A 58,723-nucleotide genomic window follows, 5' to 3' on the forward strand; every position below is an offset into this window, starting at 1 on the left:
AGTCACAGACTTTTCAAACCAGTTCGCATTGGGAAAGATGAAAGAGAAAAGATCTTTTCTCAAACTCTCCTTTGCCAACAAAGGTCTCGATGGCGTTAACTTAGGCAATATCTTCTTATTTTAAAGATCAGTCTGTACCATCATTTCTTCTACCTATACCAAACCAAATGCAACTAAAAATTTTAATTACAAACACGTTTTGCAGGATCTAAATATTGAAGACTTCTACATGTAGTTCCCAATTGACATATAATCAGGCACGCCACGTTATTACCGGTGACCTCAAAAATGTCAATAACTCTCCCTGCGAAATGTGTTATCCAAAGGTCCGAAATATCGTGAGCCTAAATCCATCAATTGGAAATACAACTTCAAAATACTGATGGATTCAGTCGAGGATTATGCCAGGCTATGGGCTAAACGTGAGACAATGTTGATTGCATCTATCCCATCGAACTAGAGATAGAGGACACAACAGATATTTAAGTCGGCCTCATATCTTGACTTACATCTAGAAATTGACGAGGGTCGGTTGAAAACAAAACTTTACGTCAAACAAGATGATTTCAACTTCCCAATCGTGAACTTTCCATTTCTATGTAGCAACATTCCAGCAGCGCCTGCATACAGAGTATAAATCTCCCAATTGATACGATATTCCCGTGCTTGTGTTTCCTATCATGATTTCCTTGATAAAGGGTTGCTGCTCACAAGTTGTCTATTAAAACAAGAGTTCCAAATGGTAAAGTTGAAATCATTACTTCGTTAATTTTATGGACACCATCACGAGTTGGCTGACCGTTATGGAATAACCGTTTGACAGATGATATCAGATGTTTCTTACATCGCAACTACAATCCCCTTCCCTTTTCATGAATGTGACCTACCGAATTATGACTATTTACTGGATGCGTATAAGCAACACGACAGGTGCCACATGAAGAGCAGGATCTACTTACCCTTCAGGAGCACCTGAGATCCCCCCCCCAGTTTTTGGTGGGGTTCCTGTTCCTCAGTCTTTAGTTTTCTATGTTGTTTCTTGTGTACTATTATTTGCCTGCTAGTCTTTTTCATTTTTAGCCATGGCGTTGTCAGTTGATTTCGATTAACGAATTTGACTGTTCCCCTGGTATCTTTTGCCCCTCCTTTAGAATTGGTTAAATGATTTGATTTTGTACAATACACTATGCTGTTGCAAATTGCCACCCCCCCCCCCCCAAAAAAAAAAGAAGAATTTCTTTTTAATTACTAAAATCTAGAGGAGAAAAATTGTCCCCAAAACATGAATTAAACTCAATCCCAATCTTCCTTTTGTGATATGGTGTGGTACAATGTCACGAGAGATCCATACACTAACACACAAGAAATGCTGGTTTTTTGCACAAAATTTCTTAACTGTTGGCACCTTAACTCCAACAATGTCACCAAACCTTCTACTTGTGGTATTAAACATTTCAGAGCAATTGAAATACTTATACACAAGTTATTATCCTGAAAATAGAAAAATGCCAATTTTTGGCCCCTAATTCCAAAATGGTTGGGACCATCAACCCCAAAATAGTGGTATTGAACCTTCTGGTAAAAATCTAAAGAGATCCATTGACTTAAACTTAAGTTATTGTCTGGAAACAAAATGTGACTTCTGATGACACCATGATAGCATTATACGACACAATAAATCAAAGCGCGAAAGCGCTGTAAAGGCAGTTAATTACAGGTTGTGTGTATTTCTAGTCCAGTTATATCATTATCTTCCATAGAACAGAGGTGGTTTGTAGTATTTAAGATTTAGAGTTCTCTTGTACCTAGTTCACCTATATCTATAGTCTACTGTTTACAGTATATTTTCTGTACCTCGCCATGAAATGCATTTTTAAGACATAAGAACTTTTCCTTTTTAATATAAATAAAACTATTTTTAATTATTGATTATATACACATATTCAATTACTCCTATCCTATGAAAAATAATTCACAAAGATTGACTAGTCTCCGTTCTGTGTGTATTGCTAGAACATCAAGTAACAATGGTTAATGTACATAGTAACATGTCAACTCTTTTGAAGACAGAACTTTTTTAAAATTCTCCCTCCAAGCAAAATTATTTTTCAGTATAAACATGATAAAGTTATCTACCTGTATTAATGACCTAGAGACTCTCAAGAGCCTGTGTCGCTCACCTTGGACGGTCTATGTGCATATTAAACAACGGACACATATAAAATGACAAAATTGTGTTTTTGATGATGGGGATGTGTTTGTAGATCTTTCTTTACTGAACATTCTTGGTGCTACAATTATCTCTATCTATAATAAACATGGCCCAGTATTTACAGTTGAAAATATTTTTTAAAAATTAACAAAAAATACAAAAATTTATGAAAATTGTTAAAAATTGACTATAAAGGGCAATAACTCTTTAAGGGGTCAACTTAAAATTTTGGTCATATTGACTTATTTGTAGATCTTACTTTGCAGAACATTATTGCTGTTACAGTTTATCTCTATCTATAATAATATTTAAGATAATAACCAAACTCTGCAAAATTTCCTTCAAATTACTAATTTGGGGGCAGCAATCCATCAACGGGTTGTCAGATTTGTCTGAAAATTCCTGGGCAGATAGATCTTCACTGAAGAGACAATTTCACCCAGTCAGATTTGCTCTAAATGCTTTGGTTTCAGAGTTATAAGCCAAAATCTACATTTTACCTGTATGTTTTATTTTTGGCCATAGTGGCCATCTCGGTTGGTTGACCGGGTCTAACCACACATTTTTAAATTAGATACCGCAATGATGATTTTGGCTAAGTTTGGTTAAATTTGGCACAGTAGTTTCAGAGAAGATTTTTTGTAAAAGTTTATGGACGACGAAACCAAGTGATGAGTCAGGTCAGGTGAGCTAAAAAGGAGTTTTTAATCAAGGTAACAATGACATCTGGTGGCCATAAAAGCTGTCTCACTAGCATTTTAACCACTTCCCATATTTGCTTTTAAGACAATAGAAGAAAATTATTCAATGCAAAAACAAAACTTACTTGTAAATATGAAATTCTCTTTACAGTATGAGTTTTTCTCATTGTTGGAGATTGTACAGTAGTACAGTCCTGTAACTGCTTATACCCATTTCTTATCCCCTTTAGTTTGATAAACTCACAGAATATCATATATTTACATTGTGCCACATCTCCTTATTTTTATATGCATTACAATAACATGAACAATTGTAATTCAAATCTATATATCAAAGCAAAATGAATTTCACTACTTTCATTCATGCATCCTTTGGAAAAATATAAGTTCTAAAATGACACAATATATGTTTATTTATATAAAAATAATATTTAGTTTTCGACTCTTAACAGGTATAAACAAGAATGTGTCCCTAGTACACGAATGCCCCACTCGCACTATCATTTTCCATGTTCAGTGGACCGTGACATTGGGGTAAAAACTCTAATTTGGCATTAAAATTAAAAAGATCATATCATAGGGAACATGTGTACCAAGTTTGAAGTCGATTGGACTACAACTTCATCAAAAACTACCTTGACCAAAAACTTTAACCTGAACAGGGACAGACGGACGGACGAACGGACGAACGGACGAACAGACGCACAGACCAGAAAACATAATGCCCCCCTACTATCGTAGGTGGGGCATAAAAATGCACAGCTGTGTCATGATTTGTGAAATCTGTGCTGAAAACATAGGCATTTATGGTGTTTGAGTAATTCCATCTGTGAAGCTCAACATTAGCTCGTCAGTTGGTGGTGGACAGTTATAAATCTTTCCTGCAGGATGAATGTACATCTGTTCAGGAAAACCAATTTCACAAATCAAAACTTTCCTCTAGATTTCTCCTACAATATTCATCCAGTTTAGTTCTTTTGGTTTAACGGGACACCGTCCTGATTTTTAATTTTGTAAACCATTCAGTCTCTTGCTTACAAATGGTGCATGAAAATAGGATGGGAATGCATGGCAGTAGACAAGTCTCTATAAAGTGGGTATGTGCCCTGAAAAAAGTTTTATAACATTAGCTTTTTTGGAACTTGTGATAGACTTGTGCAACACACATACCTAAATAACTATAACATAGGTGGAGAGCATCATTCATGTCAATGTTTTGTTCCTGTTTACATTGTCATTGATATTTTTCAAGAAAGCCCGAGGCATAGCTCATGAATTCTTGTCATTACAACCGAAATTGACATAATTACTGCTAAAATAATTATCAGTATAATATATCTCTTGTAGAAAAACCATACAATTGTAGTATTAACCAAAAAATGTCAAACAGATGATATTGAATCGTAATCCCAAATGTTATGACGTCTTGAATTCACCCCCCTTTTTATTCTAAAACGATAATTGCGGTTGCAAACAGACTTTGGTTTACTTGCATGGCGATTATATAAATAACAGTATATATTTCTTAAAGAAAATAAAGTTTTACCATGAATAGTTTCCTGAACGTAGTCGTTTTCAGTAAAATGTGCCTTGCAAACAACAGCTGATTGATATGGGTTCTACGATTGCATCGCACATGACAATCTACGTTTGAGCCATGGCGTTGATCCAACTTTTCCTTCTTATTAAGTCATTTAGAAATGCAAGTCCTCCTCTTAAATGACACTCAGGTACACACTAATCATAATAATAATTAAAAACCAATTGTTCAGAGAACAATTGAAAGTCTTTCCACAACAAAGAAATTTGGATAAGAAGATAGTTTCTTCATACTGATGCGATTAATAATGGTTTAATTATATTTTTGAGTGATATAAGGGAGATAATATGCTACTTCCGGTGAAATGAATATCATTTCCGGTCTCATATGAGATCTTTTTTCACACTGATTCCAAAAATATATAGTTTCTATATACTTTTGTATGTAGAATGGGAGATAATTGGCCACTTCCGGTTTGTTGGAAGTGATTTTTAGTCGTCAGTTATCAGTTTATGTATCTATATGACGAAATATATGGATTCTGAGTACTTTTATATGAAAAAAATTGCAAAAAAGGTTACTTCCGGTTTTTTCAAGGTCACTTCCGGTAGTCATTTTTCAAGGTCATTTGTCACGTAACCTTTTGTATAAGGTCAAATGCCTTGATAATGAACTTAGTTAAAGTTATAATCAAATAACCTCATATCAAGACATTTCAGGGGCACCAACTCCTATAAGAAGCCATTAAATTGTATAATACTAAATGTAGCATATCTTCATTACAATAAAGCAGACATTTTGCACTTGTTCTTTTATATGTATCTTTCAAAGTGTCGGAGAAAATGCAAAAACAAGCAAACGTCACAATTGAGAACTTGACCTTGACCTTTGACCTTGACCTCTTTTTCTAAGTTAGGACCTAGGGGCCACAAATAAAAACATTCCAGGGTTATACGGTTAATTGTTTATGAGTTAAAAAAACATACCGACAAATTTATTTTGTAAAGGTAGATAACTCCTATAAAATGTCATCGAATCGCTTCGATCCAAATTAGCCAAAAATTCTTGAGGATGTAACGAACATTTTGTAAAAGGAATTTTGTCGCTATCTTTTTTTGTTACGAAGGAGATGCACACAGATGAAAAACAGTGAATAGGGAGATAACTCTTACAAAGAAAATGGTTTGCCTTAGCAGGGTGAAATTTAAAAGCGCATAAACTATACGATACCATATGAGAAATATCTAAGCGACATATTGCGAAACAAACATTTATCGCAAGAACAAAATTTGGCGGAAAAAAAAAAAAAATAATAATAATTAAAAACCAATTGTTCAGAGAACAATTGAAAGTCTTTCCACACCAAAGAAATTTTGATAAGAAGATAGTTTCTTCATACTGATGAGATAAATGATGGTTTAATTATATTTTTGAGTGATAAAAGGGAGATAATATGCTACTTCCGGTGAAATGAATGTCACTTCAGGTCTCATATGATAGCTTATTTCACACTGATTCCAAAAATATATAGTTTCTATATACTATTGTATGTAGAAGGGGAAATAATTGGCCACTTCCGGTTTGTTGGAAGTCATGTTTCGTCTCCAGTAATCAGTGTTTGTATCTATATGACAAAATATATTGATTCTGGGTACTTTGAGATGAAAAAAATTGCAAAAAAAGCAACTTCCGGTTTTCTCAAGGTCACTTCCGGTAGTCATTTTTCAAGGTCATTTGTCACCTAATCTTTTGTACGAGGTCAAATGCCTTTATAATGAACTTAGTTGAAGTCATAATCAAATAACCTCATATCAAGACATTTGAGGGGCAACAACTCCTATAAGATGCCATTAAATTGTATAAGACTAAATGTAGCATATCTTCATTACAATAAAGCTGACATTTTGCACTTGTTCTTTAGTATGTATCTTTCAAAGTGTCGGAGAAAATGCAAAAACAAGCAAAAGTCACAATTAAGAACTTGACCTTGACCTTTGACCTTGACCTCATTTTCTAAGTTAGGACCCAGGGGACTCAAATAAAAACATTCCAGGGTTATACGGTTAACTGTTTATGAGGTAAATGAACATACCGACAAATTTATTTTGTAAAGGTAGATAACTCCTATAAAATTTCATCGAATCACTTCGATCCAAATTAGCCAAAAATTCCTGAGGATGTAACGAACAATTTGTAAAAAGAATTTTGTCGCTATCTTTTTTTGTTACGAAGGAGATGCACACAGATGATAAACAGTGAATAGGGAGATAACTCTTACAAAGAAAATTGTTCGTCTTAGCAGGGTGAGATTTAAAACCGTATAAACTATACGATACAATATACAAAATATCTAAGCGACATATTGCGAAACAAAAATTTCAGAATGTGGCGGAAAAAAAAAAATAATAATAATCAGAAGAAAAACAATAAGTCTTTTCACAAAAAAGTGAAAAGACTTAATAATTAAAAACCAATTGTTCAGAGAACAATTGAAAGTCTTTCCACACCAAAGAAATTATGATAAGAAGATAGTTTCTTCATACTGATGCGATTAATAATCGTTTAATTATATTTTTGAGTTAAATAAGGGAAATAATATGCTACTTCCGGTGAAGATAATGTCACTTCTGGTCTCATATGATAGCTTTTTTGACACTGATTCCAAAAATATATAGTTTCTATATACTTTTGTATGTAGAATGGGAGATAATTGGTCACTTCCGGTTTGTTGGAAGTCGTTTTTAGTCGTCAGTAATCAGTTTATGTATCTATATGACAAAATATATGGATTCTGAGTACTTTTAAATGTAAAAATTGCAAAAAAGGCCACTTCCGGTAGTCATTTTTCAAGGTCATTTGTCACCTAACCTTTTGTAAAAGGTCAAATGCCTTTATAATGAACTTAGTTGAAGTAATAATCAAATAACCTCATATCATGACATTTCAGGGGCACCAACTCCTATAAGATACCATTAAATTGTATAAGACTAAATGTAGCATATCTTCATTACAATAAAGCAGACATTTTGCACTTGTTCTTTTATATGTATCTTTCAAAGTGTCGGAGAAAATGCAAAAACAAGCAAAAGTCACAATTGAGAACTTGACCTTGACCTTTGACCTTGACCTCATTTTATAAGTAAGGACCTAGGGGCCCCAAATAAAAACATTCCAGGGTTATACTGTTAACTGTTTATGAGTTAAAAAAACATACCGACAAATTTATTTTGTAAAGGTAGATAACTCCTATAAAATGTCATCGAATCGCTTCGATCCAAATTAGCCAAAAATTCCTGAGGATGTAACGAACAATTTGTAAAAGGAATTTTGTCGCTATCTTTTTCTGTTACAAAGGAGATGCACACAGATGATAAACAGTGAATAGGGAGATAACTCTTACAAAGAAAATTGTTCGTCTTAGCAGGGTGAGATTTAAAACCGTATAAACTATACGATACAATATACAAAATATCTAAGCGACATATTGTGAAACAAAAATATCAGAATGTGGCGGAAAAAAAAAAATAATAATAATCAGAAGAAAAACAATAAGTCTTTCCACAGAAAAGTGGAAAGACTTAATAATCAGAAGAAAAACAATAAGTCTTTCCACAGAAAAGTGGAAAGACTTAATAATCAGAACAAAAACAATAAGTCTTTCCACAGAAAAGTGGAAAGACTTAATAATCAGAAGAAAAACAATAAGTCTTTCCACAGAAAAGTGGAAAGACTTAATAATCAGAAGAAATACAATAAGTCTTTTCATAAAAAAGTGAAAAGACTTAATAATTCAACAATCCAATGTTTCACGCAACAAGGACTAGGCATCGTTAATTGTGTGATTGTTTTGAAGTGCAAAAACGGAAGTTAAGGACGGAACTGACTGGTCTCACTAATAAGAGACAAGAAGAATTTTAGAGACAAACAGCGACAAGAAGTTTAATTTAGTGACGAAGCGACAATAACTAACAAGGGACAAGCGAATCGTAATTCTCTCACGATGCTATTCTCATTTGATGTGATAGGGTGAAGCTACACCTATCAAATATGTCCCTATGAAAAAGAAGAATTTCACTGTTAGAAAGGAAATGATATTGCATGGTTTTGATTCAATAAATTCTTTAAAAGGAAATTGAAATTTTTTTGTTTTGATGGCCAATTTTTAGCGTGTGTATAAAATATATTTTTTTTTTATATCTAATAAAAACTAATCCCTTTCTTCTTAATAAAAACATATTTTTATCTATCAATGTACAGTAATATAAAAAATGTTTTATAACCGCCCCTATAATAAAAAATAATGCATGTTTTTTTTAATATCTATGGGGAATAAGTTGTTGCAATGACATTTTTTTTATTTATGTATAGTCGCTATATAGTCTTCTTGACGCTTTCTTCTCGCTAAATTAATTATATTGTCGCTTCTTATCGCTATTTTAATTTTATTGTCGCTTCTTATCACTTTTTGACGCTTCTTGTCTTTAATTAGTGGTACCCTATTCAGGAACGATAATTTCATATTTTACATAACTGAGACCGAAATAACTATAAGGGAATGGTCATTATTTATCAGCTGAGGGGGTCGGTTCAAATTTTTGATATAAAATTTTATGTTGGGAACCCCCCCATTATTTTATAAAACCACATAATGACCCCCCCTAAGAACATAATTTCAAACGTTTGACCCCCCCCCCCCCCAAAAAAAAAAAAAAGAATTCCCAGTTGTGTTGAGATGATGACCAGCTACATAGTAACCGGCTTTGAGAAGCTCTGAGTATAACAAACAGCTTTTCTTCTTGTTTTTTTTTCAAAAAGGAATATCTGACACGTACATGTAAAAATAGAAAAAAATATACAGAAAATTGTATGTTCCAATTTATTAATTTATTTTACTGCAACCTATAATTCTACAAATTTTATCAGTATACTGGTAGATAAACTTTCAATACTGACTGTTATTTCAATCCCAATCACAGGCCCTTGTATTTTTTTTTTTAACCTTTGAACTTTAAAATATCTAGTTATGAATGGGGAGGAGGGGGAGTCCAGGATTCAAATGTACAAATGATTTAGGAAGTGCAAATAAAATAACACCGATTAAATGGTTCTTGTCCTTTCTTGATTAAATATGTAAATGATTTATTTGAGGTAAAGAAATATACAACCAAGCCAGGAACCTCTGACCTTTCTTTGTTTTGTACAGATGTATGTTTTAAGAGTTTACTGTGTTATCAATTTTCTCTGAACAAGTACACATTTTGTTTATATAGGGCCCCAGCTGAATATATTTGTTCTTTTTCTAAATCATATAGTGTATTGTTTAGTGTGTGTGAATACCATGGTGCCCATCAAGTATTTTTTTTTATTAAGGTCTGAAATCTGGATAGGAAAGAATATCGGAGAACGGATAAAATTTACAGAAAAATGGACCAAAAAAAAAAATAAAAAAAAAAGAACAGAGAACACTGGTGTTCAAATATGAATAAAAGGAGAAAAGGGCAAAAAAATACTAATGAATAGAAAAGTATTACCTTAAAATTTAAAGAATACAGAAGAGATATACCTATAATATCGAGATCATCTTTTATTCTTAATCGATATCTTTGTAATAATTTCATAAAATAAGTATACCTATTACCACGTGACGGACATATAACTAACATGCATCCTTGCTTTCATCAAAATAATTATATATACACACCCATTTCATCTCAAGAATCACATCAAAATGATTTAAACACTATCATGACTATAGAAAGTTAATTATGCATGTCCAGAAACCTTTCCAACTCACTGTTTCCTTTGGTCAAAACTAGGGAGAAACGTTTTATAGAGTTGTTAATCTATTGATTGTAAATTTACACAACTGTTATAAGGAGTGATCAGATTCACTGCCCTTGAGAAATTAGGCATATCCTGCTGCATGGTGCTTTACAGTTTACACTATCAAAGATTTAATAAACAGACATTATTTCACAGATAGCACACTTTCTTCAATTTTGTAAACAATTTATATACAAGTCAGACATAAAAACCTTTATTGTGTGACCCCCCCTAATTAAAATATTTTTTGATGGTAACCCCCCCCAGTGGTATGATATTTTTGGCAATGACCCCCCCTAAAATGCACCGACCCCCTCAGCTGATAAATAATGACTGTTCCCTAACGTCATACGGCTTCACGTACAGAAATACTTTAAATTGTATATTATGCAATATAATTCACGGTCAGTCGACTTTTAATTATAATATCATGTTATATCAACGAGTGAAATGATTTTAAAATATCTTTAGATCGCAAATAGTACTCGAAATTGAACGGACCTCTTTCCACACGGAATTCGAATAATGATAGTTTGTAATCAGATTGACTGCTTATAATGCAAAAGACACATTAATAAACAGATTTTTAAAACGAACAATACACACTGATCGTTTCTTTATTTCCCAATGTAAATGAAAGGAACAAAAACCAATACATACCACAAAAAGTAGAGGAGAAATTTAAACATTTCCGGATCTATTTCTTGCAAAATGACCCCCAGCAAAGATTTGCGTAAGGAAAGATGAACCTCATGACTTGAAAGTCAGGCCTTAAAGCACTGCCTTTAAAAATTGCTGTGTAGCAATATTGGACACATTTCTATTTTTAACAAGTGACTTAACTCTTTGTGTTGATTTGGAGAGTAGAGGAACATAAAATGTGTAATAAATTGCTTTGCCAAGGGCAGCTGAATACAACCACAGAGGGCCAACCCTGAACACAATATTCGCACTTGAAACAGGTACGAATTTGGGGTCATATAACAAGAGGCTCTCAAGAGCCTGAATCGCTCACCTTAATTCTTTTGGTTAAATCTCTCATCAATGATTATTTTGGCTTTTCAATTTATTAAAATGTTTTTTGGATCGTCATATTTTCTTCAAAAGCCAAAAAAAATAATCATTTTCTCCTATGTTCTATTTTAGCCATAGGAGCTATGTTTCTTGACATACAAGGAAATAAAATATAAAATTTATACTAGATACTCTGAAACTCATTTAGCCTAAGTTTGGCTGAAATTGATACAGCAGTTTCAAAGGAGAAGATTTTTAAAAGTAAGTCAACATGATGAACAAATTGTGAAAAAAGTCTTTAAAGGGCAATAACTCCTTAAGTGGTCAATTGACAATTTTGGTCAATTTGACTTAATTGAAGATCTTACTTTGCTGAACATTATTGCTGTTTACAGTTTATTTCTATCTATAATTATATTCAAGATAATAAACAAAAACAGCAAAATTTCCTTAAAATTATCAATTCAGGGGCAGCAACCCAACAACAGGTTGTCTGATTCATCTGAAAATTTCAGGGCAGATAGATCTTGACCTGATAAACAATATTACCCAACGTCAGATTTGCTCTAAATGCTTTGGTTTTTGAGTTATAAGCCAAAAACTGCATTTGACCCCTATGTTCTATTTTTAGCAATGGCGACCATGTTTGTTGATAGATCATAACTTCGGATACAATTTACAAACTAGATACCCTAAGGAACATTCAGTTAAAGCTTGGAAGTATTTGGCCCAGTAGTTTCAGAGGAGAAGATTTTTGTAAAAGATTACTAAGATGTACGAAAAATGTTTAAAAATTGACTATAAAGGGCAATAACTCCTAAAAGGGTCAACTGACCATTTCCGTCATGTTGACTTATTTGTAAATCTTACTTTGCTGAACATTATTGCTGTTTACAGTTTATCTCTATCTATAATAATATTCAAGATAATAAACAAAAACAGCAAAATTTCCTTAAAATTATCAATTCAGGGGCAGCAACCCAACAACAGGTTGTCTGATTCATCTGAAAATTTCAGGGCAGATAGATCTTGACCTGATAAACAATAGTATCCCATGTCAGATTTGCTCTAAATGCTTTGGTTTTTGAGTTATAAGCCAAAAACTGCATTTGACCCCTATGTTCTATTTTTAGCAATGGCGACCATGTTTGTTGATAGATCACAACTTCGGATACAATTTACAAACTAGATACCCTAAGGAACATTCAGTTAAAGTTTGGAAGTATTTGGCCCAGTAGTTTCAGAGGAGAAGATTTTTGTAAAAGATTACTAAGATTTACGAAAAATGGTTAAAAATTGACTATAAAGGGCAATAACTCCTAAAGGGGTCAACTGACCATTTCCGTCATGTTGACTTATTTGTAAATCTTACTTTGCTGAACATTATTGCTGTTTACAGTTTATCTCTATCTATAATAATATTCAAGATAATAACCAAAAACAGCAAAATTTCCTTAAAATTACCAATTCAGGGGCAGCAACCCAACAACAGGTTGTCTGATTCATCTGAAAATTTCAGGGCAGATAGATCTTGACCTGATAAACAATATTACCCCACGTCAGATTTGCTCTAAATGCTTTGGTTTTTGAGTTATAAGCCAAAAACTGCATTTGACCCCTATGTTCTATTTTTAGCAATGGCGACCATGTTTGTTGATAGATCATAACTTCGGATACAATTTACAAACTAGATACCCTAAGGAACATTCAGTTAAAGTTTGGAAGTATTTGGCCCAGTAGTTTCAGAGGAGAAGATTTTTGTAAAAGATTACTAAGATTTACGAAAAATGGTTAAAAATTGACTATAAAGGGCAATAACTCCTAAAGGGGTCAACTGACCATTTCCGTCATGTTGACTTATTTGTAAATCTTACTTTGCTGAAAATTTTTGCTGTTTACAGTTTATCTCTATCTATAATAATATTCAAGATAATAACCAAAAACAGCAAAATTTCTTTAAAATTACCAATTCAGGGGCAGTAACCCAACAACAGGTTGTCTGATTCATCTGAAAATTTCAGGGCAGAGAGATCTTGACCTGATAAACAATAGTATCCCATGTCAGATTTGCTCTAAATGCTTTGGTTTTTGAGTTATAAGCCAAAAACTGCATTTGACCCCTATGTTCTATTTTTAGCAATGGCGACCATGTTTGTTGATAGATCACAACTTCGGATACAATTTACAAACTAGATACCCTAAGGAACATTCAGTTAAAGTTTGGAAGTATTTGGCCCTGTAGTTTCAGAGGAGAAGATTTTTGTAAAAGATTACTAAGATTTACGAAAAATGGTTAAAAATTGACTATAAAGGGCAATAACTCCTAAAGGGGTCAACTGACCATTTCCGTCATGTTGATTTATTTGTAAATCTTACTTTGCTGAACATTAGTGCTGTTTACAGTTTATCTCTATCTATAATAACATTCAAGATAATAACCAAAAACAGCAAAATTTCCTTAAAATTACCAATTCAGGGGCAGCAACCCAACAACAGGTTGTCTGATTCATCTGAAAATTTCAGGGCAGATAGATCTTGACCTGATAAACAATATTACCCCATGTCAGATTTGCTCTAAATGCTTTGGTTTTTGAGTTATAAGCCAAAAGCTGCATTTGACCTCTATGTTCTATTTTTAGCAATGGCGACCATGTTTGTTGATAGATCATAACTTCGGATACAATTTACAAACTAGATACCCTAAGGAACATTCAATTAAAGTTTGGAAGTATTTGGCCCAGTAGTTTCAGAGGAGAAGATTTTTGTAAAAGATTAGTAAGATTTACGAAAAATGGTTAAAAATTGACTATAAAGGGCAATAACTCCTAAAGGGGTCAACTGACCATTTCCGTCATGTTGACTTATTTGTAAATCTTACTTTGCTGAACATTATTCCTGTTTACAGTTTATCTCTATCTATAATAATATTCAAGATAACCAAAAACAGCAAAATTTCCTTAAAATTACCAATTCAGGGGCAGCAACCCAACAACAGGTTGTCCGATTCATCTGAAAATTTCAGGGCAGATAGATCTTGACCTGATAAACAATATTACCCCATGTCAGATTTGCTCTAAATGCTTTGGTTTTTGAGTTATAAGCCAAAAACTGCATTTGACCCCTATGTTCTATTTTTAGCAATGGCGACCATGTTTGTTGATAGATCAAAACTTCGGATACAATTTATAAATTAGATACCCTAAGGAACATTCAGTTAAAGTTTGAAAGTATTTGGCCCAGTAGTTTCAGAGGAGAAGATTCTTGAAATAGTCTACGACGACAGACGACGGACGACAAACGACGACGGACGCCAAGTGATGGCATAAGCTCACTTGTCCCTTCGGGACAGGTGAGCTAAAAACTAGGGAGCTATTAAATGTGTTCAAAGAACTTATTGCGTTCAAAAAAAGGATTTTTTTTACCACGAGAAACAAGCCATTATAAATATCCAAGTTTATAATATGGACAGAGCTACAGGAGAAAACTTTACCATTACTGCCTATGGGAAATCAATTAAGGATATTGACCCATTACACAGATGGTAACTACATAAGCTATCTGCTAACAAGGTATGAAGCATCTAAATCTTTTATCTTTTGAAATATAAAACTAAATATAATAATTAAACTGCCACTGCCAGATAGTAATCCCCAAGACAAAAATTAGTAAAAATCTGCATAAAAGAGAAATTACTATGGACTGAAATATTCAGGAATGAACTGATTTGTATATCTGGTCTTGCTGATGGAGAAATTGTCATTAAAACTCAATAACTTAAATAATGAACAGTCTAATGATTTCAGCCATGCTGACTATTTTTCTCCCTCTTTTATATTTTTAAGATATTAACAGGCATGAATTACAAACCAATGTTGTTTAAACTCTTATTTACATAGTATTATAAAGATTTCATTGTTTAGAACCCCCCTCCAACAAAATCCTTTTTTGTTGGGGATGGAGGGTAATAGCTTAGACTTCTTTTGACCAATCACATCCAAGACTACATGATTACCATGCAATACTATTACTGTATTAAAAGACTTGATATTTAGGCAAATCATAAGCTGAAGATCAAGACTGCATAAACTTCAATTACAATGAAGACACCCTGCACCAAAATGTAGAAGCCAAAACTTTATATATCATTAGGAAGAATGTTTACCGTAACATATATAAAGTAAACAAAAAACAATGAAAATTCCACATGATTTTTGGCTGAAAGATCTGCCTGAAACCAGATAACTATTGTTCCCCAGATACCAGATCAAAATCAAAGAAGACATTTATAAATTAATTTGAAAGCAGGAGGTATTAACAATAACAAGTCAAATAACTGGGCCAAAACAAATTTATTCTGGAGGAGACAGTACTGAGATTCTGACAATCACATAAACAGTACAAATTATAAATGCTTTCAATTCTATTTCTGATTTAAGGATTCTTTAGCTTTCTTTTATTTCTCACTCTCTCAATAATATTGTGTTTCATAAGAGCATTATATTGAAGGGTTGAGAATTGTTCAAAATAAAATACAATTCCAATTTTGCTTTAAAAGTAAACCAAATTGTTTCCTAAATTTGTAAAACTTCTAGTTCAGTTATACAATGTTATTTGTTTCTCCTACAAATGTATATAAGTATAAATACTTATTTCTAATATGTATAACAAATTTAATAAATATATAAAATAAATAGCTCCTTTCTTTGTTTATCATGATGACAGCTGTAACTATTTAAATGCTACCTTTAATCAACAGTAAAAATGATTTCATTATTTAATATTGTCACTTGCATTCCAGAATTTTTCATAATCAATTTACACGGATCCCAGTCTACGACTAGTAGCACTTTTAAAGTAGGTCACTATGACCTTAAATAACATTTTCAATCCTCATTGGCTTCTCCCCCAATTTCAGCATCAACAGATTTTCCTGCCTTCTTCTTCTTCTTTTTGGCAGCTTTTCGTGAAGCGGAAACGGCCAGTATTGCCTGAAATTGTATGAAAATTCAAATTAACTCTTACTATAGAAAAATAGCTGAAAAATTGAAGGGGCAATAAAGCCTTTTAAAATTACCATACTGGGTCTTAAATTTGCTCTAATAGGACTTAACGTATTGAGGTTCATGGAATAAATATAAAGGAGTAGGATCAGTAAGACCCCTTTTTGGCCCCAAAATAAAGCAGTTTTACAAAATTGTTAAAATGTATACTTTTAGTTATTTATTGGACAGTAGAATGTTTCTTCTAAATAAATATGGGCTGTGTTTGACAATACAATTCACATATATCGGGTACTAGCATCATTAAGTCATGATAAATTACTGAAATCTTCTTAATTTTGGCATTCTAGTTATATTTTAGATGGTTTCCGTCTTAAATGAAAGTGGCCGCATTCGTGTTCATTCGTAATATTGAAATGTAAGTTGTATTTGATGATTATACATAATGATATAATAATATACGGATGCGGCCACTTTCATTTTTGACAAAATCATCTGAAAAGTGACAATTGTTGGCATATTTGATAGATTTTTCATATTTAAGCTAGAATCGGGGCGTTTTTAATGAGTAAATCAGTTACAATCTTTTCCATATACTTATTGAGTCAACTAAAATAGACACTTAAGTGTTTAAAAGTGTCTACAATCTTTCGTCAGATGAACTTGAAATTTGAGGCCAAAATCAGTTCTTACCGACCTACTCCTTTCACATTTGATGAGTTACCATAACATGAACCATGACAAAATTTGTTTGTTTTGTGCAAGTTCTCTTTTTTTCCCAATGTATGGGTCACATTTTGGATTGAAAAAGTATCGGTGCAAAAACTATATACATGCACTTGGTGGAATTATAGAAAAGAAAGCTTCTCTTAAAAGGATTTGTTGTTATTTTGCTTCTACACCTTCTAGAAATGGTTAAAAAAAATATATATCATAAAATGAGCATTTTTATTCTCTGGATTATTTACATCAGATAAGTTTTCATCAAGTATTTTCGGTTATGAAATTGAATAGAGCACAATAAATATGAAAAGATTACAATGTAATCTGCAATGCACTGATGTCACAATAAAATGAAAACACTGCTAGCTAAGAACCATTTATCTTGTAACTTAATACTCACTTTTAATTCTGGATCCTCTACAGATTTTTCTGATTCGTATAATTCTGCTTCAAATGGCAGTCCTGTGATCTTCAGTGGACCATTGGGCATCAGCAGTACTGTGAATTTAAATTGAGCTACGAACTCACCTGAAAGAAAAAATTTATTTTGAGACAAAACATACATCAATAATTTTTCTCTTTTATATTACAGTATAACTTTAAAAGAGAAATGACAAATGAAAAATGCAGCAATAGCATATGTCAGTTCATGTGACAGTGTCATACATGTAAAAATAACACCTTTTGTACCAAATAAACGATCAATTCCTGATTTTTTTTTATAACAAAATTCTTATGTGAAATACAATACTTTAATTGCATTTCATAAATAAATGAAGGCAAGCTTTCAAGATAATTTTGGAATAATAATGCCATAATATCTTATCTTAATAAATTTCTGTTATGTATGGCATATATTAAAATGCAAATGAAGAATATTCTCTTTATAAATATATAAATTTATATGTTAATCTGAGGCACAACAGTTCAAAATTCAAACAGATACTTCTGAAGTCATTATTTCTTTAATTAAAATCACTTACTCTCTTTTTCATAAAGGACAGAGAAAGGTACCATTAAGTCATGCTTGACACATTCAACTACACCCATTTTTGCTTTCTTTTCATCCTCGCATAATCTAGAAAAAAATAATGTACTTGTTTAACTTATATAAAATTATTGAACAAATTATTAACAGACATGTAAACACATGTACTTATTTTCAGCTGTGCTAAATGTGAACTAGAGGCCCTAAGGAGCATGTGTTGATCACCTAGGTATATGTACATATTCAACAAAATACACTTTCTAACATCTTATACAAGCATTTAATTCATAACAAAAATCTTTATTTTGTTGATCTTGTCTTGCTGATCGTTTTGTCTGCTAACTTTCTCTCTATCATCTTTAGTTTTTGCTCTAAACACAAAGAGGGTAAACAAATCCTCATTTATCGGCAATCACTCCTACAGAGTAAGTCATCTAACTATATCTTCAAAATATGACTAGTTTGCATATCTTGCCTTACTGACCATTTTTATAATTAATTTATGTATGAACCTACTCAATATGGCTGTCATTGTGTGCAGAGTTCAAATTTGGATCAAAATCTTAAAGTTGCCAATATACATCTTTTCAGGAAAATTCATATCAACAACAAAACTGTTTTACTTGTTTATATCTTTTTAACAACCAAAAATGAAATGTATAAGTCTTACCTTAAAGAAAAGGGCAATAATCCAAATCTTTTTTCTACATCACTTAAAAATTCTGAAAAAAAATCATTAGAAATATGTCATTTACTGTTCTATATCACCACACTATATAATATGCAGAAAATATGCATACTGCACAGTAATAGAAATAGTGACAATCATCACCCATAATTTTAATTTTCATTTGCAATAGAATTGTATTGGCTACCATTGACTTTTTTGACAGAAAAAAATATAATGAAGTGCCGAACCTCTCATTTTTTTGAGTTTTGTAAGTCATGAACTAAAGATTATTTTAATGTTGTGAACATAGAGGAGGGATCTGAAGTATGTAGAACTTCAGCACCGAAGACAGTCCACATTTTATATACCACCATCACATACATGGTAAGTTACCAGTCAAACTTAACATGCCAAGAATAGGTGGTTAGTTTTACCATTGAACATAAATCAATTATTTTAAAATTCTTGAAATAAAAGTTAAATATGATAGCGGTAAATATTTGTTCAATACAATGTAATACTATATCTTGGCCAATAGTTGTATTTCCCACTTACGCCTGGAAGCTTTCATTTTGAGTTGATAGACAATATCCTTTTTCTTATACACTGTAGTTCTAGTTTCGAGTTCTCTTCCCTGAAACACATAACAAAGATTTTTTTCCCTGTATGTTTAACAAAATTACAGTAGAAAATATACATCGTAAAAACCATACATTTGTGCAAAATACAACAAGTTTAAATTGGTTCTTTGTAAAATAAATGGTTCACACATGTAAACATTACTTTCAAAACAAGCTAAAATAATAATAATAAAAAACTAGAGGCTCTCAAGAGCCTGTATCGCTCACCTGATTCTACTTGGGTTTTGGAAATCGTATAAAACAAGAGGCTGTCACAACGACAGCAAACCGGATTTATTAACATTTATTTGTGTCCTGGCAATATCACAAGAACCATTACTGATGAATGGTGAAAGTGAAAATCATCAATATCAAATTTGACCTCCATTTTGTCATCAGTATCAACATATTAAAATTTGAAAAGCTTAGATTGAATGGTTCATGAGTAAATACAACAACCTGAATGGAAACGCCATTTTACGATCTTTCAAGAACCATAACTCCTGAACAGTAAAAGTCAAAATCGTCATTATTGAACTTGACCTCTATTTTGTCATCAGTAACAACATATTAAAATTTCAAAAGCTTTGGTTGAATGGTTCATGAGAAAATGCACGGACACGACGGGAAAAACCATTTTTCAATCTTTCAAGAACCATAACTCCTGAACGGTAAAAGTCAAAATAGTCATTATTGAACTTGACCTCCATTTTGTCAACAGTAACAGCATATTAAAATTTCGGAAGCTTTGGTAGAACAGTTCATGCATAAATGCACGGACACGACTGGAAACTCCATTTTTCAATCTTTCAAGAACTATAACTCCTGAACGGTAAAAGTCAAATTCGTCATTATTGAAGTTGACCTCCATTCTTTCATTAGTAACAACATATTAAAATTTGGGAAGCTTTGGTAGAACAGTTCATGCGTAAATGCACGGACAACTCCATTTTTCAATCTTTCAAGAACCATAACTCCTGAACGGTAAAAGTCAAAATCGCCATTATTGAACTTGACCTTCGTATAGTTGTCAGGAATAACATATTAAAATTTTAAAAGCTTTGGTTGAATGGTTCATGAGTTAATGCACGGACAACATTTGATTGCCGCCCGCCCGCCCGGCCGGCCGCCCGCCGTACATCCCCAAATCAATAACCGACAATTTTGTCACAAAAATCCGGTTAAAAATTAAACCAGGTGCTCCGCAGGGCGCAGCTTTATACGACCGCAGAGGTCGAACCCTGAACAGTTGGGGCAAGTATGGACAAAACATTCTAGCGTGATACAGCTCTGAATTTGGATTGTGATCAAATTTTTGACATTACATGGTTTTTTTTTACACAAAACAAATGTCAAGATTTTACAAATTTTACAATTAAAGATTTCTTCTTCATACTTTTTAAATCTAAAATTAAATAGTTGACACAGCATAGGTTTCTGACACAGAATGAATGTGGTCTAATGAACTTAAAAGTTTGTTTTTGCCTTTTAGCAATTCACTATGCTGTTTAATATTAATCCTCTCAAAAAAATGTTTGAAGAAATTTTCTTTTTATTTATGAAATCTGAAATGAGAAAAATTTAACCCCCCCCCCCCTTTTTTCACATCCCTGTTTCCTTTTTTCCAAAACTGATATCAATTCAAATTTCTAATGGAGTTTGCAACAATAACTACTCTTTTAAATACATCATAAAATATTAAAATGTAAAATAAAGTGCTTGTTATCACTGAATGGTAAAGATTGGTTGGTAGTAAAAGTGAATATACATTGTTTATTGTATAAAACAATAAAAAAAACTTTATCAGCAACATTTTATATTGGCAAATTTCCAATGAAGTTATTTACATAAAGTAATGGGCAAATAAAAATAGAAAATGACATCATAGTCATGTCTGGCAAATGTCCAACATACATTATCTAAAAACATTTTTAGATAAGATAAGGAAATAAGATGTAAAAAAACTGCTTGTTATCACTGAATGGTAAAGATTATTTTAATTTATCAGTTGGTAGTAAAAAGTGAATATACATTGTATATTGTATATAACAAAGATTTAAGTTGATTCTGGACAAAGAAAGATAACTCCAATTAAAAAAAAATCTTGCTATTGCACAATATTTTGCAATTAGATATTTCTTGCTTACTATTCTGGACAAAGAAAGATAACTCTAATTAAAAAAAAATTTGCTATTTCACAATATTGTGCAATTAGATATTTCTTGCCATTGCGCAATACTGTGCAATTGAAAAGACTTGCTATTGCACAATACTTAATATAATAATTTTAGATCCTGATTTGGACCAACTTGAAAACTGGGCCCATAATAAAAAATCTAAGTACATTTTTGGATTCAGCATATCAAAGAACCCCAAGATTTCAATTTTTGTTAAAATCAGACTAAGTTTAATTTTGGACCCTTTGGACTTTAGTGTAGACCAATTTGAAAACAGGACCAAAAATGAAGAATCTACATACACAGTTAGATTTGGTATATCAAAGAACCCCATTTCTTCAATTTTTGATGAAATCAAACAAAGTTTAATTTTGGACCCCGATTTGGACCAACTTGAAAACTGGGCCAATAATCAAGAATCTAAGTACATTTTTAGATTCAGCATATCAAAGAACCTAACTGATTGATTTTTTGTCAAAATCAAACTAAGTTTAATTTTGGACCCTTTGGACCTTAATGTAGACCAATTTGAAAACAGACCAAAAGTTAAGAATCTACATACACAGTCATGACAGTTAGATTCGGCATATCAAAGAACCCCAATTATTCAATTTTGATGAAATCAAACAAAGTTTAATTTTGGACCCTTTGGGCCCCTTATTCTGTTGGGACCAAAACTCCCAAAATCAATACCAACCTTCCTTTTATGGTCATAAACCTTGTGTTTAAATTTCATAGATTTCTATTTACTTATACTAACGTTATGGTGCGAAAACCAAGAAAAATGCTTATTTGGGTCCCTTTTTGGCCCCTAATTCCTAAACTGTTGGGACCTAAACTCCCAAAATCAATACCAACCTTCCTTTTGTAGTCATTAACATTGTGTTTAAATTTCATTGATTTCTATTTACTTAAACTAAAGTTATTGTGCGAAAACCAAGAATAATGCTTATTTGGGCACTTTTTTGGCCCCTAATTCCTAAACTGTTGAAACCAAAACTCCCAAAATCAATCCCAACCGTTCTTTTGTGGTCATAAACCTTGTGTCAAAATTTCATAGATTTCTATTAACTTAAACTAAAGTTATAGTGCGAAAACCAAGAAAATGCTTATTTGGGCCCTTTTTGGCCCCTAATTCCTAAAATGTTAGAACCAAAACTCCCAAAATCAATACCAACCTTCCTTTTGTGGTCATAAACCTTGTGTTAAAATTTCATAGATTTCCATTCACTTTTACTAAAGTTAGAGTGCGAAAACTAAAAGTATTCGGACGACGACGACGACGCCAACGTGATAGCAATATACGACGAAAAATTTTTCAAATTTTGCGGTCGTATAAAAATTGGCTAAAAGTAACAACACTTGGCCAGCACCTCATAAGGAAAGGAACATTCATGCTATGTTTGGTTTCATTTCATTCAGTGTTTCTCTTAAAGAAGTCATTTGTATGCATTTCCCATAGGGTCCTATGTTAAACTTAGTCCCCTGCTGGCGGCCATCTTGGATAATGGATCAGCTACAAAGTAACAACACTTGGTCAGCACCTCATAAGGAACATTTATGCCATGTTTGGTTTCATTCCATTCAGTGGTTCTCTAAAAAAAGTCATTTGTATGCATTTGCCATAGGGTCCTATGCTAAACTAAGTCCCCCGCTGGTGGCCATCTTGGATGATGGATAGGATACAAAGTAACAACACTTGGTCAGCACCTCATAAGGAACATTCATGCCGTGTTTGGTTGTAAAAAGTTAACGACAACAACGACGCCAGAAGCCAAGTGATGAGAAAAGCTCACTTGGCCCTTCTGGCCAGGTGAGCTAAGAAAAAGGCTTAAACCATTATAAAATGGTTGTTTCCAAAATCATAATGAAATGTACATGCTAATATATTAATAAAATAAGAGAATATGGCTAATAAAACATTACTTAAAGATAACAAACTACTTTCCTACACCATAAAACAGTCTGGAAAGATAAAACAAAGTCAAACCTCCTAAAGTAATGTAAAACTATATCTTTTAGAGAAGGCCAGACATCATTTGAACCTTAACATATATAGATTACCATATATACTGTGCATACCAATGTGATTTATGTTTGTCAGTGTTTTCCAACAAAAGTGATTATCAAAGGACAATTCCACACATCTTCTTTAGTAGATAGAAAATATTCAAAGCTTGTGTTCAGTGTTATATCTCTGCATTTAATTGATATGTAAACTGGATTATATTTCCATACGGGTAGTACCAGTGATATTTGAGTATGTCAGAAGGTACAAATAACAACTTATATTTCATACAAGTATGTACATCAGTTTTCCTCCAATTGGTCGAGCCATTCGTGATATTTTCACTTTTTTTAAAGACATAACAGATGATGAATGTCAAGTCATGGAAATATCTCACAATGACCTTTCACTGACCTTGCCTTCTCCTGAACTGACCAGTACATCTACAGCATAAACTTCATGTACATCAAATTCACATTTATCATGTTCTTTTCTGAAAAAAAATATATTCAGCACATTAAAAATTGAATATACTAAGTCAAAGTCAGAATTGATAAAATGATATAATGCATTGTTTAAGGGTAGAAAACTTATTCTCCATCAAATTCAATGACTGATTCATAAGCCATAGTAATATTGACAGATAAACAGCAATACTTGATGAACTACAGATTTTTTGACTGTTGTGAACATAGAGGAAGGATCTGAAGTATGTAGAACTTCAGCACCGAAGACAGTCCACATTTTATATATCACCATCACATACATGGTAAGTTACCATTCAAACTTAACATGCCAAGAATAGGTGGTTTAATGTTCTTTTTTTTGTCATAAACAAGTTAATTTCATAAGCAGTTTTCAATACTTCAGCAGCACAAACATAATTCTATAAAATCTGAATGCATTATATTAATATTTAGATTTAATGGTGAAAAAAGTGTGCATAGATTTTATGTTGTACATGTGGATTTAAAACCAATCTGCCCACCAATACATGTACCAATTCTTATTCCACATTTTCACATTACATGTTTATTTTTATCTGCACAGCTTGTTTGATACTTCAATAATTTCATAGACACAGGTCAATTGTAATATGATTTTGTTTCACAGTGCTCAGCTGTTCAAAACAAAAGATTAAATCCTGACCCTCACCATTATTCTCTGGGAGTCCAGTATTTAACCTATATTGTTTAAATCAAGTAAAGTAAAACTGTTTAGTTCAAGTTGTTGTCCTTTTAATGCTGGACTAAAGATTGGTGGCATGTTGTGAACATAGAGGAGGGATCTGAAGTATGTAGAACTTCAGCACCGAAGACAGTCCACATTTTATATACCACCATCACATACATGGTAAGTTACCATTAAAACTTAACATGCCAAGAATAGGTGGACAATACTAAACGTATACAATAAAATCCTTCTCTGAGCGCAGCCTCATAGTCATAGAAACGCAGAGGTCGAACTCTGAATAGTTAGTGCAAGTTAGGACACAATATTCAAGCTTGATATTGTCTGCACACAATGTATTGAAGTTTGCTTTAAATTAGGTTGAGGAAACTATTTTGTGCAAATAGTTGTTCTGTATGAAAATGATGAAGGAAAGATTTATTCTGTACAAAAATGGTGCAGGAAAGATTTGTTCTGTATAAAAATGATGAAGGAAAAATTTGTTCTGTATAAAAATGATGCAGGAAAGATTTGTTTTTTGAAGATTTTTTGACTGTTGTGAACATAGAGGAGGGATCTGAAGTATGTAGAACTTCAGCACCGAAGACAGTCCACATTTTATATACCACCATCACATACATGGTAAGTTACCAATTAATACTTAACATGCCAAAAATAGGTGGTTTAGTCCCTTTTCCCCTAATTACATTCTAAGGCATCTTTTAACAAGAATACAACAGTTTTTGTGGTAAGTATACACCACCTTCTATTTTAAGTACCAGAAAATAAGAGTAGTTGTTTCATCGACCCAATAAGACCTAACACATTACAACACATCCCTTCCAAGCAGCTGACTAAATGACATTCTGTGCAGGAGTATCTAAGAAAAGTGTGACAAATAATTATTATTTGTTAAGAGAACCTATGAACAGACATACGGACAAAGTGAATACAACATAGCCCTCAATTCTGGAGTTGAGTTACAAAAAGAGGTCTAAAAAAGTTATATCTACAGTGTTAACTTTAAAAACAATCTAACTACCACAACAAATTCAGAAGCCACATTTTGACATTCATTTTTTCTTTGTTTTTTCTCTTTAACTTGATTTATTACATTATTCCATAGACTTCTTTGACACAGGCCAATTGCAATTTGTTTTCCTTTCATGCATAAACAAACCCTGTGAACTAAAGTATCAAATACTTGATTCATACAGAAACTGTCCAAAACATATGAACTTTCTCTAACCTCCTTTGATAAAAAAACTTGCCCATCAATCATTTTTTCCCCAACATACAGTATTAAAAAAAATTTATTCTACAGCAAGTACAGGCATATGATCATATCTTGCAAGCAGTTGTTCCTTTAATGATAAATCAAAGATCTAGAGACTGTTGTGAACATAGAGGAGGGATCTGAAGTATGTACAACTTCAGCACCGAAGACAGTCCACATTTTATATACCACCATCACATACATGGTAAGTTACCATTCAAACTTAACATGCCAAGAATAGGTGGACAATACTAAACGTATTCAATAAAATGCTTCACTAAGCACATCCTGATAGGACCGGAGAGATTGAACCCTGACAATTAGGGCAAGTTTGGACACAATATTTAAGATTGATATTGTCTGCACACAATGTATTGAAGTTTACTCTAAATTGTGTCTAGGGAGCTATTTTGTGTAAGTAGTTGTTGTGTAAAATGATGAACAAAAGATTTGTTTTCTTAAGATTTTTTGACTGTTGTGAACATAGAGGAGGGATCTGAAGTATATAGAACTTCAGCACCGAAGACAGTCCACATTTTATATACCACCATCACATACATGGTAAGTTACCAATCAATACTTAACATGCCAAGAATAGGTGATATGACATAGGACAGAGGCTACAAACATTAAAGCATTTTTGGGGGTAAATCAAAGGAATCTTTTTCTCAACATCTAGTAAAATTTTCTTCTGAAAACATAATACATAACAATCTGAATCTAACTTTTTCTTCTGATATTCTATTTATTCAGGATTGTTCTAAAGCATTTTAAAACTAAGAATCATGCATTACTGAGTTTTTGTGATGTATTCAATTACCTGTCAGAAAATCAGATCTAATATTTTATATAATAAATGGTCAAAAACAGAAGCACACTTAATGCTACCATTCATATAACGCTTATGATAAAATAAATTTTAATGAGATTCAAATTTGGAGGCAATTTTGAAAAAGATCACTTTTAAATTCTGTGAAAAAGAAGTTGTCTTAGATGATAGTAGGGGTTTGTTTTAGCTCAGGTAGTTATAAAGCATACCATTCAGAATTCAAAGTACAATCAGTTATCAGAATTACGTCCCTTGAATACAATCATCATCAAGTATGCCTACATTTATATTGCTTTCAATTTAACAGCAAGTTCTAGTGTTGTAAGAAAGTTTGTTAACCATACTAAAATATTTTTAGAAAACTCTCAAATTGAGCCAGATTTGCACAATTTTCCTCCTTATTTTTTTTTATATAAATGAAAGAAATTTGAAGGGACTAAAACATACACACAAGGGTTTGAATTGTTAGAACTATGAATTTTGTTACAATTATTTAAACATATAAATTTTGGACAGTTTTTACTTTATTTACAATAGCAAACCATTCATATTTCAAGTTACATACCATTGAAATTTAACATGTCAAGAATAGGTGGGTATCTGATAGGGCAATAGCTTCATCATTTTTTCCCCTGGCAAATTAAATCATTTCTCGTGTCTATTATCTTAAATGCATTATGTAAATTTTATGGTAATGAAGACGTTTAATGATTTTATATTCTAAATTGTGGACTTATAAACAATCTGACAACCATTAATCAGCAACATTTTCACAGTACATGTTGGTTTTTTAAATCCATTTCTCGATTAATATTACATATTACATCATATGATTTCTTCAGACATTGCAGTTTTTGTTCACATGTTAACAACAAGTCTGAACCAATGTATCATATGGTTAGGTCATACAGACATTACTCAGCTTATCAGAAAAAAAACTTACCCTTACCAATTATTCTCTGACAGTACATTATTTAATCAATATTGTTTAAAGCAAGTAAAGTAAAACTAGTTAGAGCATGCAGCTGTTCTGTAAATCATGATCTAAAGATTAAAACAAGAGTGCACACGCTGAAATGTCTCGCCTTCTATACTAATCATTGATATTATGTTGATAGTCCTAAGTAAAAAGCTAAGCTTTATAACAACTGTACCATAAACTTAACATTAACCAAGATAACTAAACAAAGACCAATGAACCTTGAAAATGAGGTCAAGGTCAGATGAACCATGCCAGGCAGACATGTACAGCTAACAATGCTTCTATACAACATATATAGTTCACCTATTACTTATAGTTTAAGAAAAATAGACCAAAACACAAAAACTTAACACTGTGCAATGAACCGTGAAAATGAGGTCACGGTCAAATAAAACCTGCGCGACTGACATAAAGATCATAAAATATTTCCATACACCAAATATAGTTGACCTATGGCATATAGTATTAGATAAAAAGACCAAAACTCAAAAACTTAACTTTGACCACTGAACCATGAAAATGAGGTCAAGGTCACATGACATCTGCCCGCTAGACATGTACACCTTACAATCATTCCATACAACAAATATAGTAGACCTATTGCATATAGTATGAGAACAACAGACCAAAACACAAAAATTTAACTATAACCACTGAACCATGAAAATGAGGTCAAGGTCAGATGACACCTGCCAGTTGGACATGTACACCTTACAGTCCTTCCATACACCGAATATACTAGCCCTATTGCTTATAGTATCTGAGATATGGACTTGACCACCAAAACTTAACCTTGTTCACTGATCCATGAAATGAGGTCGAGGTCAAGTGAAAACTGTCTGACAGACATGAGGACCTTGCAAGGTACGCACATATCAAATATAGTTATCCTATTACTTATAATAAGAGAGAATTCAACATTACAAAAAATTTGAACTTTTTTTTCAAGTGGTCACTGAACCATGAAAATGAGGTCAAGGACATTGGACATGTGACTGACGGAAACTTTGTAACATGAGGCATCTATATACAAAGTATGAAGCATCCAGGTCTTCCACCTTCTAAAATATAAAGCTTTTAAGAAGTTAGCTAACGCCGCCGCCGTAGCCGCCGCCGGATCACTATCCCTATGTCGAGCTTTCTGCAACAAAAGTTGCAGGCTCGACAAAAAACCAACTAATTCTCTATTAAATTCAATGACAGACTCGTGAGTCATAGAAATAGACAGTTAAACAGCACTACTTGATAAACTAAATATTTTTTGACTGTTGTGAACATAGAGGAGGGATCTGAAGTATGTAGAACTTCAGCACCGAAGACAGTCAACATTTTATATACCACCATCACATAAAACAGAGGAAAGACATATTTTTCCTTTTTTCTGACATATTTAAGGATTTTTTTCTAAAAGATTCAGTGGTAAACTTTCATTTGAAGAATACACATGTCAACACAGTACAAATGCATAAATAAAAGACAACTGTGGGCAGAGTATTGTGCTACAAGACATACATTAAACACAAGAGAGGCAATTTTTAAAAGACTCTGACTACCCATATATTAATTTGTTTGGGCTACTTTTCCTTCAAAATTGTGTGCTTTCCTTTACCAACCAGGAAATATGACAGTTGTTATTCATTTGTTTGAGCTTTTGATTTTGCCATTTGCTTAGGAACTTTCTGTTTAGAGTTTTCCTTGGAGCATTGACTATTGGCTGTGAACATTATATCTAAATATAACTAACTTTTGTGCCTCTGTAGGGTTCTGTATTACTGCCTTCTCACCATCTATCACATTTCTTTTTAATTGGTGGGATAACATGCCTGGAAAAAAATGCATACTAAATCATATTGTTTTTTTATAAATACTAAGAATTTTCTACCCGAAGAAAAGCTGTATTTGTAAATCCTTAATTATTCAAGCATCACTGATGAGTCTTTTGTAGATGAAACACAGTGTCCAGTCTTGCATGTAAATTTTTTATCCTTTCTATCTACACAATTATGTTGTAATCAATCTGCAGTTTCAGATTTTTTTTAACCGTATTTGCTTTATTTCAAATACACAAGTATACTATTCAGATTTCAAATTACAATCAGGTATCAGAATTACGTCCCTTGAAATTAAATCATCATCAGCATACCTGGTATTTGTTTTTGGGGTTTTACTGTAAACAATTTCTTAGCAGTTTTAAAACCATTAATATTTTTTTTTAATTTATTGTCAGGACTATAATTTTTGTGAATTTGATATTTCTTCCAGTACAATGTTTTTGGATAAGACAATGTTTATCCTGTTAACACAATATAGACATCTCTGATCACAATATCACTTTTGTGCTATATGTTTAACATTAAGAACATAACTAAGTGCGAGCGTATGACATTTGCATCGATTTTAAAAAGTTTCATTCTTTCATTTGCGCCAATTTTATATTTGCTCCTAAATAGATTTACAGGTAAGTTAATACTTGCATGTACTATATCATTGGTAAAATCTGGTTATAAATTTTGTTCATTTAGGTTTAATAAATAAGTTCATTTCTATTGCAAACTAAAAAGTGGTGAGCAGGGGACAACAGTTATATACATGTTATGATTGAAAATTCATAACATTTGTACAACTGGCTATTGGAAGAGGTCTATAATGATAAATGAACTAGAGGCTCTAAAGAGCCTGTGTCGCTCACCTTGCTCTATGTGACTATTAAATAGCATATTAATCTATTGCAATAAAAAATCATAATATGTAATAAAATTTGTAGATTTAGCTAACAAAGTCCTTATATATGTATAAAGTAACATTCGTTTATAGTGGAAAATTGTTTTAACGTTGAATAAGCTACAATTAAAAATTGCTTGCTGGTCCCTCTCTGTAATTACCATTATATTACGCTGGTTCATTTCCCAATCAATCTGTCACCAAGGGAAGATAAATAAATCAATTTTCGTTCATAGTCTTTTTCAAAAATGATGAACGGTTCTTTATATTGGTATGTAATCATTTTAAACGTTTCAAATTTATGAAATTATATTCGTACATCAATGTTTTTGATACACCAATAACACAAACTGAAATATATTGAATTGATACATTTTGTAATTATTCAAAATTATATCAGAAACCTAAACTTAATTATAAAATAATGAACCTGTTAAGGGGAGAGAATACTCGCATAACTTTTTCGAATTGGCACATAATACAACGAAATGTCACTCTTGCATACAAATGGCACATCAATATAATTAATTATCTGCGAAATCGTCCCCCACCTTCAATGATGATTCTAAATTATAAATATAACCAAAAGTTGTTAATCTATAGATAGTTAAGACTAATGAAAGCTAACCCAATGTAAAAATATTTCTTTGCAATTTTTTAAAACTTTCTCAGAAAAATACTCGAGCCACTTGACTTTCATAGCTCAAAATTAACGTTTTTACACAATATTTGAATAAAGAAGTTGAAGATTATTCGCTTCTCAACGTGTAAGACGCAATAAAAATCGTATGCTTGCACCATCCTACCGAAATACGGATTTAATTAAGTCCTGAACATTTCGACATTTCTTCGTATATTTTGAACAAAACCGGTTTTAACCAAATCACAAGTACGTGTTAAGATCCGACTAAATACCTATTTTCCTATATGGTCAGGTAAAGTTGCTATATTAAACAAAGGAAGCAGATGGATTCATGACAAAATTGTATTTTGGTGATGGTGATGTGTTTGTTCATCTTACTTTACTGAACATCCTTGCTGTTTACAATGATCTCTATCTATAATGAACTTGGCCCAGTAGTTTCAGTGGAAAATGTTAGTAAAAATTTACAAATTTTATAAAAATTGTTGAAAATTGACTATAAAGGACAATAACTCCTTATGGGGTCAATTGACCATTTCTGTCATGTTGACTTATTTGTAAATCTTACTTTGCTGAACATTATTGCTGTTTACAGTATATCTCTATCTATAATAATATTCAAGATAATAACCAAAATCTGCAAAATTTCCTTAAAATTACTAATTTGGGGGCAGCAACCCAACAACAGGTTGTCTGATTTGTCTGAAAATTTCAGGGCAGATAGATCTTGACCTGATAAACACTTTTACCGCATGTCAGATTTGCACTAAATGCTATGGTTTTTGAGTTATAAGCCAAAAACTGCATTTTACCCCTATGTTCTATTTTTAGCCATGGCGGCCATCTTGGTTGGTTGGCCAGGTCACGCCACACATTTTTTAAACTAGATATCCCAAAGATGATTGTGGCCAAGTTTGGATTAATTTGGCCTAGTAGTTTCAGAGGAGAAGATTTTTGCAAAAGATTACTAAGATTTACGAAAAAATGGTTAAAAAATAACTATAAAGGTCAATAACTCCTAAAGGGGTCAACTGACCATTTTGGTCATGTTGACTTATTTGTAAATCTTACTTTGCTGAACATTATTGCTGTTTACAGTTTATCTCTATCTATAATAATATTCAAGATAATAGCCAAAAACAGCAAAAATTCCCTAAAATTACAAGTTCAGGGGCAGCAACCCAATAACGGGTTGTCGGATTCATCTGAAAATTTGAGGGCAGATAGATCTTGACCTGATAAACAATTTTACCCCATGTCAGATTTGCTCTAAATGCTTTGGTTTTTGAGTTACAAGCCAAAAACTGCATTTTACCCCTATGTTCTATTTTTAGCCATGGCGGCCATCTTGGTTGGTTGGGCGGGTCACCGGACACAATTTTTAAACTAGATACCCTAATAATGATTATGGCAATGTTTGGTTAAATTTGGCCCAGCAGTTTCAGAGGAGAAGATTTTTGTAAAAGTTAACGACGCCGGACGCCAAGTGATGGGAAAAGCTCACTTGGCCCTTCGGGCCAGGTGAGCTAAAAATAACATGACTTGGATAGTGAGTTGTCTCATTAGCACTCATACCACATCTTCTTATATCTATTCACTTATAAATAACCTGTAAAAATATTGGCGCAAATGCAAAACGCCGCTAAGTGCATGTGACAAGTGTTAATATACATTTCAATTAAAATAAACTTATCACTGGATATTGCAAAATAAATATTATTAATAATACCAACTAGATATCATTGAGATGGGAGCCATCTCTGTGGGCCCCGCTGTGAATAATGTGCATTAAAAAATTGTATCTTTACCATAGGACATGGGTTTGTCAACTGAAACCAAAGTTTTTGACCTTGACCTTTGACCTAGGAAGTTGTACATAAATTATGACACACCCTTTGGTGTTGGTTTATAAACATGTCAAGTATAAACTTTGAAATGATAACGGTTCTCAAGATATAGAGCGGACACAATCTTTACCATAGGACATGGGGTTGTCAACTGAAACCAAAGTTTTTGACCTTGACCTTTGACCTAGGAAGTTGTACATAAATTATATACAGGTCAAGTATAAACTTTGAAATGATAACGGTTCTCAAGATATAGAGCGGACACGATCTTTACCATAGGACATGGGGTTGTCAACTGAAACCAAAGTTTTTGACCTTGACCTTTGACCTAGGAAGTTGTACATAAATTATGACATACCCTCTGATATTGGTTTATATACATTTCAGGTATAAAGTTTAAAATGATAACGGTTCTCAAGATATAGAGCGGACACAATCTTTACCATAGGACATGGGGTTGTCAACTGAAACCAAAGTTTTTGACCTTGAACTTTGCCCTAGGAAGTCGTTCATAAATTATGACACACCCTCTGGTGTTGGTTCATATACATGTCAAGTATAAACTTTGAAATCATAATGGTTCTCAAGATATAGAGCGGACACGATCTTCACCACGGGACACAGGGTTGTCAACTGAAACCAAAGTTTTTTTTTACCTTGACCTTTGACCTAGGAAGTTGTACATACATCATGACACACCCTCTGGTGGTGGTTAATAAACAAGTAAAGTATAAAGTATGAAATCATAATGGTTCTCTAGATATGGAGCGGACACAAAGTTAAAGTGTTACGGACGGACGGATGGATGGACGGACGGACAGACTGATCACTATAGGGCTACCCGCCTAAAGGCGGGGCCCTAATTATTCCAACAATATTCATATAAAGCTTATGATAAAAAAATTATTTTTGAACGAAATTGGGGAATGATTTTGAAAATGATCCTTTTTAAATTCCATTATAAGAAATTGTCTTTATAGATGATAGTTGGGGATTATTTCACCTCAGGTGATAAAACAGTATACCATTCAGAATTCAAAGTACAATCAGTAATCAGAATTACGTCCCTTGAATACAATCATCATAAGTATGGCAACACTCTCTATTGGTTTCTTCTAAATAGCAATGTTAACTGCATGTTATTTAGGAGATAACTGTATTGTATTTTAAGCTCCGACGGCATCAATTGGGGATTTGATGGTCGCAAATTAAGTTTACTGGCGACGCGTTAGCGGAGACAGTAAACGGGTATTTGCGACCATCAAATCCCCAATTGATGCCGTCGGAGCTTAAAATACAATATTGTTATCTCCATTCTAATGAAACTGACAGAAAACAACGTTAATACATGTATTAAATATCTGTCACATGCCGTCTGCGCTTGCGCGTAAGTCCCATAGCATCAATTGTCAATTGATGCCATGTAAATAAGTGACGTTATCCAATCAAAATGAACGTTACAAACGTTGTTGCATTAGAATTTTCAATGTCTATATTTGCAATAAATCAAATCCAATAGTGAACATATTGATTTTGATATAAACCTTGTTTAAATTCCAAGATAAATACTTGTGTTAAAAGATGGTTTGGGAATGCTTTTATTTAGGCAGTGATAGAGCATACCAATCAGATTTCAAAGTACAATCAGTTTTCAGAATTACGTCCCTTGAATACAATCATCACAAGTATGCAGACATTTTTATTGCTTATATTTTAACTGGGAGTTTCAGGTCAAAAAAATTTGTTTCTCATATCAAAACATTAATGGAAAATCTCTTTTTTTTTTTTATAACATTGTATGTTAACTGTTTTTTTTTATCAAGCTTGTTTAACACAGCTACAATTTCATCAACACCAGTCAATTAAAACATGTTTTTGTTTCATAGCAATCATCTGTTCAAAACAAATGATCAAATCCTAACCCTTGCCATTATTATATGACAAAATTTTATACAATGTTGTTTAAAGCAAGTAATGTTTAACTAATTTGAGCAACAAGTTGATCTTTTCATGATGAACCAGATTGGTGGCATGTTGTGAACATAGAGGAGGGATCTGAAGTATACAGAACTTCAGCACCGAAGACAGTCCACATTTTATATACCACCATCACATACATGGTAAGTTACTATTCAAACTTAACATGCCAAGAATAGGTGGGTATGATATTGGGAAGAGGCAAGAAATATTAATACTTTTCTGGCAATTTTAACCATTTTCTTTAATACATCAATCATCATAAGTATGCAGACTCTCCTTATTGGTTTCTTCTAAATAGCTATGTTTACTGAATGTTTTTTATTTAAATGTCTGTACTTGTGCATTTAAAATCAAAAATTTAGAAAAAGTAAGACTATCAATTTTGTTACAATATATCTCAAGTAACATTTTAGACAATTTGTTACTTCCTTTCAAATACAATAAGCATACCATTCAGATTTCAAATTACAATCAGGAATCAGAATTACGTCCCTTGAAATAAAATCATCATCAGTATACCTGGTGTTACTTTCATTATTCCATAATTTCATTCATGTTAACCATTTATTGCAGATAAATCATTATCATTATGAACTGAATCAACAAGAACAAAGGACAATATGCTCCTCTTAGAACATTTTTAAATGTAATTTAAAACCTTTCCTTTATGTTAAGGAGGTACTTTTTTTAGTTTTCTATTTTGATTAAAAATACCATTAAGAACTTATATACTATAAATTGTCTAAAAATAAATCACACAACCTATTATTGCCATTTATATAAATCTTATTCTGAAATAAGTCTGATGAGAAGTTAGGAATCAAAATAGCAATGTTAACTGTAGGGGATATGTATGGATTTACAGTATATCAAATCCAATTGTACAATTATTGATTTTGAAATAGATTTTACCGTATTTCAATTCCAAGATAAATACTTATTTTAGAAGACAAGTTCATGGTATTTTATTAATATAAGACAATGGTTGAGCATAACATTCAGAATTCAAAGTACAATCAGTAATCAGAATTACGTCCCTTGAATACAATCATCACAAGTATGCCGACTTTTTTGTTGCTTAAATTTAAACTGCCAGTTTCAGCAGAGATGCAAACAGTTTTTTTTTCCTGTCAGACATTGGGGCCTACAGGGTACCAAGTATTGCCAGACCCATCACATTTCTGCCAGACCTATATTTTCACTCACAAAAATCTATTTTCGTAATATTATGAAAAAAAAGCCCCCCCCCCCCCCCTATATAGAGTATAAAAAGTATATATCAGTTTTGCCTCAAGAAATTTTCAATTTATCATGAATAAATGTTAGCAGTTAATAAAAATAAAAAATTCTTACTGTTTATTAATAACAATGAAATATTACTGTTTCCTGTTAAGGGGTTTTTCAATTTATCATGAATAAATGTTAGCAGTAAATAAAAATAAAAAATTCTTACTGTTTATTAATAACAATGAAATATTACTGTTTCCTGTTAAGGGGTTTTCCAAATTTTCACGCCAAAAAGCACATGGCCTTTAACAATTGTAAACAAAGCATTCAATTTGTGATCATGGATAACAGCTTTAATTAATTGGATATAGATATTCAACTTAGGTACAGTCAGGCAATTGATATAAATATTTCAATGAATTAACGATGTCAAACATACGATTTCAAAACTGATAATTTATACTGCAAAAGGTTTACTTTTTATTTTTAAGGAAGGAGAAAGTTATGTCAGGCTATAATATTTATCATTAAAACAGTTTGAACTCCCGATTTCTATTATGTAATCGAAGCCTTGAATGTTGTTCTATCTAATCATGCAACGTGGTTGTAAAATCACAATTTTAAAAACAAAATACTCTGCTGGGACTGACAGAGAATTAAGTTTTGGCTGACCCAAACAGACTAAAATATTGCCGGCCATCAGGTCCTGCACAGCAACGAGTTTTGCCGGACCTGCATCTCTGTTTCAGGTCAAAGAAAGTTTGTTTCTCTGACGTATCAAAACATTAATGGAAAGATCCTTATTTCATTTTACATTACATGTTTATTGTTTTTTCTCGATCTTGTTTAATACAGCAATGATTTCATCAACACAAGTCAATTGTAACATATTTTTTTTTCCAGTGTAATCCTCTGTTCAAAACAATTGATCAAATCCTTACCCTTGCCATTATCATGATAATAGTTTCTACAATGTTGATAAAAGCATGTAATAATTAACTAATTTGAGCAAAAAATTGGTCTTTTAATGACGAACCAGATTGGTGGCATGTTGTGAACATAGAGGAGGGATCTGAAGTATGTAGAACTTCAGCACCGAAGACAGTCCACATTTTATATACCACCATCACATACATGGTAAGTTACCAATCAATACTTAACATGCCAAGAATAGGTGGACAATACTCAACATATACAATAAGATGCTTCGCTGAACACAGCCTGATAGGACCACATAGGTCTGACCCTGACAGTTAGAGCAAGTTTGGACACAATATTCAAGCTTGATATTGTCTGCACACAATGTATTGAAGTTTACTCTAAATTATGTTTAGGAAACAATTTTGTGTAAGTAGTTGTTGTGTAAAATGATGAACGAAAGATTTGTTTTCTGAAGATTTTATGACTGTTGTGAACATAGAGGAGGGATCTGAAGTATGTAGAACTTCAGCACCGAAGACAGTCCACATTTTATATACCACCATCACATACATGGTAAGTTACCATTCAAACTCAACATGCCAAGAATAGGTGGGTATGACATAGGAAAGGCAACAATTATTTTTTTGGCAATTTTAACCATTTTCTTTTAATTCATCAATCATCATAAGTATGCAGACTCTCTTTATTGGTTTCTTCTAAATATCAATGTTTACTGATTTTTTTTTAAATATCTGTACTTGTGTCTTTAAAATAAAAAATTTAGAAAAATTGGAAGACTTAAATAATTTTGTTACAATAAATTGCAACGTAGATTTTAGAAAATTTGTTACTTCCTTTCAAATTCAATTAGCGTACTAGTACCATTCAGATTTCAAAGTACAATCAGGAATCAGAATTACGTCCCTTGAAATAAAATCATCATCAGTATACCTTGTATTGGTGTTTTTTTTTTTTAAATAATTTCATTCATGTTGACCATTTATTGCAGATTAATAATCATCGTTATGAACTGTATCAACAAGAACAAAGGACAATATGCTCCTCAAAGAACATTTTTAAATGTGATTTAATACCTTTCCTTTATGTTCAAGTTCAGGAGGTACTGCTATTTTTAGTTTTACTACTTCGATTGAAAACACTCAAAATAAGAACTTATATGCTATAAATTGTAAGAAAATGGAACACAAAATATATTATTGCCATTTAACTAAACCTTATACATGTTATACTGAATTAAGTTTGAGCAGAAGTTAGGAATCACAATAGCAATGTTATCCATATGATTTATGTATGGATTTACAGTATGCACATATATTGATTTTGAAACAGATCTTATAATAAATTCCAAGATAAAAATTTGTTTTTAAAGATTGAGTTTAGGGGTGTTTTACCTTACATACAATAATAGATGAGCATACCATTCAAAATTCAAAGTACAATCAGTTATCAGAATTACGTCCCTTGAATACAATCATCATAAGTATGCCTTCATTTTTATTTGTTTTCAATTCAACTGTTAGTTTTTGAGTTCTTAGAAAGGCCATATCAAACTTGTTCCAAAAATTTAAATGAAAAGTGTTTAATAGAGTAAGAATTGTCATTTTCCACCCTCTATTTTTGCATGAATGGCAAGAAATGTGAAGGTCTAATACATCAATTCCCATGGGTTCAAATTTGTATCATAAAATGTACTTTTATCGGACAGAATAACTCATGGAATTTCGTATATGCTGTGATCTTCATTTTTAAAGGACATTGTCATATAAGTATCGAAATGTGGAAAAGTATTCTGGAAACCAATTATGTTAAACAAAAGAAATTCTGTTTCAGAGTAAAATAATGTATCTTTTTTCAGAATGTTACTTCATTGATTAGAGAAGCTATGATATGGCCATTTTCATACCCTTAAATAAAATTATTTTTGTTTACGTATTATCACTATGTTAGAAAGAATCTGAATGTAGTTTTTGAACTCATTTGCTTCATTTCAGGTACAATAGCATACTATTCAGATTTCAAAGTACAATCAGGAATCAGAATTACGTCCCTTGAATACAATCATCATCAGTATACCTGATATTGCCCTAACTATTCAGTTTTAAAACCGTTTATTTCAGAAAGATATAGTCATATATATATATATTGTCCTTTTGTGATTTTAAAAGTCACATATCACTATTATTTTATTTTGGAAAAATACATTTGCTTGGTTAATTCCAAGTACATAGTACATATCTTAAGATAGGGTATCAAGTAAAATTATTGGTATCAATTTGCCTGCAATATGTTGAATATAAAAAAAAATACAAGTTGAAGAAAGGAAACCAAATTTAGGATGCACAGACTGACAAGACGTGGAAACAGACAAGGGTAAAACTTAATGTCCCCTCAGCCACGACTGGGGCATAAAAATCATAGCAATAACTTCTAAATATACAATATATATTAAATCAAAACTGTAATTAGTATAATTTCTTAAAATGTAGTTTACATATTTCATTTATTACTTTTGTTTCAGTTGGTGAGTTTGGGAGTATTTTCCTTTATGCAGGGATACAGCATACCATTCAGAATTCAAAGTAAAATCAGTATTCAGAATTACGTCCCTTGAATACAATCATCATACGTATGCCTACATTTGCTTTCAATCAATATGTGGGTTTCTGTGTTTTATAGTTATATTCTTTTAAAGAACAACACTTTTGTTTGTTGCTGTGTTACATATTTGTTTTTTCAATAATTTTTTTGTACATAGATCAGGCCATTAGTTTTCTGGTTTTAACTATTTTACATTGGGTCATTCATAGCTGAAAATGCAGTATGTGCTTTGCACATTGTTGAAGGCAGTACAGTGACCTGTAGGTTAATTTCTGTCAGTTGGTCTCTTGTAAATAGTTGTCTCAATAGCAATCACACCACAACTTCTTTTTTATATTAACACTTTCAAATGTATCATTTCCGGTTGTTTTTATTCAAGAATTTATGCACACATTATTATTACTCTTTTTAGCCTCTCAAAACACATATCAAATAACAATTATTAATTGAATTATTTTTTTTAGGCAATTATAAATATAAGCATTAAGGAATTCAACTGTAATAGCTTTTACAGCATCTTACCCTCTACTGGTTTACAATCGAATGCCTCTGCTACTTTCTGTATACTTTCTGTCACAAGATAATTCTGCAAACATTAAAATAAATATCACTGTAAAGAGAACAGTTTTTCTTCAATTGTAAAGAATTTAACTTCACAGTAACTTGTTGTTGGAAATATACAGAATGCACAGGTCCTAATTTTCTACACAAAAACAATGACACATACCCATAGAAGGCACAGATCTTTTTTCCCATATAAACAAGAATGAGTTCATAGGATATTTGTCAACTAACTTTCAAGTCTATAGACCACATCTTTCTGGAAACCCCCAAAAAAACCATCATTTCCATACATTTTTTAAAAATTTCTCAGCACTAGAAATGTGTTTTTTTTTTAACTTTAAAGTTGATCTGACAGCATCTTCAAAGTAAACTATCTGATTCCAAAACGTTTCCTTGATATGGGTCAGACAAATGCAGAACTAACTAATGGACGGATACAAAGACAGGAAAAACATAATGCCTCTTAAAAATCATAGGAAGGACATGAATAAACATAAAGCAGAAACAGTATCTTAAAACTTTACAGCTAAAAAAATATTCAAAACATTAATAAGTAGGAATGTCCTATAACCAGCATTTATTATTTGTTTCCTTAATATCTTAGAAAAGAAACCAGCAAGAAATCAGTCATTAACATACTTAAAGAAGAGACAAACCACAAATTGATGTCCTAGTTCAAATATCATTTTGAGAGGGAACAGTGTAAAGACAGTGAATAAAGTACTCTATTTCATATATTTGCAGTAATATCTTGATCTACAAAACCAGTACCCATAAAAAATCTACTGTTACATTATTTCAAAATTTCCTTCTTATGAAGCTTACCTCATTACCAGGTTTTACTAGTCGGAGTGCTACCTCTGAAGCGAAATGTGCTGCTAATATTGCATCAGCCTTTTTACCCGTCACTTTTTTATCCTAAAAATACAAATCGACTTTGGTATATATATATTTTGTTACAGCCTAATGAACATGCCTACCAATTTGTTACTCACCTTAATCTTTTACTGCAGAGAAAATGGTCAACATTCTACAGATGTAATATGCGTTTCATACATGTACAGTATTGATTTTACATTTAATAATAGTGAAAAGGTGTTATTTAGACCATTGTTACTGCATAAATGAACTGTGTCTGTAAGTTCTCGCTGATAAAGCAGTGTTCTAATTTTTTCCTTAAACAATGATTGCTCTTGTTTTCCTCAGGCTCTACACAATCTGACACTAAATAAATACTTTCTAAAGAGTCTCCAAAAACAACTGCACTCTTTCAATACCTACTGTTGAAGCTCCAACAACAACTGTATGAGCGGCTACAGCAATAAATCCATCTATCTGTGCACCTAAATCCCTGAAATAAAATAACATAAATTCATACTTCTTCACAAGTGATGTTGTCAAGAAGATCATACAATGATAAAAACAAAACTTGCAATTTCAAAATTCTGAAATTATAATAATGGTAAAATTTAGCCATAAATTGTACTGGCTGGGAGTTGCTATATGTATCAGAAACATTCTTTATGTATCTAAGTTGTTTTTTACATGTAACTATAAATAGATTTATAATGTTATATGTATAACTTTTGAATGAACCAGAACATAATAATTTAATGATTGATTCATTGGTGGTTGCTTTACATGTACCTTTGAATATACACCAGCACAAAAAGGCTATATTGCAGAGAAAAATAATGATTTAAGCATCTGTCTTCTATGTTACAAACTGTTGCGATTCACTGTCCCATGCATATTATACTGCCTCAGATTGAATATTAGAATACATTTGTAACTACCTGAAATGCACATTAAGCAATCAAAACTTACACTTTCACAACATCCCCTTCCTTTAATAATATGTCTGCTTCACTTTTTAAAGGTGAAAAGTGACATATACAATTGTTCACAGATACACAGGTTGGGAAGGCTATACCTAAAATAAAAATTTAAATGTTATGACTACAAAATCAGCATTATTTTAGACATTATAAAATTATAAAATGTCAATTCATAGATAATCCTTAATTTCTGAATTTTTGTGATGTTTTTATTTAACAGCTATGCACATTTTTTACATGCCAATTCCTGCCATCAGTGCTATTTAAAAAGAGCTTATTCTTAAATTTCATGATTTTGTTGTGAACATAGAGGAGGGATCTGAAGTATGCAGAACTTCAGCACCGAAGACAGTCCACATTTTATATACCACCATCACATACATGGTAAGTTACCAATCAATACTTAACATGCCAAGAATAGGTGGACAATAATAATCATACCAAAAAAAGGTGCACTGTACTCAGAAGTGTTTAACATACATAGAAGTGGTGGATAGCATTTCATTTGTCGAATACCATCCATGTTCATATAAATATTTTTTTTCTTTCTCACAATGCATTTAATTCTATACCTTGATATAGCTAGCATTGGCAGAGACATTAGTGTAACATTCACAAATCAATCAATCAATAGCTTAATTAATAACCAATGTAAGTCAGTCATCTTGTTTGAGCTTTTATTACCGTTTATTGAAGTTACTTCCAAATTACATTTCACAAATACGGCTGTCAAAGAAAATATTATGCATTCACCTGTTTCCCTGTGAGCTTAGGGCATCATCCCCCCTGGGGCTAGTACAAGCAATGTGCTGATTCATATCATTTATAAAATATGGCCTCATCCTTGATAACAATTCAATTGTGTAGCAACAAAATATATATTTGTGTAACATCATTTCTAAAAGTAAAATTTGGTAAAACACTATACCTTTTTTCTTTTCTTTATCTTTTCTGAAAACTTTCCCCGTTTCTTCAGTTAGTCTGGTGTCTCCAAATTCACAAATACTACTGACTGAAGCTCCCTCTACACATTTTGATACAACGTCTTTTAAAATAACTGTAAATACACATATATAAGTATCTTTATTATATAACAACATGTACATGATATCTTGATGAGTGAACTATTAAGAGTCTTCATGGTAATTTTTCCTTTTCACTTTCAAATCAACAGGTCTCAATTTTTCTTTTTTTTTAATTATGGGAACCATGCCTAAATTTCATTGGGGATATACTATCACTGAGTCCAATATTTTACTTCAAATTTTATTACTATTATCTATAAACCCTCATGATGGAACTGCCTGAATTTAACCCCTGCTAATTTCAAAAGCACGCCTTGAATTTACTATATTACTGGAGTTGCTTAGGAAACTAACTAAGGACATCACTCAGAAGAGTACAGCCATTGAAAATTGAATGATGGATTCACCTAACACAAGAAAATATGAAAGGGTCACAGGCATGGAAATTTTTTAATCCTTTAACGATTTTTTTTTAAAAGGAACGTGCAGTTGCTTTATATTGTGATATAAGTTTATATTAACTTTAAAGAATGACGAAGGAAACATTTTTTTAAGAAATTATTTTAAAGGCATTTGTCAATGTCACGTGTTTAAGGATATTTCTAAATTCTGTCTTTCTTTTGTTATTTTATCAAATTAATGTTGTTGTTTTTGTTCAAATCAATGTTCTGTTGTTTTTGTTTTATCTCGATACATTTTACATGTACATGTGTAAATACTTTTAACATTAATTTGGTGAAATATCTCTTTTTTATTCTTTTTTTTTTACAATATAATCATGGAGTTTTCTTAACATTTACATAAGTTTAGAATAATACATGGATCAAATTGTTAAACAAATATAATAACTCCATTACAAACGAAAGTGAACCAACGCCTGGTGAGTCTGTAGTACGGTAGACTCCATAAAGTGGATACCTCAGGTATGCAGGGTCGTTATGATAAAAAACATAAAATGTAGTGAGTCTTATAACAACATCACTTTAGGGACTGCTGCAGAAATTTATTGATTGACATGTTTTCGTGCCTAGCTAGGGCACCGTCATCAGGATAAAAACAATACAGAAAATCATACTGAAGTACAAAATCGGGTTGTAAAAATTTAAACGTTTGTAACATTGTGACGTTTAAATTTTTACAACCTGATTTTGTACTTCAGTATGATTTTATGTATTGTTTTTATCCTGATGATGGTGCCCTAGGAACCGAAACATGTCGATCAATAAATTTCTGCAGCAAAATTTCTGCAGCAGTCCCTAATGTGTTGTTGTTATAAGACTCTCTACAAATATAATAACTGTTAACATCAATATAGTCATAAAAGCCAGTTCTCTGAATCTTTTTTCCCTTGTGATCCTAAGCAAAAAAATCTGCTGGTCATTGCCAAATTCCTTGCTATTTATAATGTCAAATGCAAATTACCAAAACATGTGTAGACTTTCTCAAAATTATGGCCAGGGTGTCTGTGATTTTCCTGCCTTTATTTTAGGGGGAATATCAGCTGTTCCCATTCAGAAAATACATCAAAATTTCCCCAACTGACAGACTTCGCGAAATCTTATTTTACCTGGTGGTCCTTGAAGAAAATCTGCTGGTCGTCACTATTAGTTCTATTAAAAAATATTAAAATTGTGTCGGTCCTATGCAAAATTTTGGTGGTAAAATCCTCAGGACCACCACTTTTTCGTGAGCTCTGAACTGAACCCATAAAATTTCCTGCTGGTTAAATCGGCATCTGGTCAATGTCCCAAACTATTGAATTAATTACATTTTTGTGGTTTCTATAGGTATTCAATTTGTTCAACAGATTCCTATTAAAATCATTATTACATTTAAAATAAAGATCATTTATATATTTTTGGAATCATTTATATATATTTTAATATACCAATTATTGGATGTCAATTGACTATATGGGTGAAGATTTTACTTTTTCTATGGTTTAACTTGTACCCCAGAAATTATTCCCCCGTTATAAAAAATCAAATACCCGTATGGCCATGTGGTTCAGTCGTTGTCAACTCTTTTCAAATTGCCCAGGTTTGTCAATACTAAAGGTAAAATTTTATAGTGTCAGAGACCATATTTTTATCAAATACTTAAAGATGTATGGGTGTTGTGCAATAATGAACATCATGGTCAACCACGTTTTTTTTTTGTGTGCGCCATACATTTTATAATTAAAAGGCTTATACGACAATTTTTATAAATAAAATGTTTTGATTTGGTTCATGTATGATGTTTCGTATCATTAATTTACCATTGACCATATCTCCGGTCATTTTATATTTAGTAACAACAATATCTTGCGCTGGAGTAGGCTCTTGTTCATCATTGTCCGCCATTTTGGAATTCACGTGGTTCCCGTAGATCGCAGAGAATGGCGGGAAATAAAAAGTTGAAGGGGAATAACTGTAAAAAAGAAGTTTTTGCTTTCATAAAAGCGTGTAATACTTATCGTACTTAAACAGTTCTCGATACAGTTATACATCCATCTCCGCATATAAAGATGGAATTTTCCAGAATTTGCCTTTAGTTTATATGGATCTGGTTGCTATTATTATCACCAGCCCAGTACAGTCAGCACTTCGGTGTTGACATGAAAATAAATCTTATGGTCATTTCAAGGATTTGTATAGCCTTACTATACAAATCCTTGGTAATTTCTATAAATTTCCTGTTACAAATTTCGAAAAACTACTTTCTTATCCCAGGAAAAGATTACCTTAGCCGTATTTGGCACAACTTTTAGCAATTTTGGGACCTCATTCAATGCTCTTCAACTTTGTACTAACTTGTTTGGCTTTATTTACTATTTTGAACTGAGCGTCACTGATGAGTCTTGTGTAGACTCGCGCGTCTGGCGTATTAAATTATAATCCTGGTACCTTTGATAACTATTTCGATGGAAGTTGAAGCTTAGAAGATACAAAATGTTCAGTAGGCCTAGCCAGGGCCGTAACTAGCCCCTTTTAATAGTGAGGCAAAACATATTTTGGGCGTGGGGTCTGGGGCCGCTCAAGGCCCACAGAAGCTCTGAGAAAAATAACGCAAAATCCTGCATTCTGAGCGTTCCACGGACTCTTTCTTACATTGAAACGCAAATAATCGTTTATAGCTATTTTTTCGACAATATTCTGGTCTCAAAGCAAAAACATAGATTTATTGTAATTTAAGACTTTTAGGTTTTAGGGGCAACATTAAAAGACCGATATGCACAAGTGCCGATATATAGGATAAAGTAAAAATCGTATTTCTCCTAATCATTAATACCGGGTCTGTCTGTCTGCTCTTGTCTTGTATTGTGCTGACTTTGGTGATTTTTTATGACTAAATTTAAATATAGTGACAGTGCAGTATTATACTTTAAGTACTAGTACTGCTTAAGTCTACACTAGGGACCATCTTGACCTTCTTTTACGGTATTGATGATTATTGAAGTCCAAAACCCTCCAGCAACTATCAAGGTGAAGAATAGGAATAAAAACTTTGACCATTGATCATTTGTATTTTTTCTATGCATTGACTTTGTGTGCGATTAGGTCCTGTGCACGTTTACTCCATATTCCTTTATTTTCTGTCTAAACACGACTTAATGCAAGTTTAACCCTTCAATGTAAAAGGTCATATGGCAATTCATTGTTTTTTTTTCAAATGATTTGATACCGGGAAATTGATGGTCTTTCTTTAATTTAAACCATGTCAGCTATGTAGTTTTATCCACAGGAGCTTGGGTATATGATACAGATATTTTATTTTTATTTTTTTGTTGTTGATTAAGATAGTAAATTTTCTATATCTATAATACATATCTATCACTTCTGTGCATGTCTCACCTATATATAGCTAGTTTCGAGTGATTTAAACGACTCAGAGAAAATACCCAATTTTACAATCCATATTAAGAAAAATTGCCGGTATTTTCTCTGAGTCGTTTAAATCACTCAAAACTAGGTGAGACATGCACAAAAGTGATAGATATGCATTATTAATATAGAAAATTGAATATCTTAATCAATGGAATAAAAGACATAAAAATATTCGTATTCTTTGATATCAAGTTCAATTATCTATGCAGAAACGACATTTTTTCCGTGTCCAGTATAGCATCGTAGATAGATATAGGAAGATGTGGTGTGAGTGCCAATGAGACAACTCTCCATCCAAATAACAATTTATAAAAGTAAACCATTATAAGTCAATGTACGGCCTTCAACACGGAGCCTTGGCTCACACCGAACAAAAAGCTATAAAGGGCCCCAAAATTACTAGTGTAAAACCATTCAAACGAGAAAACCAACGGTCTAATCTATATAAAAAACGAGAGCATATTATTAAATATTTTCCCGCACAATATCTGGACATCGGTTGACATGCAACATTGCACACGTTTACAAATGAAAAACAACACTCAGATTATAGTCATAAAGTAGGACAATAAAAGACAAACCCGAGACACAGAAGTACAAACAATAGACCATCAACTCCGAAAACCAAAAGTAAAATAGAAACATTGACCACGAAAAAAATGCAGGGGCGACTTCAAGGAGTGAAGAGAACTTGCTTCTTGCAAGACACTCTCCGTGAAAACAATTTGATATAAAGACAATCTTTTTTTCATTTTTTTTTTTTTTTTGAAATTTCCAGCATGAGGCATTTGCCTCATTTGCCTCAATGTAGTTACGGCCCTGAAATTAAACCCAACTTTTGTGTATTGTCAAATGTCAAGGTCACGGGTGTCATTCGGTTTAACGAGAGAAATGATCGTGAAAGAATATCTAACGGCGGTCAAGTATTGAGAGACGATCGTGAAAGCTCTGGTAAATGATCGTGAAAGACATTTCATGTAAATTCTAGTTCAGAATCTTTGGAAAAATCGCTTAATTTTCAAAACACGGAACAAATCCGAACAAAAAATTATGTCTGTCAAAATGATTTAACTTCCTCATCATAACTGTGAAACAAGATAAAGAAAATATGCAGTACTTTATGAAAAAAACACAAAAGGCGCTATGCATGTCTATGAAATTAATTACAAATAACACCCTTTATGTACCTATAATGGTCATATTTCAGTTTATTATGATATATTTGAAATTTAATCTTTGGTGTATCTGATTGTACAGTAAAATTAAAGTATGTTCTTCCTTAAAAGCATTAATTTGTAAATGAAAACCTTGAATTTGTTGAATTTCCATCAAACTTGATCGTGAAAGATCAGGCAACGCATTATTTTGATCGTGAAAGATAAAACGTGACCAGACTTAATACTAGTAATCAGAAATCTGTATTTCTTTTACCATTTGATAAACCTGCAACTGGTTGAAGCCTGTAACTATTTTGATAAGGATGAACATTAAAACTATTATTTTTTTTCTATTCAACACTTTACCTCGAAAGTAAAAAAAAAACAACGACTAAAAACGTGTCTAGATAAGTGTGAAAGATTCAGCTCTGAGAATCATTCAAGTGCAATTCAGGCAGACTGACACTATTTAGCCAATAATATGGATATGCAACGTTTAAACCAAAATGATATCCATCAAACAAAAAATTACAGCAAAACAGCATCTTTCATGAGTAATTTGAGATTGAACGATAACCAACATTTTGTGCAACAGTACTTTCTTAAGATTTTTGTATACAACGCAGATGTGGATTGATTTAACTATATAATACAGACTATAGAATACCAGAGCGTAAATGCTGTAATGTCTCGTCTGCTTTACTTATGATAGTATATTTGTTGAACGTCTATAATATCAAGGGTTTTACTAGAAGCGTCAAATGCGCTTAAGATTGTCAATGGTTCATAAAAAGAGTTCAAGGTCAGAATACCATGCCATACAGATCTCTACAAATATCCTGTACACCAAATAAATATGTTCCGATTCTTACAGTGCCTTAAAAACTGACAAATTTAAAAGTTATGCTTGGCCAATTAATTCAGAACATAAGGTCAAAAGTATATGAACCCTGATCGACAGACAGACATAGACATCTTACTATCATGCAATATATCAACTACAATTTAAGTCATTATGGTCATATATGAAACATGCAGACAGGCATGTACACCATACACGAAATGCCTTGGCGCTATAGCATACAGGTATATACCCAAAAGGCTAAACAACATAAAACGAGCATGATACATGATAATGGGTTAGATGTTATTTGAAACCTTACAGAAGTCGAAAATGTACACCTTACAATCATAACAACAGACAGTTATCCTAAAACTTAACGAATCCACGATACGGACTCGACCACAAAATGAATCTTCATCCCTGAAATGAGGCAAACTCGGGGTCGGGTGAATCCTGTCTGACGGACATGTAGTTTATAGGATCCAATATACAAAATGTGGGTATCCTATAACTCGTGATAAGTGAGTACTTCACATGACAATAAAAAGCTTCATCCTACAATCATCCAACTATTTTACATTTCATTTTCTGAAAATATTAATACTTTGAAATGCTTAAACCTATTAAGGATGTTGACCTATCTGGCTTTTCTCAATACCAATAACAAATATTAATTATGATAGAATTGAAGAATAATTTGAACATCTTCGTAGCATCAGATCTTTCACGATCCTTTTCACGATCTTCAAAAATGCGGTACGTGATCTTTCACGATCCGAAAAATCAATTTTTGTGTAAATAATTCTTTATTTACCAAGGTTCAGATTATGTTTATACAAAAAAAACTATGAGAACCATTTGATTAATTCAAATAGAATGCCTTTATTCGGATAAAAGTAGTTTTTCTGGTCGAATTTGTGAAAAAGTCATGTTTGTTTACATTTTTTATGTCATTAAAATGTCGAGAAGCAATCTGCTTATGTTGTTTTGTAATAACTATGTACTTTTAAAACTGGATATTCTCACATACTGATCATTATGTTGAACCATTTTGACAGACAGTTTTACTTTGTCGTTAATTTGTCTGTGTAATTAATTAAATTAGAATATTTATTGACCTTTCATATGTCTTCTCGATTAAATGTCTTTCACGATCCGTTACTAGAACTTTCACGATCGTCTCTCAATACTTGACCGCCGTTAGATATTCTTTCACGATCATTTCTTTCGTTAAACCGAATGACACCCGTGAAGGTACCTTGAGCAAGTACTATGATCACGGAGACCGTGATATAATACCAACATTTTTGTATATATCCCGTATCTGCTATTATTGTTACATTTTGCTTTACACACAATTTGATGTAGCTGTATTACGTTGAAAATTGTGGATGGGTTACAATCGGATCATTCTTGAATGAGGGGGGCCTTGCATGGTATTTCTGTACTGGTAGCAGCTCATTGACTATTCTGGAATGGTAACAGTACATTGACTATTCTGGAAAGATAACAGCTTTTACATTGACTGACTATTCTGGAATGATAACACAACTAGGATATGCTATTCTGGAATGTTAAAGTACATATATATAAGCATTGACTATTCTGGAATGGTTCTACAATATATTGATTATTCTTGAAAGGTAACATAGCTACAGTACATTGACTCTTTTGGAATGGTAATTCAGTACATTCGATATTCTTGAATGGTAACAGTGCGTAATCTTTGAATGTTCTTATACATCGACAATTCTGGAATGATAACTCTGCACTGGTAACAGCACATTTAGCATTCTTAAAAAATAACAGTACTACATTGCCTTTCTGGAATGGTGACAGTACATTAACTATTCTGGAATGGTGACAGCACATTGACTATTCTGGAATGGTATCAGTACATTGACTATTCTGGAATGGTGACAGCTCATTGACTATTCTGGAATGGTAGCAGCTCATTGCCTTTTCTGGAATGGTAACAGCACATTGACTATTCTGGAATGGTAACAGCACATTGACTATTCTGGAATGGTGACAGGACATTGACTATTCTGAAATGGTGACAGCACATTGACTATTCTGGAATGGTGACAGCACATTGACTATTCTGGAATGGTGATAGCACATTGACTATTCTGAAATGGTAACAGGACATTGACTATTCTGGAATGGTAACAGGACATTGACTATTCTGGAATGGTGACAGGACATTGACTATTCTGGAATGGTAACAGCACATTGACTATTCTGGAATGGTAACAGCACATTGACTATTCTGGAATGGTAACAGGACATTGACTATTCTGGAATGGTGACAGGACATTGACTATTCTGGAATGGTAACAGCACATTGACTATTCTGGAATGATGACAGCACATTGACTATTCTGGAATGGTGACAGGACATTGACTATTCTGGAATGGTAACAGCACATTGACTATTCTGGAATGATGACAGCACATTGACTATTCTGGAATGGTAACAGTACATTGACTATCCTGGAATGGTGACAGAACATTGACTATTCTGGAATGGTGACAGCACATTGACTATTCTGGAATGGTGACAGCACTTTGACTATTCTGGAAATGGTAACAGTACATTGACTATTCTGGAATGGTGACAGGACATTGACTATTCTGGAATGGTAACAGTACATTGACTATTCTGGAATGGTAACAGCACATTGACTATTCTGGAATGGTGACAACACATTGACTGTTCTGGAATGGTAACAGTACATTGACTATTTTGGAATGGTGACAGCACATTGACTATTCTGGAATGGTGACAGCACATTGACTATTCTGGAATGGTAACAGCACATTGACTATTCTGGAATGGTGACAGCACATTGACTGTTCTGGAATGATAACAGTACATTGACTATTCTGGAATGGTGACAGTACATTGACTATTCTGGAATGGTAACAGCACATTGACTATTCTGGAATGGTAACAATACATTGACTACTAGTATTCTGGAATGGTAACATCACATTGACTATTCTGGAATGGTAGCAGCACATTGACTATTCTGGAATGGTAAAAGCATATTGACTATTCTGGAATGGTGACAGCACATTGACTATTCTGGAATGGTAACAGTACATTGACTATTCTGGAATGGGAACAGCACATTGACTATTCTGGAATGGTAACAATACATTGACTACTAGTATTCTGGAATGGTAACATCACATTGACTATTCTGGAATGGTAGCAGCACATTGACTATTCTGGAATGGTGACAGCACATTGACCTTTCTGGAATGGTAACAATACATTGACTACTAGTATTCTGGAATGGTAACAACACATTGACTATTCTGAAATGGTAACAGGGCATTGACTATTCTGGAATGGACACAGTACATTGACTATTCTGGAATGTTGACAGCACATTGACTATTCTGGAATGGTAACAGGACATTGACTATTCTGGAATGGTGACAGGACATTGACTATTCTGGAATGGTAACAGGACATTGACTATTCTGGAATGGTGACAGGACATTGACTATTCTGGAATGGTGACAGCACATTGACTATTCTGGAATGGTAACAGGACATTGACTATTCTGGAATGGTGACAGGACATTGACTATTCTGAATGGTGACAGGACATTGACTATTCTGGAATGGTAACAGGACATTGACTATTCTGGAATGGTGACAGGACATTGACTATTCTGGAATGGTAACAGGACATTGACTATTCTGGAATGGTGACAGGACATTGGCTATTCTGGAATGGTGACAGAACATTGACTATTCTGGAATGGTAACAGCACATTGACTATTCTGGAATGGTGTCAGGACATTGACTATTCTGGAATGGTGACAGGACATTGACTATTCTGGAATTGTAACTGCACATTGACTATTCTGGAATGGTAACAGGACATTGACTATTCTGGTATGGTAACAGGACATTGACTATTCTGGAATGGTGACAGGACATTGACTATTCTGGAATGGTAACAGCACATTGACTATTCTGGAATGGTAACAGCACATTGACTATTCTGGAATGGTGACATGACATTGACTATTCTGAAATGGTGACAGCACATTGACTATTCTGGAATGGTGACAGCACATTGACTATTCTGGAATGGTAACAGCACATTGACTATTCTGGAATGGTAACAGCACATTGACTATTCTGGAATGGTAACAGCACATTGACTATTCTGGAATGGTAACAGCACATTGACTATTCTGGAATGGTAACAGCACATTGACTATTCTGGAATGGTGACAGGACATTGACTATTCTGAAATGGTGACAGCACATTGACTATTCTGGAATGGTGACAGCACATTGACTATTCTGGAATGGTAACAGCACATTGACTATTCTGGAATGGTAACAGGACATTGACTATTCTGGAATGGTAACAGTACATTGACTATTCTGGAATGGTGACAGCACATTGACTATTCTGGAATGGTGACAGCACATTGACTATTCTGGAATGGTGACAGCACATTGACTTTTCTGGAACGGTAACAGTACATAGACTATTCTTGAATGGTAACAACACATTGACTCTTCTTGAATGGTAGCAGCACTTTGACTATTCTGGAATGGTGACAGCACATAGACTATTCTGGAATGGTGACAGCACATTTACTATTCTGGAATGGTGACAGCACATTGACTATTCTGGAATGGTAACAGTTCATAGACTATTCTGAAATGGCAACAGCTCATTGATTATTCTGGAATGGTGACAGCACATTGACTATTCTGGAATGGTAACAGTACATTGACTATCCTGGAATGGTGACATCACATTGACTATTCTGGAATAGTGACAGCACATTGACTATTCTGGAATGGTAACAATACATTGACTACTAATATTCTGGAATGGTAACAGCACATGGACTATCCTGGAATGGTAACAGCTCATTGACTATTCTAGAATGGTAGCAGTACATTGACTGTTCTGGAATGGTAACAGTACATTGACTATTCTGGAATGGTGACAGCACATTGAATATTCTGGAATGGTGACAGCACATTGACTATTCTGGAATGGTAACAGCACATTGACTATTCTGGAATGGTGACAGCACATTGACTGTTCTGGAATGGTAACAGTACATTGACTATTCTGGAATGGTAACAGTATATTGACTATTCTGGAATGGTGACAGCACATTGACTATTCTGGAATGGTAACAGTACATTGACTATTCTGGAATGGTAACAGCACATTGACTATTCTGGAATGGTAACAATACATTGACTACTAGTATTCTGGAATGGTAACATCACATTGACTATTCTGGAATGGTAGCAGCACATTGACTATTCTGGAATGGTGACAGCACATTGACTATTCTGGAATGGTGACAGCACATTGACTATTCTGGAATGGTAACAATACATTGACTACTAGTATTCTGGAATGGTAACAACACATTGACTATTCTGAAATGGTAACAGGACATTGACTATTCTGGAATGGTAACAGTACATTGACTATTCTGGAATGGTGACAGCACATTGACTATTCTGGAATGGTGACAGCACATTGACTATTCTGGAATGGTGACAGCACATTGACTTTTCTGGAACGGTAACAGTACATAGACTATTCTTGAATGGTATCAACACATTGACTCTTCTTGAATGGTAGCAGCACTTTGACTATTCTGGAATGGTGACAGCACATAGACTATTCTGGAATGGTGACAGCACATTGACTATTCTGGAATGGTGACAGCACATTGACTATTCTGGAATGGTAACAGTTCATAGACTATTCTGAAATGGCAACAGCTCATTCATTATTCTGGAATGGTGACAGCACATTGACTATTCTGGAATGGTAACAGTACATTGACTATCCTGGAATGGTGACATCACATTGACTATTCTGGAATAGTGACAGCACATTGACTATTCTGGAATGGTAACAATACATTGACTACTAATATTCTGGAATGGTAACAGCACATGGACTATCCTGGAATGGTAACAGCTCATTGACTATTCTAGAATGGTAGCAGTACATTGACTGTTCTGGAATGGTAACACCTCATTGATTATTCTGGAATGGTAACACCTCATTGATTATTCTGGAATGGTAACACCTCATTGATTATTCTGGAATGGTAACAGTACATTGACTATTCTATAATGGTAACACCTCATTGATTATTCTGGAATGGTGACATTATATTGACTATTCTGGAATGGAAACACCTCATTGATTATTCTGGAATGGTAACACCTCATTAACTATTCTGGAATGGTAACAGTACATAATCCTTGACGTTGACAATTGTGGATGGGTTACAATCGGATCATTCGTGAATGAGGGGGACCTTGAATGGTATTTCTGTACTGGTAACAGCTCATTGACTATTCTGGAATGGTAACAGCACATAGACCATTCTGGAATGGTAACAATACATTGACTATTCTTGATTGATATAAGTTCATTTGCTATTCTGGAATGGTTATAGTACATAATAAAGGCAACAGTAATATACCGCTGTTCAAAAGTCATAACTCGATTGACAAAAAACAAATCTGGATAACGAACTAAAACCGTGGTAAACACACATCAGCTATATAAGAGGCAAACAACGAAACAATAGAGACACTGCCATATTCCTGACACAGAACATTTTGAGAAAATTAAAATGGCGGGTTGAAACTAGTGTTGCGGCTAAGCAAACCTCGGAGTTTATGGCAATGTTGAATAAACCGCTAAAATTACAACATTACGAGACAGAAATACAGTTCAAATAAATGCAAGAGCACTCAAGGACAGAGAAATTCATAAATAAATAATATAATAGTGCATTTCGACATATTAACCACAGAATAACAACGAATACCTAAAACAATTTAGGACAGTACACAAAAGCATACTAGAGTTGCGAACAGTGTGTCACACGAATGTATCAACGCCACAAAAAGTGACGTCAAAGGTAAATTTCTAAAAATTCACTGAGGTATGCGAGATGTAAGAACTAGCTGAAATATGGATTTTTCAGTGATGGACATCATCAATTTATACCTGAAAGAAAATTAAAGAATTTCTCACGGTGCTTTTTCTTTTTGTATTTAGGAAGGTTCTGAAATTGTGCCCCTCTTCTTGCCGACTTGTTTCTTTATTATTATGAGGCTGACTTTATACAGGAACTTCTTAGGAAGAAAGATAAGAAGTTAGCAATATCCTTTAACTATACTTTCCGCTATATAGATGATAATCTTTCACTAAACAATTCAAAATTTGGTGACTATGTTGAACGCATCTATCCCATCGAACTAGAGATAAAGGATACTACAGATACAGTTAAGTCGGCCTCATATCTTGACTTACATCTAGAAATTGACAATGAGGGTCGGTTGTAAACATAACTTTACGACAAAAGAGACGATTTCAGCTTTCCAATTATGAAATTTCCATTTCTAAGTAGCAACATTCCAGCAACACCTGCATACGGGGTATATATCTCCCAATTGATACGATATTCCCGTGCTTGCATTTCCTATCATGATTTTCTTGATAGAGGGTTGCTGCTCACAAGGAAGCTATTAAACCAAGAGTTCCAAATTGTGAAGTTGAAATCATCCCTTCGTAAAATTTACGGACGCCATCACGAGTTGGTTGACCGACCGTTATGGAATAACCGTTTCACAAATGATATCGGATATGTTCCTCACATCGTAACTACAATTCCCTTTCCTTTCATGAATGTGACCGACCGAATTAGACTATTGACCGGATTTGTTAGCACATAAGCAACACGACGGGTGCCACATGTGGAGCAGGATCTGCTTACCCTTCCGGAGCACCTGAGATCACCCCTAATTTTTGGTGGGATTCGTGTTGCTTATTCTTTAGTTATCTATTTTGTGTCATGTATACTATTGTTTGTATGTGTGTCTTTTTCATTTTTAGCCATGGCGTTGTCAGTTTATTTTGGATTTATGAGTTTCGCTTTCCCTCTGGTATCTTTCGTCCCTCTTCTGGATGAAGTCTGCTTCATACCAGTACAAAAACAAATCGTCCAGTAGGGGTGCACAGTTATGTATCCATTGGAATACATACTGTATGTTGAAGTATCAATCCTCCACACTCAATAAATAAAATATTGTCGATAAAAAAGTTCAGCATTTTGATAATATCATCTTCAGTATAATTTCTGGTAGAATCAGTGTGGTTCTCAAAAGAGGAAATTTGTATCTACTCAGTGGCGGATCCAGGGGGGGGGGGGGGGGTTCCGGGGGTGCGCACCCCCCTTTATTTTTGCCGATCAATGCATTTGTATCGGGACATATGTTTTGCACCCCCCCTTTGCCCTGGGTGCCCTGGGTTAGCACCCCCCCTTTCGAAAATTCCTGCATCCGCCCCTGCTACTATTCCTATGTTTATAGAAATAGCTTGACTTTGCTGAAATGGTTTCAGTACATTGGTTATTCCGGAAAGGTTTACAGAACATCGACTACTAGTATTAACGAATGATACCAGTACATTATTTTTTCTTGAAAGGGTACAGTATATAGACTATTCGTGAGTTGCAACAACTATATATCAAAAATTCTGGAATGGTAATTCTGCACTGGCAAATACAAATTGACTAGTCTTGAATGGTAACAGTTCATTAAACATTCTGGAATGGTAACAGTAGATTGATTGTTCTAAAATAGTAACAGTACATAGACCATTATGGAATGGTAGTTGCAGTACATTGACTATTCTGGAATGGTAGTTTCAGTACATCGACCATTCTGGAATGGTAGTTGCAGTACATTGACCATTCTGGAATGGTAGTTGCAGTACATTGACCATTCTTGAATGGTAACAATACATTGACCATTCTTGAATGGTAACAATACATTGACCATTCTGGAATGGTAACAATACATTGACCATTCTGGAATGTTAACAATACATTGGCCATTCTGGATTGGTAACAATACATTGACCATTCTGGAATGTTAACAATACATTGGCCATTCTGGAATGGTAACAATACATCGACCATTCAGGAATATTAACAATACATCGACATTTCTAGAATGTTAACAATACATTGACCATTCAGGAATGTTAACAATACATCGACATTTCTGGAATGGTAACAATACATTGACATTTCTGGAATGTTAACAATACATTGACCATTCAGGAATGTTAACAATACATTGACCATTCAGGAATGTTAACAATACATTGACCATTCAGGAATGTTAACAATACATCGACATTTCTGGAATGTTAACAATACATTGACCATTCTGGAATGTTAACAATACATTGACCATTCTGGAATGGTAACAATACATTGACCATTCAGGAATGTTAACAATACATCGACATTTCTGGAATGATTATGTTAACAATACATTGACCATTCTTGAATGGTAACAATACATTGACCATTCTTGAATGGTAACAATACATTGACCATTCTGGAATGTTAACAATACATTGGCCATTCTGGAATGGTAACAATACATTGACCATTCTGGAATGTTAACAATACATTGGCCATTCTGGAATGGTAACAATACATCGACCATTCAGGGAAATTAAAAATACATCGACATTTCTGGAATGGAAACAATAAGTACATTGACCATTGTAAAATGGAAATAATGATGTAACCATATGGATAATTTTGGAATAGTACATTGACCATTCGGTATTTGGAGCTAGTATTTCAGATTATTTAAAGAAGCTGAACATCCTAAGATCTAT

The 58,723-nt window shown here is 33.0% G+C and overlaps 1 protein-coding gene and 10 non-coding genes across 11 annotated transcripts; all 11 read right to left on the reverse strand.

Moving 5' to 3' along the window:
- Nucleotides 1–15,620: 15,620 nt before the first annotated feature.
- Nucleotides 15,621–45,515, reverse strand: LOC143064329 (proliferation-associated protein 2G4-like). The gene is made up of 13 exons (XM_076237085.1): nt 45,379–45,515; nt 43,022–43,150; nt 42,083–42,188; nt 41,537–41,606; nt 41,081–41,173; nt 40,214–40,277; nt 29,478–29,556; nt 23,891–23,969; nt 19,227–19,305; nt 18,672–18,723; nt 17,997–18,091; nt 17,414–17,541; nt 15,621–16,278 (listed from the first exon to the last, which is right to left on the reverse strand). Exons 1-13 carry the CDS (start codon nt 45,461–45,463, stop codon nt 16,174–16,176), a joined length of 1,164 nt encoding a protein of 387 aa, XP_076093200.1. The 5' UTR covers nt 45,464–45,515; the 3' UTR covers nt 15,621–16,173.
- LOC143065537 (small nucleolar RNA SNORA57) lies at nt 18,965–19,095 on the reverse strand. The gene has a single exon (XR_012975501.1). It is a non-coding gene; the product is annotated as a small nucleolar RNA SNORA57 (small nucleolar RNA).
- Nucleotides 24,155–24,285, reverse strand: LOC143065543 (small nucleolar RNA SNORA57). The gene has a single exon (XR_012975507.1). It is a non-coding gene; the product is annotated as a small nucleolar RNA SNORA57 (small nucleolar RNA).
- Nucleotides 24,739–24,869, reverse strand: LOC143065540 (small nucleolar RNA SNORA57). Its single transcript, XR_012975504.1, has one exon. It is a non-coding gene; the product is annotated as a small nucleolar RNA SNORA57 (small nucleolar RNA).
- LOC143065546 (small nucleolar RNA SNORA57) lies at nt 25,198–25,329 on the reverse strand. Its single transcript, XR_012975510.1, has one exon. It is a non-coding gene; the product is annotated as a small nucleolar RNA SNORA57 (small nucleolar RNA).
- LOC143065542 (small nucleolar RNA SNORA57) lies at nt 26,037–26,167 on the reverse strand. Its single transcript, XR_012975506.1, has one exon. It is a non-coding gene; the product is annotated as a small nucleolar RNA SNORA57 (small nucleolar RNA).
- Nucleotides 26,393–26,524, reverse strand: LOC143065548 (small nucleolar RNA SNORA57). Its single transcript, XR_012975511.1, has one exon. It is a non-coding gene; the product is annotated as a small nucleolar RNA SNORA57 (small nucleolar RNA).
- On the reverse strand, nt 34,974–35,104 carry LOC143065538 (small nucleolar RNA SNORA57). Its single transcript, XR_012975502.1, has one exon. It is a non-coding gene; the product is annotated as a small nucleolar RNA SNORA57 (small nucleolar RNA).
- Nucleotides 37,198–37,329, reverse strand: LOC143065544 (small nucleolar RNA SNORA57). The gene has a single exon (XR_012975508.1). It is a non-coding gene; the product is annotated as a small nucleolar RNA SNORA57 (small nucleolar RNA).
- LOC143065541 (small nucleolar RNA SNORA57) lies at nt 37,555–37,685 on the reverse strand. The gene has a single exon (XR_012975505.1). It is a non-coding gene; the product is annotated as a small nucleolar RNA SNORA57 (small nucleolar RNA).
- LOC143065545 (small nucleolar RNA SNORA57) lies at nt 42,387–42,518 on the reverse strand. The gene has a single exon (XR_012975509.1). It is a non-coding gene; the product is annotated as a small nucleolar RNA SNORA57 (small nucleolar RNA).
- Nucleotides 45,516–58,723: the final 13,208 nt, after the last annotated feature.

Source organism: Mytilus galloprovincialis, chromosome 2 (genome assembly GCF_965363235.1).
Source record: "Mytilus galloprovincialis chromosome 2, xbMytGall1.hap1.1, whole genome shotgun sequence".
NCBI lineage: Eukaryota > Metazoa > Mollusca > Bivalvia > Mytilida > Mytilidae > Mytilus > Mytilus galloprovincialis.

Coding starts and splice junctions, on each gene's coding strand:
- LOC143064329 (XM_076237085.1), bottom strand. CDS start 45,463: ATGGCGGACAATGATGAACAAGAGCCTACTCCAGCGCAAGATATTGTT. Junction 23,970..29,477: donor AACCCTACAGAGGCACAAAA/GTTAGTTATATT, acceptor ATTTTTTTTCAG/AAAAGAACATGATAAATGTG. Junction 16,279..17,413: donor TAGAGGATCCAGAATTAAAA/GTGAGTATTAAG, acceptor ATACAATTTCAG/GCAATACTGGCCGTTTCCGC.